The sequence below is a fragment of the Rhineura floridana genome, chromosome 11 (assembly GCF_030035675.1).
Source record: "Rhineura floridana isolate rRhiFlo1 chromosome 11, rRhiFlo1.hap2, whole genome shotgun sequence".
Taxonomy (NCBI): Eukaryota; Metazoa; Chordata; class Lepidosauria; order Squamata; family Rhineuridae; genus Rhineura; species Rhineura floridana.
Genome location: NC_084490.1, coordinates 7399344 through 7471432, shown reverse-complemented (window position 1 = coordinate 7471432; position 72089 = coordinate 7399344). Strand labels below are relative to the sequence as shown.

The 72089-nt window shown below is 41.1% G+C and overlaps 4 protein-coding genes across 4 annotated transcripts; 1 reads left to right on the top strand and 3 right to left on the bottom strand.

Annotated features, from left to right (window-relative positions):
- Positions 1-15471: 15471 nt before the first annotated feature.
- On the bottom strand, positions 15472-23260 carry LOC133366900 (vomeronasal type-2 receptor 26-like). Its single transcript, XM_061590440.1, has 4 exons — positions 22970-23260; positions 20736-20963; positions 16472-16598; positions 15472-16373 (listed from the first exon to the last, which is right to left on the bottom strand). The coding sequence occupies exons 1-4, from the start codon at positions 23258-23260 to the stop codon at positions 15472-15474; spliced, it is 1548 nt and encodes a 515-aa protein (XP_061446424.1).
- A 5687-nt stretch (positions 23261-28947) lies between these two features.
- LOC133366898 (vomeronasal type-2 receptor 26-like) lies at positions 28948-40447 on the bottom strand. The gene is made up of 5 exons (XM_061590439.1): positions 40239-40447; positions 32344-32635; positions 30559-30786; positions 29935-30061; positions 28948-29849 (listed from the first exon to the last, which is right to left on the bottom strand). Exons 1-5 carry the CDS (start codon positions 40445-40447, stop codon positions 28948-28950), a joined length of 1758 nt encoding a protein of 585 aa, XP_061446423.1.
- Positions 40448-45546: 5099 nt separating this feature from the next.
- LOC133367255 (vomeronasal type-2 receptor 26-like) lies at positions 45547-48408 on the bottom strand. Its single transcript, XM_061591277.1, has 4 exons — positions 47608-48408; positions 47174-47401; positions 46550-46676; positions 45547-46448 (listed from the first exon to the last, which is right to left on the bottom strand). Exons 1-4 carry the CDS (start codon positions 48406-48408, stop codon positions 45547-45549), a joined length of 2058 nt encoding a protein of 685 aa, XP_061447261.1.
- A 13248-nt stretch (positions 48409-61656) lies between these two features.
- On the top strand, positions 61657-68595 carry LOC133366897 (vomeronasal type-2 receptor 26-like). The gene is made up of 7 exons (XM_061590438.1): positions 61657-61674; positions 62677-62757; positions 65083-65352; positions 65594-66457; positions 66664-66891; positions 67466-67592; positions 67694-68595. Exons 1-7 carry the CDS (start codon positions 61657-61659, stop codon positions 68593-68595), a joined length of 2490 nt encoding a protein of 829 aa, XP_061446422.1.
- Positions 68596-72089: the final 3494 nt, after the last annotated feature.

Genomic DNA, 72089 nt, shown 5'->3' with positions numbered 1-72089 from the left:
TAAAGTAATGCTCAAGATTCTACAACAAAGGCTCTTACCCTATATGGAATGAGAAATACCAGATGTTCAAGCTGGATTTAGAAAAGGAAGAGGTACCAGAGACCATATTGCAAACATACATTGGATAATGGAATGGACCAAGGAATTTCAGAAGAAAATCACCCTGTGCTTTATAGATTACAGCAAAGCCTTTGATTGTGTAGATCATGAAAAACTATGGAATGCTTTAAAAGAAATGGGCGTACCACAGCATCTGATTGTCTTGATATGGAACTTGAACAACTCTGGACAAGAGGCTACTGCAAGGACAGAGAATGGAGAAAACGATCAGAAAGCTAGTGAGACAGGGGTGTATTTTATCACCCTATTCATTTCATCTGTACACAGAACATATAATACAGAAAGTGGGATTGGACCAAGATGAAGGAGATGTGGAAACTGGAGGGAGAAATATTTATACTTTAAGATACGCAGACGATCCCATACTACTAGCAGAAACTAGAACTGATTTGAAATGAATGCTGATGAAAGTTAGAGAAAAGCACAAAAGCAGGACTACAGTTGAACGTCAAAAACACTAAAGTAATGACAACAGAAGACTTATTTAACTTGAAAGTCGACAATAAGGATACTGAACTTGTCAAGGATTATCAAAACCTTTGCACAGTCATTACCCCAAATGAAGACAATAGTCAAAAAATTAGAAAAAGGCTAGGACTGGAGAGGGTAGCTATGAAAGAACTAGAAAAGGTCATGAAATGCAAAGATGTATCACTGAACACCAAAGTCAGGATCATTCAGGGCATGGTATTCCCGATCTCTATGTATGGATGTGAAAGTTGGACAATGAATAAAGTGGATAAGAGGAAAATCAACTCATTTGACATGTGGTGTTGGAGGAGAGCTTTGTGGGTACCATGGACTACGAAAAAGACAAATAATTGGGTGTTAGAACCTAACCAGAATTATCACTAGAAGCTAAAATGGTGAAACGGAGGTTATCGTACTTTGGACACATAATGACAAGATATGATTCACTGGACAAGACAATAATGCTGGGAAAAACAGGAAATGGAACGGGACTGCCTTCAGGTCAATTCTGACTTATGGCGACCCTATGAATAGGGTTTTCATGGTAAGCAGTATTCAGAGGGGGTTTACCATTGCCTTCCTCTGAGGCTGAGAGGCAGTGATGGGCCCAGGGTCACCAAGTGAGCTTTTTGGCTGTTGTGGGGATTCAAACCCTAGTCTCTCAGGTCGTAGTCCAACCTCTTAACCACTGTACCACACTGGCTCTCGGGAAAAACAGAAGGGAGTAGAAAAAGAGGAAGGCCAAACAAGAGATGGATTGATTCCATAAAGGAAGCCACGGATCTGAACTTACAAGATCTGAACAGGGTGCCTTACAACAGATGCTATTGGAGGTCGCTGATTCATAGGGTCCCCATGAGTCAAAATCAACTTGAAGGCACATAACACACACACACCAGACATACTTGGAGATGAACAACAACAACCTACCTTAACCCAAAGGTCCCAGGGCAGGTTACAACAGTTTTAAAACCAGAGCTTGGAAAAGTTACTTTTTTGAACTACAACTCCCATCAGCCCCAGCCAGCAGGGTCACTGGATTGGGCTGATGGGAGTTGTAGTTCAAAAAAGTAACTTTTCCAGGCTCTGTTTAAAACACATAATTAAAAGCAGTTACAAACAAACCTATACAACATCACAGAAAATAGGGTGGGCCCTAAAAACATACATCTCAGGTTCAAGAGGTGCATCTTCAGCATTCGCTAAAAGATGTACAAGGAAGTTGCCAGATGCACATCAGTGGGGAGGAAGTTCCACAGCTTAGGGGCTGCCAGAGTAAATGTCCTATCCAGACCCCCTATCTACCATCACAGTGATTGCAGTCCCACTCCCAAACCTTCCCCCTTCCCAGGGAAGACACATACTTCCCTGACCCACCTCTAGTAAAAAAGTAGAGTGCATTGCAATTATCCAGTCTGGAAGGTGCCAAAGCATGGAGCACCGTAGCCAAGTCTTCTGTGTCCAAAAGGCACCGAAGTCAGTGAACCAGCCGGTGCTGGAAAAAGGTTACCTGAACCTCCAGTGACAGTGTTGGATCAAGAAGTACCCCCAGGCTGCAGACCTGCTCCTTAAAGAAAAGAGCAATCCTATCCAGAACAGATTGTCTTCCCACCTCATGGACATGAGAAGTAGGTTATATATGTCAAATCTGTCCCCCCATTTATGATCAAATAATGGATGATAGATATTTTGTTTTGGGCAGACCTGACATTCATCAACACCACCACAAGGCCGGTGGATCAGCTGACTGGCATTCCCAAATTCTGAAACACATGAGGTGAAGCAGAGGGGACAAGGGCTTTGATGTAACTAGCCCTCCTCTTCCTCCCTCTATACCTTCTCCCTCCATCATATTTCCCCCTATCTACCATCACAAAGTTGGACAGTGAAAAAGGCAGTTAAGAGAAAAATCAACTCATTTGAAATGTGGTGCTGGAGGAGAGCTTTGCGCATACCATGGACTGCGACAAAGACAAATAATTGGGTGTTATATCAAATTAAACCAGAACTATCACTTGAAGCTAAAATGTTGAAACTAAGGTTATCATACTTTGGACACATATTGAGAAGGCATGATTCATTAGAAAAGACAATAATGCTGGGAAAAACAGAAGGGAGTAGAAAAAGAGGAAGGCCAAACAAGAGATGGATTGATTCCATAAAGGAAGCCACAGACCTGAACTTAAGATCTGAGCAGGGTGGTTCATGACAGATGCTCTTGGAGGTCGCTGATTCATAGGGTCACCATAAGTCGTAATCGACTTGAAGGCACATAACAACAACACCATCACAGGGATTGCAGTCCCACTCCCCACCCTTCCCCTTCCCAGGGAAGACACATACTTCCCTGACCCACCTCTAGTAATCAAAGATGTGCAGCAGAAGTTGGTGGCAGGGAGCATCAAACTAGGAAACAGTTAAACAAAGAAAACTATTGGATGCAACTCACACCCCAGCTCTCACCTGGGATAAAAGCCCACTCCCCTCTGATTCTCACCCAGGAAGGGCACAGTTTCATGTTGGATTGGACTCTCAATCCAGGGGCATGAAGGCACTTCCCATCAACACACACCACTGCAGATCACATCCAGGCTCTCTCCCTGGAAGTGGCCCGGAAAAAAACAAGACAATTCCCCCAGAGAAAAACAAACAATCAATACCACACATAAAACCTGCCCTGTAAAATTAATTAAAAGGGGGTCAGCCCTCACCCTCATCATACCCCCAAGGCATAACCCAAAAAGGCAACCCTCTTTGGTGTCACCCCTGCTGGCGGCAACCCAACTGACCTCAGCTGGCTTGGCTTATATCCTCCCCATCTGCAGCAGGACTGCAAGGACTGCTGGTTTGGGGGAGTGCCCTGAGCAGTTGCAGCCACTCACTATACTGGGCTATAGTCTCAGAAGACTCTCAAAGACAACAGTCGCTTTGAGACAGCTACTTCTGGAAGGGGTGGGGGGCCTGATGTTCTCCTCTCTACCTCTCACCATGCTTCCTCTCTCAGCAATCTGCCTCCCTCCCACTCACCTTCTATTATCAGGGATTGAACATGGGGCCATTTGCATGAAAAGCAGATGCTCTACAATTGAGCTATGGTCCTTCCACACACGAAATATCAATGCAAGAGCATCATCCTGAAGTACAAAGTTGTTGAAAAGTCCAGAACTGGGGCACTGCACTGGAACAAGCAAACCAATTGGAAAGGAGGCAGGTGGGAGGCTGATTGGACCACCCTTTCCAGGTAGACAGTCTCTGTTTTAGTGCAGAGGCACTACTCTAGAGAAGCAAAGTGCTGTAAAGTACAGAGTTCATTAACTGTGTCTGGGAAAAGTAATATGTTCAAAATAAGAATAGTGATGTCAGGCATTTCAACGTAGCATCTGATTTTGGAATGTGAAAAGAATCATTGACTTCATTCTAAAGTTTAATGGCCCACTGCAAGGTCAGGTTAGGGAGAAAAGTTAGCTCCTTACGTCATAATCATTCACAATGAGTTCACCAAGAAAAGCCAGAATCCATACCTCATTAAAATGTCCATGCCATGCAATGACATCTTCATTAATGGTGACTTCTTTTCCTTCAACAGCCCTGGGATCGACCTTTCCAAGGTTCACTCTCTGGAAGGACTTATTTGGGAATGTGATTAGATTCATGATGTTAAACCCACCTCTTATTTCCCAATTATCATTAAAGGACACTGTTTCTCCAGCAGAGTTGTTAAACAAAATGCCTTGAAGAAACTGGTGGAGCTAATTGAGCAAGAGAAAAGAAATTGAAAGCTGGATAACAAGTTGCTGAAGTTTTCAGAATGGCATTCCATTCAAGCTTAAGTTATAGAAATAAATGTAAACTCCACTTTTTCCTATGAAAAAAGGGTGTAGAAAACCTTTTCATGAGGAATTTGAAGATGGGAAAGATTAGTGTAGTTCCATTTCATACAAATCTGTTCACTGAAACAAGATTTTGCTGCAGAGATATTACCTGCCAAGCCTGCAGAGACTGAACTTCAACATGGTTACCAGTCATCGTTGCTCTTTGCTTGGGTTTGGATGAGTACATGGCATGTAAAGCATGAACCAAAGCATAGACTGCGTTGTAGATGCTGTAGCTGTGGCCAGTCATGTGCATTTCAAAAAGACCTGCAGGGAGACTTGCCAGCCTCTCCTCTCCAGTACATGTTTCATCAATCGTAATTGGATCTGGAAACAAGCAATCAAATACTTGCTCCCAGAAATCTTTGAGGAAACCATCCCCTTGAGTCCAGTTAGGCTTTATATTCTGAAGAAATTCCCTGAATGCTGGAAGCTCTTTTGTGTGGATTGTGAAAGCAATGGCACCCTGGAACATCTGAAAATCCCATCCTCTCACAGCACCTGTTAATATAAAATCTATCTGGGTTGTCATAATCCACACCTTTCCAAATAATGTGTTTCCCTTATTTTCAGCATGTTGTGGACATATAAAAGTTCTCAAGTGTAAAACTGTCAAAGATTCTCCATATATGATAATTGTGTTGGCATGATAATCTTTGAAAGGCACATCAGTTGAACTTACATCATAATATTGATTTATGAACTCCTCCATATGAGCTACTTTGGGGATTCTTTTTGTGAAGGCTGAACAGATTCCATATCTGGAAAACAGCGTTTCCAGTATTTTCAGGAATTGTTCCCCACTGTTATCATCCGCAACAAAGAGCCCAACCCATATCCACCTAAAATGCTGAAGTAACCGAATAATCCCCATATACTGATGGTTTTCATTTGGGACCATGCGGTAAAAAGCAGCTTGCATCATTTGGTTCTCATATAGGGCTAATGATCCATATGTGAGCTAAAAGAAAATGCAGAAATATTGTGGAGACAGATTAGGAACAATCTACTTCTTTCAGGAGGCTGTCATAAAATATATCATGAAATATTTTTTTAAACTATTTTGATGTTTTTTAAAAAATAGTCAATATTTACATATTTTGTTACAGAGATATGATTCTGTTTCCTGATACCAGAAACATCTCTGTCACTTATACCATTCTTTTTAATCATTACATTACTCTGAGTAATAAATAAACAAGAGGGTAATAATATCCCCACACCCTAATGCACACATCTTACCTGCGGGATTTTGTAGAGACTTAAGATATCCATAACATGGAAAGAGGTGTCAGAGCCAAGTCCCCCAATGATGCCTATGAGGTTTTTCTGGGTGTCACATTTGTAGTTCGGGACAAACAGATGTGACTTGAAGATCAAATCCAGAGTGGTCCGATAGGTCATCCTTGCATCATAATAGCTGTCACAGATGTGGAAACCAAGAGTGACATTGGGCAAGATCTTGGAATTCTCATTGATTTCATTTGTAGCAAATGCCAGGGCAAGGGCATGCTGGTAGAACTTGGTCACCATCCTGCCAAGAGAGTTATTTTTAAAAAAATCAGAAAAGGTGTCTACAATGAATGAAATCATTATGCTACAGACACACTAATTTCTCTGTGTAACTCATAGTATCAGGATTGCCTTTCCATTAGTCTGTAATGTCCCCTATCAAATCAACATCATTCTCTTCAAACAATTTCCAATTTATAATTTATGTTTACATCCAAACACTTGTATCTTCTGTCTGTCTTGTCCTTAGGGTATGCACATATGGAAGACGTCTATATGAAAGATTTACATCTTTACAGTTGTTTGCATATATGTGCACAAAGAAATACTAAAGTGTATTAAAAATGCAGAGTGGAAAGGCCAGCATTCTGATACATTATTAATCATATTTGGGCTGAGGAAGACTATGAGGGAAGATTGTGGTGGTTTTCACATGAAGGTTTCCCACATGTTGCGTGAAGGCCTATCTACTCTTTTCTTTAACTTTTCAGTTCTTCTTCTTATGTCCTTCCCAATGGCTCTACTGCATAGAAGCTGCACACATCAGGATGCAAGAAAAATGGAGAGATTAAGAGTAACAGTTAAATCTCTCTCCACCCGCTCCCTGCTTTCCAAAATAGGAAGTGCTTTCATTTTTAGAAAGACAAAATCCATACCCACTCCAGATCTATGGGTTGTATCCAACTGAGTATCAGAGTAGATCCATTAAAATTAATGAACCTCAGTTAGTCATGTCCATTCAGAAGAACTGGATACAACTCGATATTTATTCTAAATTAGTAAAATCCAAGCAGTTTATAAGACACGTATGAGGGAGGGATCCTTACTGTGGAACATCAAACAGTTTCTGAGAAGGATGTTCTGTAAACAAAACATCATGGAAAAAGTAAATGAACTGAGAAGCGATCCCACCAATGATGAGCCTACCGGGCTGGTACCACTCATGTGGAACAGGGAGGGGATCATCTGGGAAACATTTTATAGTATCTGTGTTGCATACAATTGGAGGGAGAAGAAACATCATCAATATTATTTCCAACATGATGACAGCAAAGCTTCTTTAGATATAAAGTCCCTTGAACCCATATATTTTGCATAACTTAAGGTTACACTGAATGGTGTCTAACTCTGCCAATACAATCTTAGTTTTAGCGTGAGCAAAATTACAGGTGGCTTGAATACTATCTGGGATTGCCAACACTGTAATTCCACATGCAGTTGATAAAATGAAAGGGGGGGTTATGTGTCAGAGATGGCCCTGCCTGCCTCCTGCATTTAATCCCAACTTTCCAGATGGCACAGGGCTTTATTTATAACCACTTTCAGGCTTGCTTGTTGACTATTTTCAACTGCCTTCCGGAAGGTCTCTAGAGATTTGACCAGGTGAACAAATTATAGTGGTTTGGATCATTGCAGGAGGAATAATTCCTTTTCCAGAGTTTTGATAATGAGTGACACTTTTGGTAGAAATCTTGTCTTTTCCCCTCCAGACCTGATCACAGGTCTTCAGTGTCCCTAAAGTGAAGAGAAATGTGAGGTTGGTGTTAGATTTCAGTAGTGAGCAATCCCCAACAGGAAAGTAAGGTTGAACTGTTAAACACAAAGCAGTCACAATTCTGGAATGAAGAGCACGGTGCCTTACAACAAGAGCTGTCTTATATTTTCATTCAGGAATATTCAGTTTATGTTTCAGAAAGGGAATGACAAGAGAGCTGGCACTTCCTTGCAAATCTCCAGGCTTATCTTTAATTATTTGACATGGGGGGGCGGAAGGGTATATGAGTATTTAGGAAAATCCATTCCTTAAGAAAATCATGTTCATGTTACCATCACATTAAGTGGGAAGGTCTTATCACCTGCCCCTCCTGGCTGCAGCTTTCATAGATGCAGACTGCTATCATAGACTCTCTCTCTCTCCTGGAACAAGGATACGTCTTGAGATACCATAGTTCCTCATCAGGAATTGAGAGAATGGGAATAGTGGCTCTTAATGTTACCAGTGAGAGCTCTGCAAGAACCATTTCTTGTGGTAATGCAAAGAAGTGTTATTTAACAATAAGTAAGCATGAAGTAACATGGCGTCGCTAACCCATCATCTCAGTCGCCGTGGAGAAAGGATCTCTCCTCCAGATCTTTCCCTCAAGATCTATTTCTTTGGACTTCTCCTGTGCCCATCCTTCTTCTCACCCACATTTATTTATTTATGTTTTGGCTACTGTAAATTGTAAATTGTATTGTTTTATTGAAGTATTTTGAAGGATTTTGATGTATTGATGTATTTTATTGATGTATTGATGTATTTTTATATTTCTGGGTTTTTTTGTAAGCCGCTTTGAGGGCCTTTTGGCTGAAAGGCAGGGTAGAAATAAACAACAACAATAATAATAACAAAGAACAGTTGAGGTTAGAATAAGCCAATGCCAGTTCTCAGTATGAGTAAGCCATTGCCCCTGGAACTAATGTTTCCTGTTCCCCTTCGGCTGTAACAGCTACTTTAAAACATTGCAATCTCCCAAACCCATGGCAACAAGAACTGTTTCTTGCCATTCAGATTGGCTGCTGCAGAAGCTGATGAATGGTGGCATTCTTCCATGTAGGAATTGCATTTTGAATTTCTGCAAAGTGGAAGAACAGGAGGGGGTCTCTTTGGAGGGACCAGTGCTTTTTCATGATCTGGAGACCAGAGCTTGGAAAAGTTACTTTTTTTGAACTACAACTCCCATCAGCCCAATCCAGTGGCCACGCTGGCTGGGGATGATGGGAGTTGTAGTTCAAAAAAGTAATTTTTCCAAGCTCTGCTGGAGAGAGAGATGAGCAGTGACATAATGTTGGGGACTCAGAATTCTAAAATCACAATGAGCCTCCACAGAAGCAAGAAAGTTTCCCCACTGCAGAAGCTTACCTTTCATGAGATAGAAGGCAATGAGAATGGCTAATGGAGGGTGGAGCTTGTATTGATTGTTATACTGAGTTTATTTATATGCCACATTTCCACAGTGAGCTATGCCCAAAAAAGTGTCTTACAACAAACATTCAAAAAATCTAAATACAAAGCATTAGGGTAAGGGAGCATTAGGGCAAAAACAATTTAACAAATAAGGAAGAAATAGGCAAAAAATCTTGCGGTTTAAGAATGTACCTATAGCCCACAGATATTTCTATCAAACTTTAAAAAGCAGGGAAATTGGGCAGCTATAGTGAATGCACCAGGGGAGCAGGAGACCTGACCTCCTCTCTGAGATATTGGACTGCCCTACAAATTTGTCAAAATGCAAACACAATTTGGGTTTTTCTTTCACAGTCCAATCCACTTCCTGTGTAGCATTCAGCTCAGACAAATGACCTGGGAACCTGCCTGAACTTACACCGGTGTAAGTTCAACTCTACTTTACAAGCTGGTTTTCCCTCTGCCAGGCTTCGGCCAGCTTAGCAGGCAGTAGCCTCGCTCCTGAATGGGCTTTGGATCTGACACACTTTAGGCTGGTTTAATTTAAGCTGGTTCTCGTGATTCAGGATTACTCTGCCTGAAACAAAAAAAGTAGGAAAATGCAGAGTAGCAGAGTTTATTGAGAATATTGCTTTTACTCTTTAACAGAACCAACAGCCTGAAATTCAGAATGCCAGAACTATACTATGTTTTAATATTGATAATTCAATACAAAATGTGTCTCTATTACTCAAGCACATATTTTAGATTGAGGAAAATGTTGGCCATTACATCACATTATTATCATAGAATCACATAGAACAGTAGAGTTGCAAGAGTCCTATAAGGCCACTAAGTCCAACCCCCTGCTTAAAGCATTCCTGACAGGTGCCTGTCCAGCTGCCTCTTGAATGCTTCCAGTGTTGGAAAGCCCAACACCTCCCTAGGTAATTGGTTCCATTGTTGTACCATTCTAACATTTAGGAAGTTTTTCCTGATGTTCAGTTGACATCTGGCTTGTTGTAACTTGAACCCATTATTCCGTATCCTGCACACTGGGATGAACGAGAAGAGATCTGAGCCTCCTCTGTGTGACAATCATTCCAGTATTTGAAGAGTGCTATCATATATTCCTTCACTCTTCTCTTCTCAAGGCTAAACATGCCCAGTTCTTTCAGTCTCTCCTCATAGGGCTTTGTTCCCAGTCCCCTGATTATCCTTGTTGCCCTCCTCTGAACCTGTTCCAGTTTGTTTGTATCCATCATAAAGTATAGTCTCCAGAACTGCATGCAGTACTCAAGGCCTAACCAGAGGCCTAACCAGTACTGAATAGAGGGGAACTAGTACTTCACATGATTTAGAAACTATACTTCTGTTAATGCACCCCAAATGGAGAACTTTTCACTTATCTGTGTTAAATTTCATCCTGCTGTTTTCAGCCCAATGCTCCAGCCTGTCAAGATCACTTTCAGTTTTGTTTCTGTCCTCCAGGGTATAGCTATCCCTCCCAATTGTGGATCATCTGCAAATTTGATAAGCATTCCCTGCATCTCCTGATCCAAGTCATTAATAAAAATGTTGAAGAGCACTGGGCTCAGGACTGAGCCCAGCTGTACCCTGCTCGTTACCTCCCTGCAGTTTGAGCAGGAACCCTTGATAAGCACTTTTTGAGTATGATTCTGTAGCCAACAGTGGATGCACCTGATAGTTGTTCCACCCAGCCCACAGTTAGCTAGCTTGCTAATCAGAATATCATGGGGTGCTTTATCAAAAGCTTTGCTGAACTCATTATGTCCACAACATTCCCACAGTCTATCAGGGAGATTACCCAATCAAATAATGAGATAAGATCAGTCTGGCAAGAGTTGTTCTTAACAAATCCATGCTGGCTTCTAGTAACCACTGCATTGTTTTCAAGGCGCTTACAGACTGACTGCATTATAATCTGCTCCAGAATTTTCCCAGGGATTGATGTCAGCCTGACTGGTCTGTAATTCCCAGGTCCCTCCTTTTTGCCCTTTTTGAAGATGACAACATTAGCCCTCCTCCAGTCATCTGGTAAGTCATTCTTCCTCCATAATTTTGCAAAGATTATAGTTAGTGTAGTTCTTCAGCCAGTTCCTTTGGTACCCTAGGATGCAATTCATCGGCCCCTGGAGATTTGAACTTGCTCATCGTGATTATGTATTCCTTGATCATTTGTCTATCAATCTCAAGCTGCAATTCTGCCCTTCAACTTCACATTTGCCAGAAGGATCATAGACCCTCTTTTGAGAGGACTGGGCCAAAGTAGGAATTGAGCACTTCTGCCTTCCCTTTGTCATCTGTTATCATTTTGCCATCCTCATTGAGTAGCTGTGCCACCATTTCTTTTTTCTGTCTTTTACTATGGACATACCTGAAGAAAGCTTTTCTGTTGCTTTTAGCATCCCTCACTAGCCCCAGCTCATTCTCAGCTTTAGCCTTCCTGACACCATCCCTGCAGTTCTGTGGCCTGGCCTTCCTTTCACTTCCTCCATATGTCCTTTTATTTGTTGTTTTGTTTTTGTTTTCAGGTCATATCTAAGCTTTTCGTGCAACCACATTGGCTTGAAGTCATCATTATTACTTCAATTTTTAAGAACCCTTCACCCTAAGGTCCCAGGGTGGGTTATAACAATTTAAAAGACATTAAAAGCAGTTTAAAACAAATTACAATCACAGAAGAGGATGGGTCTTAAAAAAATATACATCTCAGTTGTCCAAAGGCTAGGGTAAAGACGTGATTCAGCATTCACTTGAAAACTGTATAGTGAAGATGCAGGACACATCTCAGTGGGGATAAAGTTCTACAACTTTGAGGCTTCCAGAGAGAATGCCTTCTCCTGGGCCCTAAGCTTCTGAGAGCAGTGGAACTACCAAGATGGCCCCGTCTGCTGATTTTGTTTCTTCTGCTGATTTAAGACCTTTGCGAACTCTTTAGCTTTCCCCTGATTCACCTCAGCATCCTTCTAATCTCTTCTTTTATATTTCTTAGATTCATAGAAGCATCTAACCCTACTGAGTGCTTAATATAGGATCTGCAATGTTTGTTGTAACTACAGCATCCCCAAGAGATGGCTGTACAGCCTTAAATGAAAGAACTTCAGCTAAGGAAATTTCGTCATCTCTGAAGGCAATTTAGAAAATGATCTGTTACTGAAGCACTTGCCTGGCCATCATAGCAGTATAATAGGAGAATGGGAGACAGATTTTTAATGTTTTCTCTTCATTAGTTTATCCCTGCTGTTCAGCTCAGGCCTCAGAACCATGATGTAACATTTAGAGGGGGGGGATGCACTGGAGGCCAAGATGGAGAAGATCTCCACAGCCACCATGCCTTTCCCTCTTGTGCTCAGATAAGTTGGAATAAAATATAGCCAAACACTGTTTCTGACCACTTTCTGAAAGTGTCAATAAGCACGTGGATAAGGGGGGAGGGGCATCCTTTTGACATTACTTTCCTAGACTTTGAAAAAGCTGTTGATGAAGTTCATCACCGAAGACCATTGAGTCAGTGTAGTACCGCTGTGCCAAACTTTTCCTGCTTTTTTTGTCTGAAAATCTTCATTCAAGAGTCATTCATTTTCTGTACCTTTTGAGAGAAACGGGATAACCAGGGGAGGGGAAGCAAACATGTGTCTTGGCAGGAGGGCTGAGCTTACTCTATGAACTTAACAAAGTGCCCCAGGAATCTTTTTTTCAGCTTAAGCTTTTCTAGGGAAGTTACAGTGGTAAGATGCACTTTGCAAATGGACTTCCAGTTCAGCAGCACTTCCTGGAATGACCATCTGGCAAGATTCCAGCATGCAAACAGCATTGTGCTTCTGCAACTGTAAAAAAAAAAAAGCTTTAAGAATGATTTTTTTAAACACTATAAGCAGCGAGAAGGAATAAATTGAGTTCTCACAATGGAGGTGTAAGATGTGTAGGAACAGGCCATAGCTCAGTGGTCAACCATGTGCTTTCTGTGCAGAAGGTCCCAGATTCAGTCCATGGCATCTTCAGGTAGGGCTAGTAGAGGCTCCTGTCTGAAATCGTGGAGATCCAGTGACAGAAGTGGTCAGCAGGACAGGGCAGGGTAGCAAAGCTCACCTGGCTTGTCAAGACCACAGTCACTGCCAGTATCTACATTGCATATGTTTTTATTGTTGTGAGACACTTGGAGACTGAGATGGTGAAAAGCAGAATATAAACGTTTAAAACAAAGAAAAGAAATAAGAAACTGAGAGAGAGAGGGGGGATGGAGAGCCTGGTGCAGTGGAGGAGCAACGGCAGGAGAGTCAAATGGCTCCACCACTCAACATGCACCACAATGACTGTGTCCCTCCCTTTCAAGCTCAATATATCCAATTCAGAATTTCCAAAACAATATGAGAACCAAAACACAGCCATCCTTTGGAATTTACACTTCCTCAAATTTTGTGATGCAGTTTGCCAACCAGTTTTTACAAAAATGCACGTATTATGGGGAAAGTGCACATAAAAATGAATATATAAGCAAAAATAGCATGCAAAAATGTATTACATTATGAGAAATGGCTTGCACAAATGTGTACATTAGTCAGAACTGTCTACAAAATGTGCTTATTAGGAGTCATTCACACTAAATGATGGAGAATTTCCATGAGGATTTTTTTAAAAAATATATCGCAAATTCCTTCGTGGAGAACTGAATTTAAGATTGGAAAAAGGAGAATCTGAGAGAACAGAAATGGGCAGATCTTTCCATCCCCATAAAGGGATATAATGTTTATGTTCTTTTGAGAAGAGTGAGAGAACATTGGGGGGACAATAATGGCAGGAGGGGTGAGCTTACCATATGAACTTAACAAGGTGCCCAAGGAGTCTTTCTTTCAGCTCAAACCTTTTAGGAAAGTGTGCATTTTGCACATGCACTTTGAGCCTAGCATTGATTCCTGGAATGATCACGTGCCACATAACACAGACTGATGCCAGGCTAGACACCTTACTTGAAAGAGATCCTTGTTACTGCAACTACAAAAATGTTTTAAGAGCATCTTTTAAAAGTACAGGAAGCAGAGAAAAGGAACAAAAGATGTAAAGGGTGGAGGCATGGGTCATAGCTTAATGGTAGAACATCTGTTCTGCATGAAGAAAGTAACAGATCCAAGCCCCAGCATCTTCAGGTAACAGTGGGAGAGACTTCTGTCTGAAATCCTGAGGAGTCACTGCCAGTATTGGTTGGTGGGGCAGGGTGTGGTGGGGTGGGGCATTACTGCCCTGCTGGCTTCCCAAGACGGAGCTCACTGCCAATAACTGAGAAGGAAAGGGGCATGGCAGTGGGGAAGTCGGTGCAGTGTGGGTGCAGTGGAAGGAGCATCCATTTGGCTCAGTCTCTGCATGTGCTCCACAGTGACCTTACCACTGCCATGTCCCATCCTTGTTGGTCCCTGCAGTGCCCCCAGACTTGGGGACCTAGGGGAGCAGCACCAACTCATCCCACAGTTCTAGTTGCCTCACCTGAAAAAAAAATACTGCTGATTTGGAAAAGATGCAGCAAAAGCCATCAGTGATAAGGGAGCTGCAGCAAATCTGGTTACAAGGTTTGGGACTATTTAGTCTAGAAAAGAAAAAGATTTTAAAGGGAGACATGATAGAGGTGTACAAAATTATGTATGGTGAAGAGAAAATAAATAGAGAAACGTTTTCCCTTCTCTCATGATAACAGAAACTATAATCATCCAGTGAAGCTTTCCTGAGAGTTAGCACACACATACATCTAGATGTAGATTAGTAGGAACAAATCTCTGAAACAAGCTTAATGTGTATGTTATGTGTGTATGCATGTGTGTGGATTACTAGCAAGAATATAAATCCAACTACAGAAGAAGGAATAACAGGATTTAATATAGAGCTACATTACATAACACAACTCAACAGTTCTTAACAAATCTAATCAGAGCAGGCAAACACTCAAATTCTCCTGTACAGAACTAAAGACTAATATAGAACGCTGGTGGGTTATATGCACTTTGGATACTTCTGATGCTTTGGAACTGTGCAGTCATCTAAACTATGGGTGGGAAACATTTTCTGTTCGGTGCAACAGATTGCTATCTTTCTCCCACTCACTGGACCAAATTTGACTGGTAGCTAGGACCACACCAATATCAGTTACCTGACATCACTATGAAATTAGGTGTTGCTGTGCTTTCAAGGCCATAATGCCATTTATCATGGCACTCCATAATCTTCACTTCTGTAGACTAAGTTAATCCTCAAAGGTCTTTCTCCCATCTCTTACAATTGTTTAGTTTTTGCCTCACTTCTTTCTCATCAATCCCATTTTATAGTGTATTACTTTGCAGTTAACATGATTCCGATAGCACAGAGTGCTGCACATCTGCTCAAATTTGCATTTGGTGAGATGGACTAAGATGAAATCTGAGCATCAGTAGAAAGTTTGCACAGAGATGTTTAGATAATTTTAACTGGATATCTATTTTTAATGTTTTAGTAACTGATCTGCTTCAGAAACACTTGCCCAATGAACAAAGAAGTATGATGGAAGAAAAGGTGACAGATTCCTTAAAGCTTTCTCCTTATTAGTTGGTCCCTGCTGTTCAGATCAGGCCTCAGCACAATGATGTAGCATTTAGGGGAAAAAATGCAACCCAGTAACCCAGCACTGGAGGCCAAGATGGAGAAGATCTCCACAGCCACCATGTACTTTCCTCTTGTGCTCAAGTAAGTTGGAATAAAAGTTAGCCAAACACTGCAGAAGAGCAGCATGCTGAACGTAATGAACTTGGCTTCATTAAAACTGTCAGGCAATTTCCTGGCTAGGAAAGCTATAATGAAGCTGGTGATGGCCAGGATACCCATGTAACCCAAGACAAAGTAAAACATAGTAATTGACCCTTCATTACATTGAAGAATGATTTCTTCATTCACCGAGTGCATATCCAGATCGGGGAATGGGGGAGAGGTTGAGAGCCACACAGTACAAAAGCATAATTGAACAAGCGAGCAGCAGAGTACAATAGAATGGGAAACTTTTTTCCCCACCCATTTCTTCATACTCGATCCAGGTTTAGTGGCCATGAATGCTAGAGAAACAATAGTGGTTTTGGCCAGAACACAAGAAACGGCCATGGAGAAGATGATGCCAAACGTGGGTTGTCGGAGAAGGCAGGTCGCTTTCCCGGGTTGACCGAGGAATAGCAAAGAGGAGAGGAAGCAGAGCAAGAGGGAAACAAGGAGAATGTAGGTGAGGGCCCGGTTGTTGGCTTTCACAATGGGGGTATCTCTATCCTTAATAAAAATCCCTAGCACGAAGGCTGTGATCAGGGAAAACAAAACAGCAACTGAGGCTAAAGTGGTTCCCAAAGGTTCTTCACGAGACAGAAAGTTTGCAGTTTTGAGAATGCATCTGTTTTTTCCCTTGCTTGGATACGCATCTTCTGGGCATTCCAAACAGTCATCCATATCTGAAAAGTAAAAAAAGAAGAAGTCCTATTTCAGTGTCAATTCGTCTGACACAACAGATCAAATTAGCCATGTATTATGACAAAATTACATAACCTACCTGTCTGATTTGAAATCTTCCCTTCTGGGCATGGAACACAATCATAGCAGCAGAACTTTTCCCCTTCCTTGCTTTTCTTCTGATGACCAGGCTGGCAGTATTCATTACACACAGAAATGGGAGGCACCTATCCATATACATCAAAGAAGTTTACGATGGGAGATGCCGAAAGAAGAATGTTGGCCAATTGTTCATGTAGGCCAATGCCATATCCTATAGTAATACAGATAGCAAATACTGATGTATGCAGAAGGCATAATTAGTTTCTAAACCCACATTGCCAATTAGTCTAGTAGACAGTTTCATCTAAGTGTTCATTGGAACAAATCTTCGTCATCTCATGTCTGAAGCAAAACCTTGTTTTAGATAGTCCTAAAGTTTGTATCTGCTTGTACTGTATATCATGAGAAAATAAAGAAATAACTCCCCATGCTCCCAAGCTGGCAAATAGATCTCTGTCCATCTTCATGTATGCTGATGAGGCTGTGCTCTTGTCCAGGATGAGCACTGGTTTAAGGCGCCTTTGGACTCCTATTGTAAAATGAATGGTTGACTATTCATTATGCTAAGTCCAAGGTCTTAGTTTTTACTCAGAAGAGGATTAAGCACAGATGACAGATAATTGAGCATTCTATTGAATGGGTTACAATGTTTAGGTACTTGGGGTGATTTTTCACTCAGGCTTCTGGAAACCACAAATAAATAATGCTATACAGAAGGCTCAGAGGAGCACAAAGGCATTGCTTTGTGTGTGTTTTTCACCAAAGGGCATCAGTATATGCCACAAGCTATGCAGGACTTTACAGCTAAGTGTAAAGCCCAGATGTTGCATGGTTTTCAGCCATGTGTTTATGGCAACTATGCCCCTTTTGAAGGTATACAAACTAAATTTCTGAGAGCTGTATTTGGAGTATTCCGAGAAATTACTGAATCTTGGATTCAGTCCCAACACTCTTTTAGTCCTTAGATATACCAAAACTAAAGTGACTGTTCAACAGTGAATTTGGGATTATAGAATTACAAAGTCATTTCAGTATGGCCATAATATATCCTGATTTCAGGGACAATGGGAGAGTGTATGTGTCCCCAAATTACTTGGCAAACTTGACTGTCCCGAAATTCAGAAAAACGTTTACATTAGCTAGACTCAATGTCTTGCCATCTGTGCTTCTGGAGGGAAGATTCATGAGGGTTCTCTATCAAGAGCGACTATGCCTTTGTGACGGGGGGAGTGTTAACACTTGGACATATTTTACTATACTGAACTTTTCATTCAGTTCCTCTGTATTACCCCAATTCTACAGACAGTCCCTGTAGATCTGCCAAATTTATAATATCTTTTGCCAGTTCAGAATTCCCAGATTACAGTTAGTGGCTAGTTTTTGTGCAGCTGCCATAGATTGTTGATAAAATAATATTATTTTAGTATTTTATCATGTTTCTTATATGAGGTCTGTTTCCTACTGTGATATGTATTGTTTGTTAATCTGTTTTTTGTATTTTATTTGAGCTGGTTTATGACCAAAATAAATAAATTTATCTATCTAACACATAGCACTAACATCTGGATTGGGTGAAAGCTGTGGGCATAGTAGACATATCTGAGTGAATGAAATTAGCCAAATTTCAGGGGAAAAAGTAGTTCTGGTGTTTTTGTGCAAGTACCCTTAATATGTTGAGCTTTGTCTAAAAGGGATGCCATGGACCCATGCACTTTTTTCAACAGAAGGCTTCCATTGATCAGAGACACTAAATCAATATATGATTGGAATAGCAAAGTGTTGTAGAGTTCAGAGTTGAGGTACTACACTGAAAGAGCAAACCAATGGGTAAGGAGGCAGGCGGGCAAGGCAGCTGATTGAAACATGCTTGTCAGGTGGGCACAGTCCTTGTATTAGTGTAAAGGCACTGTTCTAGAGAACAAAGTCCATAAAGTATAGAATTCATTCACCAAATACAGAAAATGTAACATTATTTAAAAAACACAAATTGTGATATGAAGCTTTTCAATCTAGCATCTAGTTTTTGAATGTGAAAGGAAACACTGATTTGATTCTAGAGCTTAATGAGTCATTGCAAAGTTTGTTTAGGGAGTAAAGATAATTACTTGCATCGTAATGATTCACAATGGGTACTCCAAGCAAGCAACAGAATCCATCCTTCATTAAAATTCCTCTCCATTTTGGATCTTAAGATTCTGTAAATATATGTCATCTATTCCTTGACCTGAAATTCTTAGATAGCATAAGGACAAGAGGAGAACCTGCTGGACCAGGCCAAAGGCCCATCTTTTCCAACATTCTGTTCTCAGTGGACAACCACATGCCCAAGGGAAGTCCACAAACAGGAATTGAGTGCAACAGCACTCTCCCTTCCAGTGTTTTCTAGCAACTGGTATTCAGAAGCATACTACCTCTGACAGTGCAGATAGAACACATCTATCAGGGTGAGTATCCATTGATACATCACCAATGAGTCTAATCCTCTTGTAAAGCCATCCAAGTTGGTGTCCATCACTGCTTTTTGTGGGAGTGAATTCCTTAGTTTAACTATGTGCTTTGTGAATATCAACTGGATTACCTCTATCTAAATGCTTGTTGACACTCTCACAGAACTTAATGGGTTTGCAAGGCACAACTTACACTTGTAGCAGCCATACTGATTCTGCTTCTGTGAAGCTTGGTTGTTTTATTTTTAACAAAACTTTTACAAGTTTTCCGGGGACACATACCATCAAATTTTCTGGGGTTAAAAACCTACCCCCACAGCAGTTTTCATTGTGCAATGTACACATAAGTACACCTACAGGGTAGTCCTTCTAGGACATGGCAAGAAGCCTGGAGGGACTTGGGAAATCCAGCTTGGTAAACTACCTTGTTACCAAGGTGGTAGAACCATGGTAAAACAGTGGTAGGAATGTACTTGGGGACAACTCCTTCACCAGCACAAAGTTGGCTGAACATTTATTTCAGAAAGATCTTACTTAGATTTTCACAATTAGGAAGGATACCAAAGGAACGGCTGACAAAGCTCCAAAGTTCATTCTACAGTCTTTTGTTTTGATGATGAACATATACTTGTGTGTACGTCACCACAGAAGGAAAATCAGTGCTTCTACTGGTAAGCATGGGCCATGACATGGTAATGTCTAGTGAACAGCATAAACCAGACATCACCTGACATTATAATGCAACAAAAGGTGGGGCGGATACTCTGGATGACCTATATAGATATCCTAAATGCAAGTGGAAAGTTCACAGGCGGCAAATGGTACTTTTCCTTTCAATATGATCAGTGTTACTGCAATTGGTACCTATCTGCTATGGGTACTCAACTATCTGCATGTGAAGTCTACATCTGCATGACTTCAAAGGCACCTATTGCTAGTAACTGGAGAAAGACCTAATTGCCCAGAGATAGAGCAAAGAATGCAAAGTGTGCCTCCACCAAACCCAACTATCTGGTCAGTGGCATCTGCTCTAGGTTATGAAGATCAACGACTACATCTAGCATCTTCTGGAACAATTGGATAGTGCCACATTTGCAGTCGGGTACAGGATAAGAAAAACAGTAGATGATGCAACAGCTGTGGTAAGTTCTTTTGCAAGGTTCAGAGCATAGTGGAAATTAAGTGTTGCGACATCAATAGAACAATTTACTTTTATTTTCCATTAACAATGTTTCAAACTCTTTCTTATTTCTAGAAATTGTTTGACTCCTCCATAATAGATGTATATAAGGTTTGAACTGTATAAATTGGAAGTTCACTGGGTGGCACTGTGTTTTCTGGATTGCCTGTTCATAGGTAATAACTTGTTTGTAATCCTTGTAGAATGTCAACCCTATCCCAAGAATTCCTAGTATTTATTTTATTTATTTATTAGATGTATATCCTGCCCTTCCTCTCAGTAGGACCCCAGTCATAGCTTTTATGTTTATTGCAAACTTTTCAGCATACATTAATCAGATATTGGGTTGGATTTTTTTTACATGATTTACTCAGGTTTTATTTTGAGATCCATAATGTGTTCTTTAAATTAATCTTAGCTGCCATTTTCTCAAGTGGCCTGCAACATCTTTGACATCTTCTTTAAACCACTTCATTAACCATTGCAGAATGCCCATGACGTAGTATCTGGAGAAATGGGGATCTGTACTTTCCCCCTATTTCTATAGCTACCTGCTATTCTTGTGACTTTTGCTCTTTTGCCATTCCAAATAAAGTTAGCAATTTTGAAATAAGAAATTGAATTTTCATCCATACCTGGTTAAAACTTCTGTGCCACACAATTATATCCTCATTAATGGTGAATTCTTTTCCTTCAAGAACTTTGGGATGGAGACTTCCAACTTTCACTCTCTGGAAGGAATCATTTGGGAATGTGACCATGTTAGTTATGTCAAATCCACCACCTATTTCCCATTTATCATCCAAAGATATTGTTTCTCCAGCTGTGTTATTAAAGGAAATGCCTTGAAGAAACTGGTGGAGCTAAATGAAAAAGGATAAGAAATCAAACCAGGATAACAAGCTCAAGATTTCAGATTTGCATTCCATTCAAACTCCATTTAATGGAAGAAAATGTAAATCAAACACTTATTGAAGGAGGAGAAAGCTGGATGTGATCTCATCTTCTAAACAAAAGATTTATGTTGGGGAGACATTACCTGCCAAGACTGCAGAGGTTCAAGACAGTTTCCAGTCATTATTGCCCTGTGCTTTGATCCAGATGAGTACATGGTATGCAATGCATGAGCCAAAGCATAAACAGCATTATAGATACTGTAGCTGTTGCCTGTCACGTGCATTTCAAAAAGGGCTGCAGGGAGACTTTCCAGCCTCTCCTCTCCACTACATGTTCCATCAGCTGTTACAGGCACTCCTGGATCTGGAAATAAACAGTCAAATGCTTGCTCCCAGAAATCTTTGAGAAAACCATCTCCTTCAGTCCAGTTAGGTTTTATGATCTGAAGAAATTCCCTGAACCCTGGAAGCTCTTTTGTGTGAATTGTGAAGGCAATGGCACCTTGGAACATTTCAAAATCCCATCCTTTTGCAATACCTGTTAATATAAAATCTATTTCCGAAGTCATAATCCATATTTTTCCAAATATTGTATTAGTTTGAGCATTTTCTGAAGATATAAAATATCTCAGCCATAAAACTGTACAAGGGAATCCATAAATGACAATTGTACTGATTTTATCATCTTTGAAAAAAGCATCACTTGAACCTGTATAATAAAACTGATCTATGAAATCCTCCATACGAGTTACTTTTGGGATTCTTTTTGTGAAAGCTGAACAGACTCCATGTCTGGAAAACAATGGCTCCAATATTTTCAGGAATTGCTCTCCAGTGCTATCATCCACAACAAAGAGCCCGACCCATGTCCACCCAAAATGCTGAAGCAACTGGATAATCCCCAAATATTGATGGTTTTCATTTGGGACCATGCGGTAAAAGGAAGGGACTTTTATTGTTTGGATATCTTCTGGGGCAAATGAACCATATGTGAGCTATAAGAAAATGTACAGACACATTTTTATATAAATCAGGAGTGGACTGTTAGTTTCACAAGTTTGTAATATATTGTTACAGGTTTGGGGGACTGAGATAGATGATTTCTTTGGGTCCCCTTCAAGCCTGTAATTCTGTATCTACTACTATCTACTATCCTACTGGGAGGAAGAGCAGGATATAAATCTAATAAATAAATAAATACATACTATCTGGCTGTTGGGATCTGCAAGAGGAGAAACCTGTTCTACTGGTGAGACTACTTCAATTCAAAAGTCAATCACTCTAGCCTGGCCATTTTTTTTGTTCTCTGAGTGGTCAATCTGAATATCCAAAGGGATGTGGCTAGAGAGATCCTGTTGCTGTTGGAACTCTTGTGAGAGTTTCAACAGACACAAGGAAGCAGTTTTTTTGTGCCTCTGTGTTAGTCTCATATTGGGGGAAGCTGGAAAGACACCGGGAGAGCTTTGCTTGCTTTCTGTGTCTGAACCCAAAAGCTATAGCCTCTGGAAAGCAAGATCTGATGGACTGTTAATGCTGAGAACCCCTCCATCTTAAGCTCAAGTTGTGTATATAAATAAACAATATGTCCTATAAGACACCACAGAGTCCACAGACCTTCATTCCAAGTAAACCAAACACTAGGTAAATGCTGGAACCCCTGGAAGTCTCACACTGCTCAGAGATGTGCACAACTATATATAGTGTGCACAACTATATATAAGCACACACATCTATCTATCTATCTATCATCTATCTATCTATCATCTATCATCTATCTACAATTTGAAATACTTCTAAGTTTGATGAGAGTTAGCTAAATGTTTTCTGATTTTTTTTCAAGTATGTCCATACACTGTTTCCAGGATTTTAATGTGTGTCACTAATACCTCTTCTTTCTTTTCAACAAAAAAACTGAATAATAAATGGAGAAAATGGTACAATAGTATCCCCACAGCCCAATGCACAGATCCTACCTGTGGAATTTTGTAGAGGCCTAGGATATTCCTCATATGGAAAGAGATGTCAGAGGTAAGTCCCCCAATGACAGCTATCAGGTTTTTCTGGGTGTCACATTTGTAGTTGGGAACAAATCTATGTGATTTGAAGATCAGGTCCAGAGTGGTACGATAGGTCAATCTTGCATCGTAGTAGCTGTCATAGATGTGGAAACCAAGGGTGACATTGGATAAGATCTTAGGATTCTCATTTATCTCTTTCACAGCAAAAGCCAAGGCCAGGGCATGCTGATAGTATTTGATCACCATCCTGCCAATAGAGTGAATCTTATTATTTTACAAAAAGCATCTATAATGCAAGAAGACATTATGCTACAATCCCACTAATTTCTGTGTGCAAATGAATCAGAATTTTGCAATCTCCTTCCTATTTGTCTCTAATATCCCCCAGTTCACATACTTCAGCAAGAATAACATTTTTAATTTATGATGCACCAGAACACTGGCAATAATAATATGTAACATATAGCTCTTTGACACACTTTGCCATATCTTTGCAATACATTTCCTTTTTTTCCTCTGTCAGATCTACTTACCATATCCACACTGATAAGCTCTAGTGCGTACTATATCTGAGGCATTATACGAACAGTTATTTGGTACCAAAAGGGTGACATAGAAGAAGAAAAATTTGTTTTTCCAAAGAGATAAAGAGAAGCGTGCTAAAGTACTTAGGGGGCAGCTGGGAGTATTCTGCTGCATGATAAACTATTTTGGGGCTAAGGAAGACTATAGTGCCTATTGACTGACCATTATACGTTCCAACACAGATTTATCACCCTAGTCATTAACCTTCACAGTGATTTAGTCTGGTGTACGCTTGTAGTTGGTGGTGCTTTACATGCTTTTTGAAAACTCATTTCCTTAATTTTTTTCCTCCTTTCTCCCATGTATCCTCCCTGGTGCCTATACTGCACAGAAGTTGCACATTTCTGGATACCTGTTAAAAAGGTGACATTAAGAGCAACAACTATCTTTGTCTCCCCATTGACATCTTGCTTTCAAAATTGGAAGAGATCACATTTTTGGAAAAACAAAATCCATATTCATTCCAAATTATTTAAAGGCATACAACTTATAAGAACAATCAATCATTTTTTTATTATTATTATGGTCAACTGGCCATTAATTGTCAGCTTATAAAATGCAGCTGGTGAAAAAAAAAATCTTACTGTGGAATGTCATGCAGCTTGTGAGAAGGCTGTTCCTGAAACTGAAGTTTTTCATAAAAGTAATGGATCTGAGAACTCATCCCACCAATAAGGAGTCCACCTGGCTGGTACCATTCATGTGGAACAAGGAGGGGATCACCTGGGAGACATTTTGTAGCATCTGTGGTGCACACCATGGCAGGGAGCAGAAGGAACAATATTATTTTTGCCAACATGGTTCTCTCTCATGTTACAAATAATCTTACACACATCTCATTTGCCTGCCTTAAGGAGGTTACGTTGAATGGTTCCTGAATCTGCCAGCTTAGCCTTAGTTTTGATAGCAAGGCTAGAAATACTGAATCCTAGCTGAGATTGCAAACACTCCAATTCCAGGTGTGGTTGATTAAAGGAAAAAGTGGGGAAATGTCAGAAGGTCCCTGCCTGCCTCTTGTACTTAATCCCAACCCTTCAATGTCCCAGGGACTTATTCATAACCACTTTCTGGTTTACTTATTGACATTTTTTCTCCTGCCTTCTGGAAAGCTTTACAGTCTTCAGACAGATGAGCAAATTATAGTGATTTAGATAATTGCAGGGGGTGATAATTACTTCTTGAGCTTTCGGATACAGAATGTCACTTTCAGTAGGAAACATGTTGGCTCTTCCTCCCACCCCATCAGATCAGACCACATGTCTACTTCTTAAAGCAGGGATGGGGAACCTGTGGCCCTTATTATGTTGTTGGACTATAACTCCCAACAGCCCCAATGGGCATAGTCAATGATCAGGGATGATGAGAATCGGTTCCCCTTCTCTGAAGGGAAGAGAAATAGGTTTCATTCCAGATTTCTGCAAACAGCATCTCCAAAAGGAAACTGAGGCCCTACTGAGGCCATTGGCTTGACCAGGGGACTCAAAGCAATGATAATCCTAGAATGAAGGCAACTGTGCTTTAGAATTTGACCTGCATCTTATTCAAGTTGTGGGGTGCCCACCTTTCAATTTGTTAGAGGAAGGGATGTGGCTCAGTGGTAGAGCATCTGCATTTCATGCAGAAGGTCCAAGGTTCAATCGCCACCATCTCTAGGTTGGACTAGGAATGTCCTCTGTTTGAAACCCTGGAGAGCTGCTGTCAGTCAGTGTAGACAATACCATGCTAGAAAGGCCAATGATCTGACTCAGTGTAAGATAGCTTCCATAGGTAAGAAGTCGATCATTTAAGATTGGTAACTAATTTGCTTGCTTTGACTAGTCATAAAACAGACTGAGGTGCAATTATTGCTCTTGATGCTGAAAAAAAGCATTTGAAAAGATTTATTGGCAAATGTGTTTGTTACTTTGGAGAAGTTTAGATTTTCTCAAGATGTTATACAGTGGATCAGAGTTCTATATCTCTCTCTGAAATCTCAAGTAAAGACAAACTGAATTCTTTCAAATCCCAAGACAGGGCTGCTCTCTTTCTCCATTAATATTTGATTTATGTTTGGAACTCTTGGCATGTGCCATGAGATAGAACAGGGAAATTTATGGTTTCATGAATGCACACATGGAATTTAAATTAGTGAGAGCTTTCAGGGTCCAGTGCCCCTGTAGACCAGTCACTGAAAATGTCATCCCATTCAAAGTCCTCCTCCTCCTCCTTGTTCTCACCACTCCATGCCCTTTCTGTGGGGATTATGAAATCATCCCCCCTCCATGATGACCTTCCCCCCACCCTGGAGGCTTGGGTAGCATTCATGGAATTATCTCACCAAATCTTGGGCATGGACATCCCACACTGCCTCCCAGGATCTTTTATCCGGTCTAAACCTATTCCAGTAGAGTAGGTACTGAAGCTTCCCTTGGAGCTGACAGGAGTCAAGAATTTGCTCCACCTCATATTCCTCCTGGCCATCAACTAGTACAGGAGTGGGTGGTGACTCAGGTGCCTGGCATGGATGTGGCAGTTACTTGGGGTTAGCAACGAATGGTGGAATACTGAGTGGATTTTCATGGAGGCAGGTAGGCATAAGCAATACACTACTGGGTTGATCTGTGCCTCTACTTCAAAGGACCCCACCCGCCAAGCTTCTGACTTATGTCAGGCAGCAGTCATTATTATTATTATTATTATTATTTATTAAATTTATAAATTAAATTTGTCATTGGCAAGTAATGCATGGAAAGCCACACTCTATCCCCCACCTAGATTTCAGGAGCAGGGTGGTGATGCTGGTAGGTGACCTGATTATAGGCAGCCTTGCCCCTCTCCAGTTGCTCTTACTGCATCTGTCTATAGCTCTTACTTATATTCTGCTGTCACAGGGACAGCCAGAGTGATGGTAGGATTGTGAAAGGCGCAAGAGTGGTAGCCATAACTGGCGAGAAAAGGAGTCTGTTAGGTAGATGCATGCACTGAATTGTTGTAGATGAACTCTACGAGAGGCAACAGGGACACCCAGTTGTCCTGCTGATAATTGACATAGCAGCAAAGGTACTGTTCTAGAGTGACATTAACCTTGGGTGCTTTCACACATGGGGCTAATAGCGCTAGTTTAACGGAATAATATTCCGGATTTCAAAAATCCCATTCACACTGCAGTACCTGTTATACCGGCATTTTGCGCAACAGTCTTTCACACAGGTCTTCACCTACCAGTTTGAGGCCTGTTCTTTCGGTGAGTGGGGGGGTTTGAAGGAGGCGCGATCGCGCTCAGCTGAGAGGCGGGCCAGCACAGCAGCAGAGGCTCTGGTTAAGCAGCAGCAGCATAGGCTGCTCTCCAGGAGCAGCTGGGATCGGCTAGGAGGTGCCACGGTGGCAGTTGGTAAGGGCGGGAACGCACTGCATGCTGGGATAGCTGTCACGTGAGCAGCGGCAGTAGCGCAAAACTCCCGCAATCTTCCAGGTTCCCAGCCTGCTATCGGAATTTTCCCAGTATCATTTATTGCAGAATTTAGTGCAAAACTTCCACTACATTCCACCAGAATTCTGGAGCTACCCGTTATGTCATAGAATCATAGAATCATAGAGTTGGAAGGGGCCTTGTAGGCCATCGAGTCCAACCCCCTGCTCACAGCAAGAAATCCACAGCTAGAGCATCTCCCGCAGATAGCTGTCCAGCCTCTGCTTGAAGACATCCCGCAAAGGATGTATGTGAAAGCTCAAATTTTATGTGCAAATTAACAATAAATAAATCATCAGAATAACAGAATAAAGTGCAGTGTGAAAGCACCCCTTCTCTGTCTGCCCGTCTGACTGAGGATGGTGTGCAGAAGACAGCCATAGCTCAGTCTATAGCAGTTACAACAGGTTTCACCAAAAATGGGTGGTGAACTGGGGTCTCCGGTTTGAGACCACACCAGTTGGGAGACCATGCACTTAAACAACATGTTTGATGAAGAGTTGAGCCGTCTCTTCTGCAAATGGTAAGCTGGCACATGGGGTGAAATGATCCATTTTACTGAAGGCATTGACTACCATCATACAGAATGGTGTAATATTACCTTGTGTTGCCATCCATCCCAGTATTTATTTTGTTTATTTTGGTAAAAGAAATAAAAAATGTACTTGTAAATGTCCATACCATTGCATCTTATCGTTCTGTGTTGCTTCTTTGATTGCCGAAAATTGAATCATTGTCCTGTCTTCAATCAGTTCTCTGTTTCTAAATAAGGATGCAACCAAACCCAAGATCTGCCAGGATGAGTGAGATAGGATCTGGCAGATCACTGGCTAAGCTAGCTAGTTCCTGGCTCAGCCACACTACTTCAGAATAAGTCACTCCTGGCTCACCCAGAGATAAGCCAGCTTAATTTGCTGATCCTGTTTTAGCCAGGACTCAGATGGCTGAGATGAAAGCAGCATAATTTATGCCGGCATAAGTCCCCAAAGATGGGTGTTCCAGGGGAGTGGCAGGGGCAGGATTGAGGGAAGGGGAATTTACTCTTGATTCTAACTCTGATTGATTAAATAGATAGATAGATTGATTGATTCTAACTCTGTTCAGCTCAGTTGCATGACCTGGCAACCTGGCTGAACTTACACAGATGCAAGTCAAACTCCATTTTACAGGTTAATTTTCCCTCTGCCAGTTTAACCAGTTTAATTTAAGCTGTCATCAATTACACTGGCTTCCATGATTTAAGATTGCTCTGCTATTCTTTTTCCCCCACATGTTAAAGCCATAGTTCTGCTTAATGTTATCTATGCCCAACTGAAGTGGAGAATTTGTTGGACTTATTAACGTATAAAAATCCTATATTTGTAACCAATTGTAAACCAGGTAATTATCTTCAGTTTTGTCATGTGATTTACTGGGTGAATTCAAACAAATATAAACAATGTCCAACCTTATGGGTCAGGAAAAGCCTGGACAAAAAGATCTCTTTACAAGACTATTGAATGAGCTGATGTTTGCAGCTTTACATGTGGCAGAGGGCATTATAGTGCAGGAGAAATATAATAAAGCACAAACAGATAGATTATTTACAACTCTTAACAATGAAAATATCTGATGCAATATGAAAAGAAGGCTCACACATGAATATCAAATACATCCTTGATTTAAAGAGTGACTGCTCATTATATTACAATGAATCTCACTCATGCAGCACAGAGCACTTCTGTCCAGATCCATTCAAAAATAAGATTCCATCACAGAACAGGTCCTCTTGTGAGACAGATGAAAGAAGCATTTTGTGAAGGGTCCTTGTAGCGAAACTTTCTAGAGAGACACTTGAAGGTAATTTCCTCCAAATACCTTTCCTAAGACATGTTAGGGTATGATGAGTAAAATAGGATATTTAATTCTTTCTCCTTATTAATTGCCCCCTATTGTTCAATTCAGGTCTCAGCAGAATGATGTAGCACTTTGGGGAAAAGATACATCCCAATAACCCAGCAGTGGAAGCTAAGATAGAGAAGATCTCCACAGTCACCATACCCTTTCCTCTTGTGCTCAGGTAAGTTGGAACAAAGGAGACCCACACACTACAGAATGCCAACATGCTGAAAGTAATGAATTTGGCTTCATTAAAACTATCAGGTAACTTGCGGGCCAGGAATGCCACAATGAAACTAGCAAAGGCCAAGAGGCCCATGTAGCCAAGGACACAGTAAAACATGGGGACTGACCCTTCATTACATTGCAAAATGATTTCACAATTTACTGAATCCATGTCCAAATCAGGGAACGGAGGTGAGGTTGCAAGCCACATAGTGCAAATACTTGATTGAATAAGAGAGCAAGAAAGAACAAGGGAGGTAGTCAATCTTTTCCCCACCCATTTTCTCATACTGGAACCTGGTTTGGTGGCCATGAAAGCTACAATCACAGTGATAGTTTTGGCCAAAATACAAGAAACAGCCACTGAGAAGATGATGCTGAAAGTTGGTTGACGGAGAATGCAGGTCACTTTCCCAGGTTGACCAAGAAATAGTAAAGAGGAGAGGAAGCAGAGCAAGAGAGAGATGAGGAGAGTGTAGGTGAGATCCCGGTTGTTGGCTTTGACTATGGGTGTATCTTTGTGCTTAATAAAAGTTCCTATCACCAAGGCTGTGATGAGAGAAAATGAAACAGCCACTAAGGCTAAAGTGATTCCCAAAGGTTCTTCGTAAGACAGAAAGTTAATACGTTTGGGGATGCAAGCATCTCTGTTTACACTTGGGCATTGTTCTGTGGGGCATTTGAAACAGTCATCCATATCTGAAAAACACAAACGGACCTAAGTTCAGTATCAATTCATCAGATATATTACATTGAAATAACTCCATACAAATATATAACCTACCTGTCTGGTTTGATATCTTCCCCTCTGGGCATGGAGTACAATCATAGCAGCAAAACGTTTCCCCTTCCTTCCTTTTCTTCTGATGACCAAGGTGGCAGTGTTCATTGCACACAGAAACAGGAAGCACCTATTCCAATATAACAAGTGTTTTGGATAGAAGGTTTATGAAGAACTTTGATGTGGATCACCTTCAGAGTCATACCACATTATAGCAAGGCGTGGTAAGTATTACCCATGTTGGTGTACATGGTTTCACTAACAATCTGCATAATATGTGTTGGTTTTTATCTTGAAATACAGAAATATGGAATTTTTCATCTAGTTTGGGAATGGGTTGGGAGCTCTGTGAAAAAAGTTTATGTCGATCAGCCCCAGAACCTTACTGCTTACAGATTTTTATACTATTAAGCAGTTTATAAATGATTTTAAAAAGAAAATAAGTATCATATTTAAACATGGTGCGGCAAGTATAAAAATGCAGTTGTTTAGCCCTCCTCTTCCAGCATCAAGCAGGCTAGTAAATATTTTTGCAGACTAGTATTTTTGTAGGGTTTTGCAATAGGGTTTTTTTCAACCTAATGATCCATTTTTTGAGCATAGAGTCTGGAACTGCAAAATTCATACCTGGTTAAAACTTCTGGGCCACACAATTATATTCTCATTAATAATGAATTCTTGCCCTTCTAGTTCATTGAGATCCACTCTTCCAACTTTCACTCTCTGGAATGACTTATTTGGGAAAGTGACCAGGTTCGTTATATCAAATCCGCCCTTCAGTTCTCTCTGATCATTAAAGGACACAGTTTCGCCAACTGAATTGTTAAACAAAATCCTCTGGAGATATAGGTCAACCTAGATTAAAGAGAAAAAGAGTATGTTTGGTTTTTCAGACTTAAATTGATTTCATCCTCCTATTCCAGAATGAACAGAATAAAATGTATCAACTCATAAATTAGAGAGTAGACAGGCACACAATGAAGACTTTTGTTCAAGCATACATATTAAGGTAGTGTTTGGTTTTATAATTACTTTTGTTTTATTGTTTCGTTTTATGTATGGTTTGTTTTTATGTGTGCTGCTTAGAAATGAGAATGATTAAGCAGAATATAAATGTCTTAAATGAATAAATAAAACCATATATAGTAAATGGCTGAAGTGCACACCACTTTTTCATCCATTCTTCCCAGATGAGATGTTAGGTGAAATCTCATCATGTATTAATCTGTCCATTGAAATGAGAACTAAGATATGGAGGCGTTACCTGCCATGGATGCAGTGACTGACGTTCATCAACTTGACCCTGCACAGTTGCCCTTTGGTTGGATTTAGATGAGTAAATGCCATGCAAAGCATGAGCCAAAGCATAGACAGCATTGTAGATACTGTAGCTGTGGCTAGTCATGCGCATTTCGAAAAGACCTGTACTAAGACTTTCCAACTTCTCCTCTCCAGAACATGTCTCATTGATCTGCACAAGTAAGTTTGCATCTGGAAATACGCAATCAAATGCTTGCTCCCAAATGTATTTGCAAAAGCCATCTACTTGCGTCCTGAAAGGTTTTATGTTCTGGATAAATTCCTCAAACTCCAAAACCTCTCTTGAGTGACTTGCAAAGGAAATGGCACCTTGGAACAGCTGGAAATCCCAGTTTCTCTGAGCACCAGTTGATATGAAATCTATCTGGGCTGTCATAATCCAGACCTTTCCAAATGACAAGCTTTCCTCTTCTCCATGATATTGAATAAAATTAACAGCTACCAGCCAGGAAATTGTCAAAGATCCTCCGTAACACACCAATGTATTGGCACTGTTATCTCTGAGAGATACATAAATTCTTGCAATTATATCAAATATTTCACCAAGATTATCAATATGAACTTGCTGTGGTATTCTTTTTGTGAAGGCTGAACAGATTTTATTCTGGGAAAACAATTCCTCCAGGGTCCCCAAGAAAAGTTCACCACTGTTATCATCTATAACAAAGAGCCCAACCCATGTCCATCTGAAATACTGAAGTAACCGGACAATCCCTGTATATTGATGGTTTTCATTTGGAACCATGGAGTAGAAAGAAGAGCTCTGCATTGCTTTAATCTCCTCCGATGCAAATGAGCTATAGGTCAACTAAAATAAAGTTTAAAGTTATTGCAGATATAATTTAAGAGAATTCTCTGTGTGCCTTTTTATCTATTTCTATTGGTTGAAGGAATGTGTAGGTTCAGGGAGAGCAATCAAATGATTTGTTCATTGTTCTTTGAATTGTCTCAAGTTATGAGAATGTAATGCAATTTCCAGGATTTTTTTTTATTTCACTAGTCTCTCTCCTTCTCAACCAGACATTTTCTCTGATTATCAAAAGAGAAGAGTGAAATTTGCCACCCCCTCTTTCCCCAGTCCTCAGTTCCTACCTGTGTAATCTTGTAGAGATTTAAGAGGTCTGCCATGTGGAAAGAAATGTCAGGTGTAAGTCCCCCAATAGCAGCCATGAGGCTTTTCTGGGTGCCACATTTGTAGTTGGGGACAAGTCTATGTGATCTGAAGAGCAGGTCCAGAGTGGTCCTATAAGTCATCCTTGCATCATAGTAACTGTCATAGATGTGGAATCCAAGGGTGAAATTGGGTAAGATCCTGGGATTCTCATTGATTTCTTTTATGGCAAACACCAAGGCCAGGATATGCTGATAGAACTTTGTCACTACACTGCCAATGGAATTAACATATTATTTTAGGAAAACTCATACTTCAATGGATGCCACTGTGATGCCACAATCCCATTCATTTCTATATCGTTTAATATGTATTTATGCTTCTAAATCAATAAATGCCTTCAGCCCAGATATAATTCATAATATAGCCAGCCACCTGCTTACTCGACCCTTGCCCGTCGTGGCTCATTATGAGCTTCAAGGACAGACTGGGTGAGGGGATCAAGATGGTGGTAAATACGTCCCTGGAAGAGGGAGTAATGCCATCAGCTCTCAAGGAGGCAGTAATAAAACCAATTCTAAAGAAGCCCTCCTTGGATCCCCAAGATCTGAACAACTTTTGCCCAGTCTCAAATCTGCCATTCCTGGGCAAGGCGGTTGAGCGGGTGGTGGTGAAGCAGTTGCAAGTGCATTTGGAGGAAGTGGATTATCTGGATCCATTTCAATCAGGCTTCAGGCCTGGATATGGGACTGAAATGGCCTTGGTCACCTTGGTGGATGATATGAGGAGGGCATTGGATAGGGGCGAATGCACTTTCCTTGTCCTCCTGGATCTCTCAGCGGCTTTTGATACCATTGACCATGGTATCCTTCTGGACCGCCTGAAGAGGTTAGGCATAGGGGGCACTGTATTGCAGTGGTTCCGTTCCTTCCTCTCTGGTAGGTACCAGAGAGTGGCATTGGAGGATGAGGTTTTGGATCCTTGGCCTCTCACTTGTGGGGTGCCACAGGGCTCCATCCTCTCCCCGATGCTGTTCAACATCTATATAAAGCCGCTGGGGGCTATCATCAGAAGATCTGGGCTGCAGTGTCACCAGTATGCGGATGACATGCAGCTCTATCTCTCATTCAAATCTTCACCGAGGTTGGCTGTAGAAACCCTATCCAAGTGCCTGGAGTCAGTGAGTGGCTGGATGGGAAGGAATAAGCTGAAGCTGAACCCTGACAAAACTGAGGTACTGTTTGTGGGAGACAAGGGAAGGTTGGGGGATGTTGGCCTAGTGCTCAATGGGGTACAATTGGCCCTGAAAGACCAGGCCTGCAGCTTGGGGGTCATTCCCAGCTGTCCATGGAGGCTCAGGTCTCGGCTGTGAGCCAGGCGGTGCTGTATCAACTCCATCTGATACGGAGGCTGCACCCCTTCCTTCCCAACCATCTGCTCCCATCTGCGGTACATGCCCTGGTCTCCTCTTGCCTAGACTACTATAATGCACTGTATGTGGGGTTTTATTTATATTTTATTTTATTTATTATTTCAATTTATATACCGCCCTTAGCAGAATAGCTCTCAGGGCGGTGAACAAACAAGATAAAATACAATATATCATAGTAAAAAATCACAAAAACATGTACAAACAAACAACAGAAAGCACAACAAAAATGAAATACAACACAAATTAAGAAGGATACATGTTAAAAGTAGAAAGATTAAGAAAATTAAAAGATTAAAATCCCTGGGAGCATAAAAAGGTCTTTACCTGGCGCCGGAAAGATAGAAGTGTAGGCGCCAGGCGTACCTCTTCGGGGAGGCTGTTCCACAACTCAGGGGCCACCACAGAAAAGACCCTAGATCTAGTAACCACCCTCCGGGCTTCCCGATGAGCTGGTACCTGGAGGAGGGCCTTAGATTCTGAACGAAGTGAACGGGTAGGTTCATAGCGAGAGAGGCGTTCCACAAGGTATTGAGGTCCCACGCCGTGTAAGGCTTTATAGGTCAAAACCAGCACCTTGAATCTCGCCCGGAAGCAAATAGGGAGCCAGTGCAGACGCGCCAGAATAGGTGTTATATGCGAAGACTGACTGGTCCTCGTCAATAGTCTGGCAGCCGCGTTCTGCACCAGCTGAAGCTTCCGAACTGTCTTCAAGGGCAGCCCTATGTAGAGCGCATTACAGTAATCCAACCTAGAAGTTACCAGAGCATGAACAACGGAGGCGAGGTCGTCCCTGTCCAGATAGGGGCGTAGTTGGGCTACCAGACGAAGATGGTAAAATGCATTCCGTGCCACCGAGGCCACTTGGGCCTCGAGAGACAAGGAAGAATCGAAAAGAACCCCCAAACTACGTACCTGTTCTTTCAGGGGGAGTGTAACCCCATCCAGAACAGGGTGAACATCCACCATCTGAGCAGGGAAGGCGTTCACCAGCAGTGTCTCGGTCTTGTCTGGATTGAGTCTCAGTTTATTAGCTCTCATCCAGTCCACTATCAGGCAACGGTTCAGCACATCAACAGACTCACCTGAAGAAGATGAAAAGGAGAAATAGAGCTGCGTGTCATCAGCATATTGATGGCAACGCACTCCAAAACTCCTGATGACCGCACCCAGCGGCTGCATGTAGATGTTGAAAAGCATGGGGGACAAAACCGACCCCTGAGGGACTCCACAATGGAGAGTCCATGGTGTCGAGTGATGTTCCCCAAGCACTACCTTCTGGTGATGGTCCGCGAAGTAGGAGTGGAACCACTGCCAAGCAGTGCCCCCGACACCCAACTCCGCAAGTCTCCCCAGAAGGATACCATGGTCGATGGTATCAAACGCCGCTGAGAGATCAAGGAGAATCAACAGAGTCACACTCCCCCTGTCCCTCTCCCGACAAAGGTCATCATACAGGGCGACCAAGGCTGTTTCAGTGCCAAAACCAGGCCTAAAACTGGATTGAAACGGATCTAGATAATCGGTTTCATCCAAGAGCGCCTGGAGCTGGCCGGCAACCACCCGTTCCAAAACCTTGCCCAAAAAAGGGACATTCGCCACTGGTCTATAGTTGTTCAAGTTATCTGGGTCCAAGGAGGGTTTCTTTAAAAGAGGTCTCACTACTGCCTCCTTGAGGCTACCAGGGACTACTCCCTCCCTCAAGGAGGCATTAACCACTTCCTTGGCCCAACCGGTGGTCCCAGCCCTGCTAGCTTTCACTAGCCAAGATGGGCAAGGATCCAGAACAGACGTGGTTGCCCGAACCATTCCAAGCACCTTGTCCACTTCCTCGAGCTGCACCAACTGAAACTCATCCAATAATGAAGGACAAGGCTGTGCTCCGGACACTTCAATGGATTCATCTGTCGCAACATCGGAGTCAAGATCCCTGCGGATACATGCGATCTTATCTTGAAAGTGTCCAGCAATTTCGTTGCAGCGGGCTTCCGATGTTTCCGTAGTATCGTGGGGGCCAGAGTGTAAGAGCCCACGCACGACTTTAAAAAGCTCCGCTGGGCGGCTTAAAGATGATCTAATAGAGGCAGCAAAATAGAGCTTCTTTGCTGTCCTTACCACTTTTGTATACAACTTATTGGTGGCACTTACCAAGGCATGATTGTATCCACTGGGAGTTTTCCTCCATCTGCACTCCAGCCTCCTCCTCTCATGTTTCATCGCTCTCAGCTCCGGGGTATACCACGGAGCTGTATGAGCTCTACAGCGAAGGGGACGCGCGGGAGCAATCGTGTCAATAGCCCGGGTCATTTCTGTATTCCACAGTGCGACGAGGGCCTCGACAGGAGCACCAGTCCTATCAGCCGGAAAATCTCCCAGAGCCCTCTGAAAACCTACAGGATCCATCCGGCTCCGGGAGCGGATCAACTTAATAGATCCTCCACCTTTGCAGAGGGAAAGAGCCGCTGTAAGTCTAAATCTCAGCAAGCGGTGATCTGTCCATGACAATGGGGTAGATGAAAAACACCCCACTGCCAGATCACCATCTCCATGTCCAGTGGCGAAGATCAAATCAAGAGTATGTCCCGACACATGCGTTGGGCCGGTAGAAAATTGAGACAGCCCCATTGTTGTCATGGAGGCCATGAAGTCCTGAGCTGCGCCAGATAAGACAGCCTCGGCATGGACGTTGAAATCCCCCGGTACCAAAAGTCTAGGGGATCTCAAGAGCACCTCCGAGACTATCTCTGTCTGGTTACCTTTGAAAATGGTCCAGAAGCTGCAACTGGTCCAGAATGTGGCAGCTCGCCTGATTAAAGGCAGCCTCCGGCGAGATCACATCACTCCAGTGCTGAAGGAGTTGCACTGGTTACCGGTTGTTTTCCGGGCCCAATTCAAGGTGTTGGTTCTGACCTTTAAAACCCTATACGGTTTCGGCCCAGGCTATCTGAAGGAGCACCTCCAACATCATCAGGGATGCTGCTCAACAAGATCAGCCTCAAAAGGCCTTCTGTCTATCCCACCAGTTAAAACAGCTAGACTGGTGAGAACAAGGGAGAGGGCTTTTTCCACTGTGGCCCTCACTTTGTGGAATTTCCTCCCAAATGATCTCCACCATGCCCCCTCTATGATGAGCTTCCGCCGGGCCTTGAAGACCTGGCTCTTCAGGCAGGCTTTTGGGGTGGGTTGGATTTTATTATTATTGTTGAGATTTTTAATGTTTTAATGTATTTGTATGTTTCTATTTTGTATGTCGCCCAGAGTGGCTGGACAGCCAGCCAAATGGGCGACTAATAAATTTAATAAATAATAACTAAATACCAGGATGTTGGTCATTCTGCTTTGCAGTTAATCTTTGACTAGCGATGGATGAATCTGCCCATTACAATTTCTCTCAGATTCTCAGTTTTCCAGTGTCCAATTAATTTCTCTACATTTCCTAACAGTTTGCATTTTTTTAAAAAAAGATCTTAATTTCAGTGTAAACATCTCCTGATACACACATTTTAAAAACAATTTCTCATAATGCAATATAGTTTTGCATTTTTTCACTAATATACACATTTTAGCGTGCTTTCCCTAAATGCAACCCCGGTTTTGTACACATTTTTTGGTTGGAGAACAAAAATCAAAAAAGTGGGGATGCTGAAGGAAGTTTGTTTTTTGCTCCATGTATTGTTTTAGAAAGTGTGACTTGCAGAGTTACATACTAAAATTCAAACCAAATTTCCCCCTTGTCCCTATCTTTAACACACCAATTATTATCTCTTGCTTCTGTTTTGGGAATCACTTTGGAAGAAAACATTTTCTTCATCATCTCATAGAATCATAGAATCATAGTGTTGGAAGGGGCCTTGTAGGCCATCGAGTCCAACCCCCTGCTCACAGCAGGAAATCCACAGCTAGAGCATCTACCGCAGATAGCTATCCAGCCTCTGCTTGAAGACATCCAGCGAAGGGAATCCCACCACCTCCCTAGGCAGTCGGTTCCATCTCTTTATTCTCTGGCTATTTACTATTTACACCAACCTGGGGGCCAATGAATACATTGAAGAAAGTGAGCAGCTCACATGCACCTATAAGTTACTTGAGTTGGTATCAGTCAAAGAAAATTCTAAGATGACAGAAACCTCTTTGTTAGTTTTACTAACCACTTCTGCTGGAGTAATATATATATAATGTGAGTCATCAGCAGTTACAGAAGAAGAAGAATTCTTTCTTAGTTCTGCCATGAAAGGCCACAAAAGAAACAGGAGAAAAAATGTATTCTCTGACACTCTGTTGATGTTTGGTGGATTCTCCCCCAGACTTTCAGTTCCGCACATTCTTGAAGAATGAAGTTATATCCCATTCTTATTATTGATTCTGTACCATGGCTTTTTTTGGCATTTTGTTTCCCTCTGATAGCAGTCCTCACAATCCTCCTTCTCTGCCATGTGTGTGTGTGTCTGTATACACATATATATACATATATATTTTTTTTATTTATTACATTTCTACCCTGCCTTTCTTTTTCATGATTGAAACCCAAGGCGGCTTACATATGGTTCCCTGGTGGTCTCCCATCCAGACACTGACCAGACCTGACCCGCAGGGTGCTGGCCTCATGTGCCTTCAGACCATAGCCTGGGACCTGGGATATATATATATATATATATACCAGTAATTCAAAATAAAACCTTATGAACACCAAAGTCAGGATCATTCAGACCATGGTATTCCCGATCTCTATGTATGGATGTGAAAGTTGGACAGTGAAAAAGGCGGATAAGAGAAAAATCAACTCATTTGAAATGTGGTGCTGGAGGACAGCTTTGTGCATATCATGGACTGTGAAAAAGACAAATAATTGGGTGTTGGAACAAATTAAACCAGAACTGTCACTAGAAGCTAAAATGATGAAACTGAGGTTACCTATTTGTTTCCGAGCCAAATTCAAGGTGTTGGTTTTGACCTATAAAGCCTTACACGGTGTGGGACCGCAATACCTTGTGGAACGCCTCTCCCGCTATGAACCTACCCATCCACTTCGTTCAGTATCTAAGGCCCTCCTCCGGGTACTAAATTATCAAGATGCCCGGAGGATTACTACTAGATCCAGGTCCTTTTCTGTAGTGGCCCCCGAATTGTGGAACAGCTTACCAGAGGAGGTACGCCTGGCGCCTACGGTACTTCCTTTCAGGCGCCAGGTTAAGACCTGACTATGCTCCCAGGCATTTTAATGTTTTAATGTTTAATGTTAACATTTAATGTTTCATGTTTAATGTTCTAGTTTTAAAATCTTGCTGCTATTTGTTATTGATTTTATTGTAATATTGCATTTTAACCTGTACACCGCCCAGAGAGCTATTAGCTACGGGTGGTTTATAAATTAAATGAAATAAATAAATAAATAAATAAATAAAATCATACTTTGGACACATCATGAGAAGACATGATTCACTAGAAAAGACAATAATGCTGGGAAAAACAGCAGGGAGTAGAAAAAGAAGAAGGCCAAACAAGAGATGGATTGATTCCATGAAGGAAGCCACAGACCTGAGCTTACAAGATCTGATCAGGGTGGGTCATGACAGATGCTCTTGGAGGTCGCTGATTCATAGGGTCGCCATAAGTCATAATCGACTTGAAGGCACATAACAACAACAACAAATTCAAAATAACACTTCATGCATCTGTAGCCCATGAAAGCTTATGCCATAAAAACTTGGTTAGTCTTTAAGATGCCACAAGACTCTTCAATGCTTTTATCAACGTGCCCTTTTAATTTAACAATCTTCTTAATCGAATTTGAAACCTACTTGAATTTCCATATTTTATTTTTTTAAAAATAAATCTATATTCCACCGTTCCTCCTAAAGAAGCAAAACTCTAAATGAGAAAACAACTGAACTAAAAGCATCTAAAAAGCCATTCCTATACAGATGCAGGCTGGGAAAGAAATAAAGTTTGTATGTCTGTACATGCATTCCATATCCTCACTAGTGATCCACTGTAATAAATTGGCACACATCTGTATGCATGAAACTATGGTGCAAGCAAATCAAACTAACAACTAAAGCTATCTCCGCGGAACACCTCCATATTGTTTTGCAAGAGGAAGGAGCTCTCACTATAGTATGACAAAGTTCATATTTCAAGTGATCTTATCAGTATGCAAAAGATTAAGAAATCAGTTGAGAAAAATGACTGAACCTTCATTAAACTAATTCTACATGTACTATCTTTTAATATACCCAGAGCTTGGAAAAGTTACTTTTTTGAACTACAACTCCCATCAGCCCCAGCCAGCATGGCCACTGGATTGGGCTGATGGGAGTTGTAGTTCAAAAAAGTAACTTTTCCAAGCTCTGAATACCATCGCTCATGTAAACATTTGTGTCAGTGTGTCTGTGTGATGTGGTGGAGCTCAGAAGAAACGGAAGGAGAAAATATACTGTATCTGCTTACTATGGAAAATCAAACAGCTCCTGAGAAAGTTGTTCCTGGAAAGAAACTTCAGGAAAATGGTTAATGATCTGAGAAGCAATCCCACCAATGAGGAGGTCACCTGGCTGGTACCATTCATGAGGAACAGGGATTGGATCACCTGCAGGGCACTTCATAGCACTCACTTTGCACACAAAGGAAGGCAGAAGAAGAAGCACCAGGAGCCTCATCATTGGGGCAGCAAAGCCTCTCTCAAGGTGCAGATTCGTCCTTGTCCAAACACATCATCTGCATGACTTGGGCTGCATTAGATGCTGACTGATGTTGGCAATTCACTTCTTAAAAAGAAACATATCACCTTTAAATACTTTTAGCATCAATAGTGTTACAAATGCTTTGAATAATAATTTAGATTGCTAACACTCCAATTTCAGTGCTGGGTGATTAAGATTTTTAAAAAGAGGATCTGTCAGTAATGAAGCCAAGAGAGAGCTCTCCACCCCTTATTGCTCCCACTCTCATCTCTCTGAACTTACAAGATCTGAGCAGGGTGGTTCATGACAGATGCTCTTGGAGGTCGCTGATTCATAGGGTCACCATAAGTCGAAGTCGACTTAGAGGCACATAACAACAAACTCATCTCTCAGTGACAATGGGGCATATTTATAACAGTTTCCAAACTTGCTTATTGCCTGATTTCTAGTGCCTTCTGGAAAATCTTTGGAGGTTTGGCCAAGAGAGCAAATAATTATGGCTTGGATAATTGGAGGGGAAGATAATTATTTCTGAGTGGCATTGTTGGTAGGAAGCATTTTTTTTATTTCATTTTTGCAATCTGATCACAAGATTTCTCTGTTCCCTAAATGAATGAGGAATGGGGCTTAGGTTACAGGTTTCCATGATAAGTAATCCTCACCCAAACTGGGAAACCTCTGCCCCTCCAGATGTTCTCTGACTCCATCTGCGACACCCAACATGACCAATTGTCAGGCATGATAATAATAATAAATAATAAATTTAATTTCTGTGTCGCCTATCTGGCCAAAGGCCACTCTAGGTGATGTACAAAACAGTTAAAACACAATGAGATAAAATACAATAATACAATAAAAACAGTATGAGAACAATACAGCAGCAACAATATTAAAACAGGGTAGGAGGCATTTCAGTCACAGTAATTAACCCTCCCCGGAGATCCCAAAGGCCTGTTGAAAGAGCCAGGTCTTTAAGGCTTTACGGAATACATTTAGGGAAGAGGCGTGCCGGAGATCTTGTGGGAGGGAGTTCCAGAGAGTGGGGGCCGCCACTGAGATTGCCCTCTCTCTTGTACCCACCAATCTAGCTGTTTTTGTCGGCGGGATTGAGAGAAGGCCTTGAGTGGCTGATCTTGTCGGGCGGCATAATTGGTGGCGCTCCGTAAGATAAACTGGGCCGAGACCGTATAGGGATTTAAAGGTTAATACCAACACCTTGAATTGGGCCCGGAAAACAACTGGAAGCCAGTGTAGATCGAACAACACTGGTGTGATGTGATCCCGGCGGCGACTATTCGTAAGTAGTCGAGCTGCCGCATTTTGTATAAGTTGTAATTTCCGGACCATTTTCAAGGGTAACCCCACGTAGAGCGCATTACAGTAGTCCAAACGAGAGGTGACCAGGGCGTGTACTACCAGGGGGAGCTGATGAGCAGGAAGGTAGGGTTGCAGCCTTCGTATGAGGTGTAGTTGATACCAGGCTGCCCGGCTCACCGCCGAAATCTGAGCCTCCATGGACAGCCTGGAGTCAAGTACAACCCCAAGGCTGCGGACCTGGTCCTTCAGGGGTAAACTCACCCCATTGAACTTCAGGTCAACATCTCCCAACCTTCTTTTGTCCCCCACAAGTAGCACCTCGGTCTTATCGAGGTTCAGCTTCAGCTTGTTCCTTCCCATCCATCCACTCACGGATTCCAGGCACTTGGACAAGGTCTCCACAGCCAACTCTGGTGAAGATTTAAACCAAAGATAGAGCTGAGTGTCATCTGCATATTGGTGACACTGCAGCCCAAATCTCCTGATGATTGTCCCCAGCGGCTTCATATAAATATTAAATAGCATGGGAGAGAGGATAGAGCCCTGTGGCACACCACAATTGAGAGGCCAAGGGTCTGAAACCTTCTCCCCCAATGCTACTTGTTGGTACCTATCGGAGAGAAAGGAACGGAACCACTGTAATACAGTGCCTCCAATTCCCAATTCCTCCAGGCGATGTAAAAGGATACTGTGGTCGACAGTATCAAAAGCCGCTGAGAGATCGAGGAGGACAAGAAAGGTGAATTCTCCCCTATCTAATGACCTCCTCAAATCATCCACCAGAGCGACCAAGGCTGTTTCAGTTCCGTGACCAGTCCTGAAACCCGATTGGTATGGATCCAAGTAATCCGTTTCATCCAAGTGTGTTGACAACTGGTTGGCCACCACTCGCTCAATGACCTTGCCCAAAAATGGTAGGTTCGAAATTGGGCGGAAGTTATTGAAAACTTGGGGATCCAAGGAGGGCTTCTTCAGGATGGGCTTTACAATTTCCTCCTTGAAGGCTGATGGTATCACACCTATTAGTGAATACATATATGCCTATTAGTGAATACATATATAGATGCACTATGAAAAAAAGGAAAAATGGACTGCCTTGAAATTGATCATGACTTATGGTGACTCTGTGAATAGAGTTTTCATGGTAAGCTGTATTCAGAGGTAGTTTACCATTGCCTTCCTCTGAGGCTGAGAGACGACGGGCCAAAGGTCATCCAGTGAGCTTCATGGCTGTGTGGGGATTCAAACCCTGGTCTCCCAGGTCGTAGTCCAACACCTTAGCCACTAATTGACACTGGCTCTCAGATGCACTACAAAATGCAATAATGTAGGGATGCACACATTGTAAAATACAATTTGAGTGATTATTTGAGTCAGATGCAATTTTGGGGAGAATTAGTTGCCATCTTCCAAGGCATGGGGCCTGTATAAGCTCAAACAGATACAGTCCTGGGTTTCTCTTTTACCCTGAGTTGTATGTAAATGCATAACACACAACCAAAGAAATAAAAAGAACATTTTTACATTGTTGCATATAAACACTTCTAATCAAAAAATAAACACACAGTTATTTCAATATACAGCCAAAGGAGATATAGATGCACTATAAAATACAATAATTTGGGCATGTACACATTACAAAACACAATTTGAGTGATTATTTGTCAGATGCAATTTTGGGGGAAATCAGTTGCCATCTTCCAAGGCATGGGGCCTATATAAGCTCAAACAGATATAGTCCTGGGTTTCTCTTTTATCCTGAGTTGTATGTAAATGCAGGGAGAGGATCTTGTTTAAATCAGGCACAGACACCACATAAGCTTCCTCATATAAGAATGAGTTTAGAATCACTCCCAAACTGTGAACTTGGTCCTTCAGGGGAAGTACAACCCCAACTAGGAATGGTTGCACACCTCTATCCAGAGACAGCAATTCTCCTATCTCCATGTCTCAGAAATGATATTGTAGAGCATAATCATCTTAAAGCACCTAACATGATAACTTTTCTTCACCAGGTGTTGCGTCAGCCCCTTTGATCATTTTGGTATCCTCTCCTACGTGTTTCACAGTTCTACAATATCATTTTTGAGAAGTGGAGTGCATTGGGGGATCAGGATAGAGGGCATAATATTATGCATGGTGTGGAGCAAGGGGATAGAGAGAGGTTTATCTCTGTCCCTCATCATCATAGATCCCAATGGAGTCATCCAAAAAATATTAATGGTCGAAGATTCAGGACAGAGAAAAGCAAATACTTCACACACACAGTTACACAATGGGTATCACAGAAGAAGAAGAGCCTCTGTAGAAGATACCGGGTCTCAAAGCACAGGAAAGGTGATGATAATGTTGAAAAAGGGTCAGGCCCTAATATCTAATAAATACCTTGAGTTAAAGAGTGAGTCTTCATTATATTGCAGTGCATATCACTCACATGGCATGGATCCATGATCCATTCAAAACTAAGATCCCATCATGGAACAGATCCTCTTTTGAGACAGCTGAAGGAAGCACTTGATGACGTAGACTAATGGGAACCTTCAAGGGTGCTTCACATGTACATCTGAACCCCTATGTGTGTCCACACTGCATGGGACCTAAGCCTACCCCCAAGAGTGAAGTAGAAACTTTTGCTGGAGTCAAACCTGCACATTGCTCTAATGCATGCAATCTTACCCTTAATATCTCAATTAAGAACACACACAAGAGATGTAATAAAAGATTGCTTTAATAAGAGGAAAAGGAAAAAGTGTAGCATTCAGATTTACAGTTTAAAACGCAAGTAGAGTCTAGCCAATACAATCACGCTAGACTTATGAGAGGTAAGAGATGGCCTACTGATTCAAACCCAACATAGTGAACACAAAGATACACACCTGAAATATAGGGGGGGGAAGGGAAAGGGGATAGTAAAGGAATATACCTTGCTTGTAAGACTGTCAGGACACAAAGTCAGGAAAACATTTTCTGTATCTGGCAAGAGTTAGGCTCTCCCTTTTGAAATAACCAGCAGCCAGACACACAACATCTCATACTTCTTTGGTCTGAGGTCCATCACAGTGAACTGGTGTTCCTAGAGAACAATGTGAAGTATCCAGGAAACTGTTGGACCCACAAGTGCTAATTTGACCCATGCAAAACCTTACCTGAAATGCACTTTTGGATATCATTGGGATAGATGGAAAATTAGAGGGAGTGTATGTGTCTGTAATCAAAGAACATGAAAGGATTTCCTTCAAAAATTACCTTTGGAGTTCGTTTTGCATAAGTGGGGTTAAATATTATACCCCCTGTCTCCAGTGAATGTGTTAATGTAAATTCCTAATTCTGGGAAAAACAAGCTTATCTTATGCACTATTATGAAATTTAAATTTGGTTGGGATGATTGCTCAGCTAAAGGGATTATTGTTTGGGTAAATCTTCAATATCAAACATTCCTTTATTATTCACTGCCTAATCTATACCTTCCTTCTTGAGGACAGAAAACCAGTTCTGGCCACCATGAACTTTGGGTAAAGAATGAAGGGCTGTTTCCCAGAGTATACTGTAAGTGATCTCCTATGCCCTGATCCATTAATGTTAACCAAAGAATAAAAAATCTCAAAACATATGGGCATCCTTACAAAGGAAACTTTGTAGAGAGACTGAAATGTAACTTAAAAGTAAATATTTTTAACAATTATTATGCAATGGCAAATCCTTACAAACACCTTTCCTGAAACATATTATTATGGTATAATGGATGAAAGACAAATTATTTAATGCTTTCTCCTTATTAAACTCTCCTTATTGTTTAATTCAGGCCTCAGCAGAATGATGTAACATTTTGGGGAAAAGATGCAACCCAGTAATCCAGCACTGGAGGCTAAGATGGAGAAGATCTCCACAGCCACCATGGCTTTTCCTCTAGAACTCAGGTAAGTGGGAACAAAAGAGACCCACACACTACAAAATGCCAACATGCTGAAAGTAATAAATTTGGCTTCATTAAAACTATCGGGTAACTTGCGGGCTAGGAATGCTACAATGAAGCTCATTATGCCCAAGAGGCCCATGTAGCCTAGGACACAGTAAAACAGAGTGACTGACCCTTCCTTACATTGTACAATAATTTCTCCAGTTATTGAGTGCATGTCAAAATTAGGGAAGGGGGGAGAGTTTATCAGCCACATAGTACAGGTACTTGCTTGAATAAGAGAGCAAGAAATGACAATGGAGGTGGAGAGCCTTTTCCCCACCCACTTCCTCATGCTGGACCCTGGTTTGGTGGCCATGAAAGCGACAACCACAGTGATGGTTTTGGCCAGCACACATGAAACAGCTACAGAGAATACAATGCTGAAAGTTGGTTGCCGGAGAAGGCAGGTCACTTTCCCAGGTTGGCCAAGAAATAGCAAAGGGGAGAGGAAGCAGAGCAGGAGGGAGGCAAGGAGAGTGTAGGTGAGGTCCCGGTTGTTGGCTTTGACTATGGGGGTATGTTTGTGCCTAATAAAAATTATGAGCACTAAGGCTGTGATGAGTGAGAAAGAAACAGAAACTGTGGCTAAACAGATCCCCAGAGGTTCTTCATAAGAAAGAAAGGCTATAACTTTGGGGATGCAAGCATCTCTCTCTCTGTTTTGATACTGATCTTCTGGGCACTGGAAACAGTCATCCACATCTGAAAGACATAATAATACAGTGACATGTTAGTGCCAATTCATCTGCCACATCAAATTCAATCAGCAAGTCTGATGGCAAAATTGCAAGTATATGACCCACCTGTCTGGTTTGATATCTTCCCCTCTGGGCATGGAGCACAATCATAGCAGCAAAACTTTTCCCTTGCCTTCCTTTTTTTCTGATAGCCAGGGAGACAGTGTTCATTGCACACAGAAAGGGGAAGCACCTATTCCCAAACGCAACAGGAATTTTGGGTAGAAGATTTGTGAAGAACTTTGATGTGGATCACCTCCAGAGCCATGCTATATTTTACCAGGTGTGGCAAGAATTGCATGGTGACACTAACAATATACATAAAACATACTGGCTTCCATCCTGAAATTGAGAGATTTGGAATTTCTGTTTTTTATCTAGTTTTTGAATGTGCTAGGTTTGGGATGGGAGATATATGTAGAACCACTTGGATAATTTTTAAAATATTAAGTAATCTATAAATGTTTTTTTCAGTAAAACAAAATAACTATTGTATATAATCATGACATGGCAAGTATAGAACTGCAGTTATTTGGTCCTCCTCTTCCAGTAGGCTAGAATAGTAAATAGTTTTGCAGGCTAATAATTTCAGTAGGGTTATTTACAAGATTGCATTAGACAGAACAAGTGTTTCTTTTATCCTTATGATCCATTTGTAAAACAGCGAGTCTGGAACCACAGAATCCATACCTGGTTAAAGTCTCTGTGCCACAAAATTAAATCCTCATTAATAATGAATTCTTCTCCTTCCAGATCACTGAGATCCACCCTTCCAATGTTCACTCTCTGAAAGGACTTGTTTGGGAATGTGACAAGATTCATGATGTCAAATCCACCTCTCAATTTCCCTTTATCATCGAAGGACATAGTTTCTCCTGCCGAGTTGTTAAATGAAACACCGTGAAGAAATGGGTCAACCTAGTTTAAAGAGAAAACATGGTTTAGGCTGAATCTGATACCATGCTCTAGTGACAGAATGAAATGTTAATCCACAAATCTGTATCGATGACTAAGTTGCAGAATACTTTTTTCATTTGATTTTCACACACCAGATAGCTTGGTTGAATCTCACCATCTATTAATCTGTCCATTGAAATGAGAAGACTTTCATGTGCAGACATTACCTGCCATGAATGCAGTGACTGAAGTTCATCAACTTTACCACATCCAATTGCTCTTTCTTTGGATCTAGATGAGTACATGGCATGCAAAGCGTGAGCCAAAGCATAGACAGCATTGTAGATACTATAGCTGTGGCCAGTCATGTGCATTTCAAAAAGTCCTGTTGTGAGACTGTCCATCTTTTCCTCTCCAGAACATGCATCACTGACGTGCATAGGGAACTTTGGATCTGGAAAGAAGCAGTCAAATGCTTGCTCCCAGAAGTCTTTGAAAAAACCATCTGCTTGGGACCTGGAAGATTTTATGCTTTGAATAAATTCCTCAAACTCCAAGAGCTCTCTTGAGTGAATTGCAAAGGAAATTGCACCTTGGAACAGCTGGAAATCCCAGTTTCTCTGAAGGCCAGTTGATATATAATCTATCTGAGGTGTCAAAATCCACACCTTTCCAATTGAATAGTTTCCCTTTTTTCCATAATCTTGAAAAAACTTGACAGTTTTCAACCAGGAAATTGTCAAGGATTCTCCATAGCATATAACTGTCCTGGCCTGCTTATCTCTGAGAGATGCATAAATTATTGTGATGATATCAAGTATTTTTTCTATATTATCCATATGAACTTGCTGCGGGATTCTCTTTGTGAAGGCTGAACATATTCCATTCTTGGAAAACAGTGGCTCCAGGGTCTTTAAAAAACATTCTCCGCTGTTATCATCCACAGCAAAGAGCCCAACCCATGTCCATCTGAAATACTGAAGTAACCGGATAATCCCTGTATATTGGTGGTTTTCATTTGGGACCATGGAGTAGAAAGAAAAGCTCTGCATTGCTTGCGTGTTTTCTGAGGCAAATGAGCCATAGGTGAGCTAAAATAAAGTGCAAAGTTACTTATTTATTTAATTTATACCCCACCTTTCTTTTCTTGATAGAAAGTCAACACAGCTTACATATGGTTCCCTGGTGGGCACTGACCAGACCTAACCCTGCTTAGCTTCAGTAGGGCGATGGTGTCATGTGCCTTCAGACCGTAGCCTGGGACCAAGTTATTGTGGAGATAAGTTAAAAGACTTCTTAAAAGGTCTATAATTAGACCTTTTAAACACAGTGATGATTAATTTACTGTATATGAAACAGAAATATTACAAATGTGGAGGAAAGTGTTCCAGGTTATTAGCACAAAGAACTAAAAAGAAAAGGGAAAAGGCAAGATTATTTTGTTTAGTGGGAGAAGATGGAACTAATTTGTATTCTGTAGCAGACATAAAAAGTTTCTGAATTTTATAAAAAAATTATATAGATCTGTAAAACCCTCTCCAGAAAACATAGTTAATTTTTTAGATTCAGTAGTTTTACCACAGGTGTTACAGGAGGATAAAGAAATGACAGAGGATCGGATATCCAAGGAGGAGATAGAAGAGGTTATAAAGCAAATAAAAAACTGGAAATGCTCCAAGTCCCAATGGGCATACTACAGATTATTACAAAACATTTTAAAACCTCATTCCCTATTTAGTGAGATTATTGAACAATATAATGGAGGGAGGCTCACTAGCAAGAACATGGCTAGAATTAAAAAAATTGTTACAATTCCGAAGCCATTTAGGAATCGAACAAAAGTTGACTCTTATCAGTTAATCCCATTAATTAATCAAGACTATACAATATTTGGCACAGTAATGGCTAATAGGTTAAAGAATATATTAAGAAAGGTGATTGGCTTAGACCAAATGAGATTTGTCTCTCATAGACAAATGGCAGATTCTAGCCGCAAAATATTAAATACTATTCATTTTAGCAAAATGTCTTCCTCCCCACTGGCAGTATTAGCGCTAGATGTATTTAAAGCCTTTGTCTGGAATGAGAGTTTCTGATTGAGGTGATAACAAGAATGGGGTTTGGCCCAAAATTTAAAGGGTTGATTGAGCGTATATACTTGATTTCTAAGGGTAAAAGGTTAAATAATCTGGATTCAGAGTTGTTTGAAATTCAGTGAGAGACAAAGCAGGGATATCCTTTGTCACCTTTTTTGTTTATTTTAGTGTTAGAACCCCTAGCAATTAGATTACAACATGGAAGAGATGTGGTAGGAGTAAACATAAAGATCAAAAGTATGTGATAGGGCTTTATGTGGATGACATAGTAATTACAACTTCAAATCCTTGGAAAACAGTCGTGGCTTTAAAAAGAGAATTTGAATCTTTTGAACTATTTACAGGCCTCCAAGTGAATTTTCAAAAATCGGAGGCTTTATGCTTTAATGTCCCTCCTAATGTTAAAAAATCATTTTCAAGACTGAAATACCTAGAAGTACAGATCACTAGAAATTTGAACAAAATGTATGAGGAAAATGAGGGTCAAGTCTGGCAGAGTATTAACAAAGATGTGAAAAGATGGAAAAATCCAACTTTACTTTGATGGATAAATTGGCTCTGATAAAAATAACAGCAAAATGTACCTTTTTATTTCAAGTTCTTCCAATTGAGGTTCCTTTAAAGCAATTACATTTATGGCAGCAACATATAAATCAATTTATTGGGGGGCAAAAAAAGAATACGAGTGGGAGGATGGGGAATTCCAAATTTAGAAATGTATTATCTGGCAATCAGATAGGCCATATCATCCCATTTATATTAGGAGATACAAGATACAGTGACATTTGTGGGTATTTGAGCATGAACTGTGCCTTTCAGGTCCTGCCACAACATCTCAATGGGGTTTAGGTCTGGACTTTGACTAGGCCATTCCAAAACTCTAACTTTCTTGTTCCTCAACCATTCTGATGTAGACTTGCTTGTGTGTTTCGGATCATTGTCTTGCTGCATGACCCAGCCGCGCTTAAGCTTCAGCGTCCAGATGGATGGCCTGACATTCGCCTGTAGAATTCTCTGAGACAAAGCAGAATTCATGGTTCCTTCAGTGATGGCGAGTCATCCAGGTCCTGATGAAGCAAAGTATCCCCAAACCATGACTCTGCCACCACCATGCTTGACTGTAGGTATGAGGTTCTTCATGTGGAAAGCAGTGTTTGGTTTTCACCAGACATAACAGGGCTCATGTTGCCCAAAAAATTCCATCTTTGACTCATCTGTCCATTGAACATTGTTCCAGAACTCTTGAGGATCAACCAGGTGCTTTTTGGCAAACTCTAGACGAGCATTCATGTTCTTCTTAGTGAGCAGTGGTTTCTGCCTTGCTATTCTGCCATGAATAACATGTTTGCACAATGTCTTTCTGATGGTGGAGTTATGAACACTGACCTTGGCTGAGGTGAGAGAGGCCTGCAGATCCCTGGATGTTGTTTTGGGGTCCTTCATGACTTCCTGGATGATTTTACGCCTTGCTCTTGGAAGGATTTTGGCAGAACAGCCACTTCTGCTGTCCCAAACCTTCTCCATTTGGTCAATATGGTTGTGACTATGGTTCAGTGGAGCCCCAGAGCCTTAGAAAATGGCTTTGTAACCTTTTCCAGACTGATATGCATCAACAACTGTTTTCCAGAGGTGTTCAGTAATTTCTTTTGATTATGGCATGATGTGGCTTTAGAACCTGTGTGCTGGCAACTTCAATCTGATGGCAAGGGCCAAAGTTAGCCAGATTTATATTGGACAGGGCTGGCCCAAAGCAGGCCTGATTGTTTACCAAGATATTCCAACTTCTGGCCCTAATAATTTCATTCATTGGGTTGAGTTAATAGGGGGACAAATACTTTTTCACACAGGGGCATTGGGTGTTGCCTAACTTTCTTTAATAAATAAATGAAATAAATATCAAAATGTTTTGTTGTTTGTTCACTCAGCTTCCTTTTTGCCTAATATTAGGTTTTGGTTCAAGATCTGACAACTTTCAGTGCCAAAAATATGCAACAACGCAGAAAATCAGACAGGGGGTAAATACTTTTTCACGGCACTATAGTGTAATATTTTGGGTTTATTCTCTTGGCTATGTTTACATTTTGTTTATTTTGAAAATAAAATTTATATTAAAAAGAGGCTTCTTCTATGCTGTTTTATGAAAATGAGCCATAGGTGACCTAAAATAAAGTGCAAAGTTATTGTGGAGATAAGAGACTTCTTTCTCTGCTGTTTTATGAATAATCTATTTGCTGTATGAGTTTATAGGTTCAGTGAGAGCCAGTAAAAGAATTTCCTGCTTTTACATTCCCAGGTTTTGAGAATATAAGGCGATTTCTGGGATTTTCCCCAACTAATTAATTTGATTTGATAATGAAAAGAAAAGAATGTAATCTTCATTTCCCAAGATAATGTCCCTACCTGTGGAATCTTGTAGACGCTTAAGATGTCTGCTATGTGGAATGCAATGTCAGGGGAAAGTCCCCCAATAGCAGCTATGAGGTTTGTCTGGGTGTCACATTTGTAGTTAGCAACAAATCTATGTGACTTGAAGAGCAGATCCAGAGTGGTCCGATAAGTCATCCGTGCATCATAGTAGCTGTCATAGATGTGGAACCCAAGTGTGACATTGGGCAAGATCTTGGGATTCGCATTGATCTCTTTTATGGCGAACACCAAGGCCAGGATATGCTGATAGAATTTTGTCACTACACTGTCAATAGAGTAAGTACATTCTCTCAGGAATATTAATACTTCAGAGTATGACACCATTGCTCCATAATCCCATTCATTTCTGTAAGAATATCCTTGTATTTCGTGCTGATTTTTCTATGCAATAAACACTTTCAGCCAAAATCTATCATCTTTATTTTCCCTTGGTTTTTCATTTTTCAGTCACAAATTCAATTTTCAACATTTTCTCTCACTTTGATATTTTTTATTTTTAAAGTCCATATGAAAATTATTCAGCATTTTATTTCAAATTTCTCCTGATATCCCATTTTTAAAGCAATTTCCCTTAATGTAATGCATATCTGTATGTCACTAATGCATGCATTTTTATGCTCACTTTCTCCCAAAATTTATATTTTCACACACATTATGTGGTGAAAGAACTGCACTACTAAATTTAGAGACGTGTACATTTGGAAAGACAACTGCATTTCAGTTCATGTCTTTTCTCAGGAAGGGTGACTATGAGTGTTTCATATTAAAATGCCATCTGAATTTCTCTCCCACCCATTACCATTTGAATTTCTTGTGGAGATCAGTTTGTAGAAGCTTTCTTTTCCTCTTGCCTCCCTCTTTGCATTCTGGCTATTTATATGCACCAACTTAGGTGACCAAAGATCATATTGAATGTAGTGATGCAATGAGTGCCTCTTACACACACATACACAAGAGGGGAGGTTTCTCTGTGTGTGTGTGTGTGTCTCTCTCTCTCTCTCACACACACACACGCACACACACACACCCATAAGTCCACTTAGGTAGGAAGCTACAGAAACTGGAGAAAACAATGTGCTTTGATTCCCAATTCCTTGAACTTTGGTCCCCCTCTCAACCTCCCCCCCCCACACACAAAATCAGTTCTGAGCATCCTGAGAGATGATACATTTCACTTTTGTTATTGATTCTGTATTATGAAGTTTTTGTTTCTGTCTGATGGCACTCTGCACAATGCCCCTCCATCACTGTAGGTTGGTGTGTGTGTTTCTGTAATAAAACAGAGAAAGCAGAGATTTGATTTCTGTTCTAAAATATTTTTGCTTCTGACTTTGTCAAGTGCTCTTTTTTCCTCAGAAGAGCTTACCAAGGCAAAAGCCAAAACATATTGCAACAGAAATTAAATCTCTCTTTTGTCAAATCACAGTATCATATATATTACTTCAGTGAGTAACTGAATCCTGAAAGTGATCCAGAGCATGCTGGTGTGAAGCACTGTTGGATGCTTTTTAACACGCACACACACAGAGAGAGAGTCCATGAAATTTTATACCACAAGACTCTTCCATGCTTTTATCAGTGCATCTTTTCATTTAACAATCTTCTTAATTTTACTTGAAGTCTATGTGGTTCATTGTAATTATTTTGGTATCTGTCTCTGTGCATGCATTCCATCTCCTCACTGATGACTCCACTGCAGAGCTACAGCCATCGGTAGCTTTCTGGGAGCAGCATCGTTGCTGATTATTGAGGTGCCAATCTGTGCCCATGCACTCGCTGCTCCTTACCAGGAGTGATGGAGGTGAGATGGCAGTGAAGGCGGTACTGTGTGGGCACACCTGAGGAGTCAATCTAGCCAGTGCCCCTATGCAGCCCTCAGATCATTGCTGCCTCACCCCTCACTTCTCAATAAGTGGCAGTGATGTTGCTGCTGGGAGGCGATTGTGATCCACTCCTGCTTCACACCCCCATGCTGCTTCGCAAAAGAGAAGAGCATTCACTGGAGGATGATGGTGTCCATATTTCATAAACTTAGTGGAATGCAGAAGATTCAGAGTGTAGTTCAGAAGGAGGAGTGGACCTGGACTGAACATGTTCTATATGTACTTTCTTTGAGCATACTGTTACTCATGTGTGTGTGTGTGTGTGTGTGTGTGTGTGTGTGTGTGTGTGTGAGAGAGAGAGAGAGAGAGAGAGAGAGAGAGAGAGAGAGAGAGAGAGAGAGAGAGAGAGAGAGATCTGAAGGATTACAGAAGAAAAGAGGGGGAAATGTAACTGCTTACTGTGGAACCTCAAACAGCTTCTGAGAAGGACACTCCTGGAAAGAAACTTCAGGAGAATGGTAAAAGATCTGAGAAACAATCCCACCAACAAGGAGGTCACCTGGCTGGTACCATTCATGAGGAACAGGGATTGGGTCACCCGCAGGGCACTTCATAGTATCCACTCTGCACACAATGAGAGGCAGCAGAATCAGCACCAGAAGCCTCACTAGCATGGCAGCAAAGCTCCTCTCAAGGCAGACTCTTCTGTGTTCACATTAACTGCTTGACTCTGTACTGGATACTGTCTGTCTCTGACAATGCACTTCTTAAAGGGAAACCTCTCACCTTTGCTTTCAACAGCACCAACAGTGTTACAAATGCTTTGGATACTAGCTTCGACTGGTAATACTCCAGTTTTAGTGCTGTCTGATTAAGATGAAAAAAAGAGAGTTGTCAGTAATACTATTAACTGAGACCTGCCTGCCTCTTCATGCCCCCACTCCCAACTCTCAGGGGCACAGGGGCTTATTTATAACTATTTCCAAGCTTGCTTATTGTCTCTTTTCTAATGTCTTCTAGAAAAACTTTAGAGGTTTGGCCAAGTGGACAAATTATTGTGGTTTGGATAATTGCAGGGGAAGATAATTAACTTCAGATTTTAGGCTTCAAGTAATAGGAAATATGTGGGGTCTTTTATTTATTTATTTATTGTAGACGAGAAATGGTTCCAGATTTCCCTGTTGAGCAAAGCCATCATCTTTTCCAGGGAGACAAAGTAGTGCTAAATCCTAATATGCAGTCCACTGTCTGCCACCAGTTTTTACCAGTAAAAAGATCCTTGATTTAACCTAAAACTATAAGTGAAATCATCATATTCCCACAAAACACAATGGATGCAAGGAAAGGGTAGAGAGAAGCTGCAAGTGGGCTATAGGTGCAAGACCCAACAGATGGAAGAATCATTTTCTCCATGTAGACAATATGGAAATGCAACACCCTCACAATACAATATCATCTTCAGGAAAGATGTCTGGATTGCATGAAAATGGGTACTACTGCAGACTTATTACACAGCAACCTGGTAATATAGAAAGAAGTTACCCTGATGAACGGAACCATTCTGCCAAGCCAGTGGGAAATTGCTTAAGAAGGCTCTTTCAAAAGTTCCCCCCCCAATTAAAGGAGAACATCCTATGTGAGAGATCACAATTCAGCTGCAGTTTCCTAGCTCACCAACCCATTTGGAAAATTATAAGTACTGCTGGGCAAGATCTTTAACCTGAGAAAGATCTCAGTGAACTAGAATGCTATTTTTGTTCTTTTGTAAAGCTGAGTGGAGGAGTGTATTTCTTTTTCAAAGCTTTTTCTGTAACTGCTGTGTTGTTTTAATAGAATTGTTTATTATACAGCCACAAGAGTGGCTGTATACTATAGCCAACATGGATTTTTCACATTCCACAATGTTAAATTGAAAATACCCCCATGACATTCTGATGCTTCCCATAAGCTCATTTCAAAACAAACCTTACAAAACCTATAGTCCTGAACTCATAAATGCTTGCTTAACAACACTCTCAAATTTCATGGTGATACACAAAACAGTCAGAGAGAATTGAGAGTTCAAAGTCTAAAAAGAGAGGGAAAAAACCCAGACCCCTTTTGGACTTTTTTCTGCCAGAGTTCTCATAATCTGTTGAAATTCATTAAAAATCAGCCATGGTCACAGAGTACCTGTAGTCCTAATGCTGACCTTGTCCCCATACTCTGACCTTCATCTTCTGCAGTGTAAAAGTTAAAAAAATGCCTGGCTGATTTTTAATTAATTTAAGAAATTTTGGCTGGAACCCTATGATAACATGGGGCATGCTCAGTAAGAACCAAATGTCAGAGTTCTAAAAGCCAGACTCACTTCTGCTGGGCTTGCTTAATCAGGGGGCCACACCCACACCAGACTTTGATTGCACAAGAGACAGTCATGGCTTCCCTCAGAGAATCCTGGGAAGTGTAGTTTGTGAAGGGTGCTGAGAGGAGACTCCTGTTCCACTGAGAGAGCTCCAGCGGCCAGACTGGTTTAACAGTCAGCCACTCTGATTGAAGGTCTGTGAGAGGAACAGGGTGTCTCCTAGCAACTCTCAGCACCCTTCACTAACTACACATCCCAGGATTCTTTGAGAGACGTCATGACTGTCCAAAGTGGAATAAAGGCCTGGTGTGGATGTGGCCAGGGACAGCTTTGGTTTAAATTTGGGTGGGAGGCTACATGTGCCTGCTGTAGAATAAAAAGGTGGGGGAAATGCTGAAAAGCAATGATACTATTCACAGTGTTTTCCATTTAGAAAGGAAAGGGGCTTCCCCTCTGCCCAGTGCCCTCTCACACAATCTCCTCCCCCTCCCCTCACTGCCCCCCCCAGGTCAGTCTTGGACTATGACCTGGGAATACAACAATATATACAACAACTGTTGGGGTAAAATATCACAAATACACAACAAATACAAAAACAACTTATGAAGTGCCTAAACATGTGACCTGCAACATTGTCATATTTAATGTTGAACTGTGTAGTAGTTGTTCATACGTGTGTTGACCATTGCAGAAAACAATGTCGAAACGCATTTGGTCACATGTGGTATTTGTGATATTTTACCCCTACAGTTGTTGCTGTATATATTGACTGTATTTACTCTTGATTAACTAGCTGTGATAGTGATATATATCTCTTTAAAATAATTTTCCATAAAGGATCCACACCTTCATTACTGGCAGTTTTTAGTGTTTTTCTGGTTCCCAATTCTTTTTCCTTTATGCTATGTATGCCCCAGTTAGCGAGACGGGCCATTAACCTGATGTTAATGTTAAGTTCAGCAAGGCTTGTTCTTCTATGTGCTTAGTTAATCTAGCTTTAATAATACTTTCTACCAGTTTTCCAGGGACAGAAGTTAAGCTAACTGGCCTGTAATTTCTGGGATCCCCTCTGGATCCCTTTTTGAAGATTGGCGTTACATTTGCCACTTTCCAGTCCTCAGGCACGGAGGAGGACCCGAGGGACAAGTTACATGTTTTAGTTAGCAGATCAGCAATTTCACCTTTGAGTTCTTTGAGAACTCTCGGGTGGATGCCATCCGGGCCCGGTGATTTGTCAGTTTTTATATTGTCCATTAAGCTTAGAACTTCCTCTCTCGTTACCACTATTTGTCTCAGTCCCTCAGAATCCCTTCAGTTGTTGCTGTATATATTGACTGTATTTACTCTTGATTAACTAGCTGTGATAGTGATATATATCTCTTTAAAATAATTTTCCATAAAGGATCCACACCTTCATTACTGGCAGTTTTTAGTGTTTTTCTGGTTCCCAATTCTTTTTCCTTTATGCTATGTATGCCCAAGTTAGCGAGACGGGCCATTAACCTGATGTGCTTAAGTTGTTAAGTTGGTTGCACAACAAATATTACACCACATTGTAGGGACAGTTTTAGATTAAATCAAGGATCTTTTGGTTTATTATTTATTTATTTATTTATTATTTGATTTATAGCCCATCCTTCCTCCCAGCAGGAGCACAGAGTGGCAAACAAAAGTGTTAAAAACACTTTAAACATAGAACAAAGCACTTTTCTTGATCCCATTCCCACATGTTCTAGGTTACAATTTTATTGAACTGAGAAATGTTTTCTCCATTTTACTGGTAGGGCCTTCGCAGTGGTGGCCCCCAAATTATGGAATGATGTACTTGACGAGGTGCACCTGGTGCCAACACTGTTATTTTTTCGATGCCTGGTCAATACTTTCCTCTTCTCCCAGGCATTTTAGCATGTGTTTTTAAATTGTTTTTATATTGTTTTGAATTTTAAAATTGTGTTTTAAATTGTTTTTAAAATATGCTTTTAAATTGTGCATTTGTTTTAATGTTTTTGATTGCTGTAAACCGCCCAGAGAGCTTCGGCTATGGGGCGGTATACAAGTGCAATGAATAAATACATAAATAAATAATAAAAACTGGTGGCAGACAGTGTCTGAAATTTTAAAAGGGGTAGGCCTAGAAGTAGGCATTGTGAGAGCAGGGGCACAGGATATAAATTCAGAAGAGCAAAATTACCACAGGCCTAACCACAAGTGCCAAAGACACTTGAAGAGAGACACTGCTTACAAGTGCCTGTACGCTAATGCTAGGAGCCTCCAAACCAAGTTGGGAGAACTGGAGTGCTTGGTCTTTGAGGAGAGCATTGATATAGTGAGCATAACGGAGACCTGGTGGAATGGAGAAAACCAGTGGGATACGTTTATCCCTGGATATAAACTATATCGGAAGGACAGGAAAGGACGTATTGGTGGCGGAGTCGCTCTATACGTGAAAGAAGGCATTGAATCCAGCAAGCTCGAAACCCCAAAAGAAGCAGACTCCTCCACAGAATCGTTGTGGGTGGTGATACCGTGCCCCAGGAGGGACTTAATACTGGGAACGATCTATTGTCCCCCTGATCAAATGCTCAGGGAGACCTTGAGATGAGATATGAAATTGAGGAAGCATCCAAACTAGGAAATGTGGTAGTAATGGGTGACTTCAACTACCCGGACATAGACTGGCTGCATATGTGTTCCAGTCATGACAAAGAAGCAAAGTTTCTAGATATTCTAAATGACTATTCCCTAGACCAGTTGGTCATGGAACCGACCAGAGGGACGGCAACCCTGGACTTAATCCTCAGTGGGGACCGGGACCTGGTGCGAGATGTAAGTGTTGTTGAACCGATTGGGAGCAGTGACCACAGTGCTATTAAATTAAACATACATGTAACTGGCCAATTGCCACGAAAATCCAACACGGTCACATTTGACTTCAAAAGAGGAAACTTCACAAAAATGAGGGGATTGGTAAAAAGAAAGCTGAAAAACAAAGTCCAGAGGGTCACATCACTCGAAAATGCTTGGAAGTTGTTTAAAAACACTATATTAGAAGCTCAACTGGAGTGCATACCGCAGATCAGAAAAGGTACCGCCAGGGCCAAGAAGATGCCAGCATGGTTAACGAGCAAAGTCAAGGAAGCTCTTAGAGGCAAAAAGTCTTCCTTCAGAAAATGGAAGTCTTGTCCGAATGAAGAAAATAAAAAAGAACACAAACTCTGGCAAAAGAAATGCAAGAAGACAATAAGGGATGCTAAAAAAGAATTTGAGGAGCACATTGCTAAGAACATAAAAACCAACAACAAAAAATTCTATAAATACATTCAAAGCAGGAGACCATCTAGGGAGACAATTGGACCCCTGGATGATAAGGGAGTCAAAGGTGTACTAAAGAACGATAAGGAGACTGCAGAGAAGCTAAATGAATTCTTTGCATCTGTCTTCACAGTGGAAGATATAGGGCAGATCCCTGAACCTGAACTAACATTTGCAGGAAGGGATTCTGAGGAACTAAGACAAATAGTGGTAACGAGAGGAAGTTCTAAGCTTAATGGACAATATAAAAACTGACAAATCACCGGGCCCGGATGGCATCCACCCGAGAGTTCTCAAAGAACTCAAAGGTGAAATTGCTGATCTGCTAACTAAAACATGTAACTTGTCCCTCGGGTCCTCCTCCGTGCCTGAGGACTGGAAAGTGGCAAATGTAACGCCAATCTTCAAAAAGGGATCCAGAGGGGATCCCAGAAATTACAGGCCAGTTAGCTTAACTTCTGTCCCTGGAAAACTGGTAGAAAGTATTATTAAAGCTAGATTAACTAAGCACATAGAAGAACAAGCCTTGCTGAACTTAACATTAACATCAGGTTAATGGCCCGTCTCGCTAACTGGGGCATACATAGCATAAAGGAAAAAGAATTGGGAACCAGAAAAACACTAAAAACTGCCAGTAATGAAGGTGTGGATCCTTTATGGAAAATTATTTTAAAGAGATATATATCACTATCACAGCTAGTTAATCAAGAGTAAATACAGTCAATATATACAGCAACAACTGTAGGGGTAAAATATCACAAATACCACATGTGACCAAATGCGTTTCGACATTGTTTTCTGCAATGGTCAACACACGTATGAACAACTACTACACAGTTCAACATTAAATATGACAATGTTGCAGGTCACATGTTTAGGCACTTCATAAGTTGTTTTTGTATTTGTTGTGTATTTGTGATATTTTACCCCAACAGTTGTTGTATATATTGTTGTATTCCCAGGTCATAGTCCAAGACTGACCTGGGGGGGGCAGTGAGGGGAGGGGGAGGAGATTGTGTGAGAGGGCACTGGGCAGAGGGGAAGCCCCTTTCCTTTCTAAATGGAAAACACTGTGAATAGTATCATTGCTTTTCAGCATTTCCCCCACCTTTTTATTCTACAGCAGGCACATGTAGCCTCCCACCCAAATTTAAACCAAAGCTGTCCCTGGCCACATCCACACCAGGCCTTTATTCCACTTTGGACAGTCATGACGTCTCTCAAAGAATCCTGGGATGTGTAGTTAGTGAAGGGTGCTGAGAGTTGCTAGGAGACACCCTGTTCCTCTCACAGACCTTCAATCAGAGTGGCTGACTGTTAAACCAGTCTGGCCGCTGGAGCTCTCTCAGTGGAACAGGAGTCTCCTCTCAGCACCCTTCACAAACTACACTTCCCAGGATTCTCTGAGGGAAGCCATGACTGTCTCTTGTGCAATCAAAGTCTGGTGTGGGTGTGGCCCCCTGATTAAGCAAGCCCAGCAGAAGTGAGTCTGGCTTTTAGAACTCTGACATTTGGTTCTTACTGAGCATGCCCCATGTTATCATAGGGTTCCAGCCAAAATTTCTTAAATTAATTAAAAATCAGCCAGGCATTTTTTTAACTTTTACACTGCAGAAGATGAAGGTCAGAGTATGGGGACAAGGTCAGCATTAGGACTACAGGTACTCTGTGACCATGGCTGATTTTTAATGAATTTCAACAGATTATGAGAACTCTGGCAGAAAAAAGTCCAAAAGGGGTCTGGGTTTTTTCCCTCTCTTTTTAGACTTTGAACTCTCAATTCTCTCTGACTGTTTTGTGTATCACCATGAAATTTGAGAGTGTTGTTAAGCAAGCATTTATGAGTTCAGGACTATAGGTTTTGTAAGGTTTGTTTTGAAATGAGCTTATGGGAAGCATCAGAATGTCATGGGGGTATTTTCAATTTAACATTGTGGAATGTGAAAAATCCATGTTGGCTATAGTATACAGCCACTCTTGTGGCTGTATAATAAACAATTCTATTAAAACAACACAGCAGTTACAGAAAAAGCTTTGAAAAAGAAATACACTCCTCCACTCAGCTTTACAAAAGAACAAAAATAGCATTCTAGTTCACTGAGATCTTTCTCAGGTTAAAGATCTTGCCCAGCAGTACTTATAATTTTCCAAATGGGTTGGTGAGCTAGGAAACTGCAGCTGAATTGTGATCTCTCACATAGGATGTTCTCCTTTAATTGGGGGGGGGAACTTTTGAAAGAGCCTTCTTAAGCAATTTCCCACTGGCTTGGCAGAATGGTTCCGTTCATCAGGGTAACTTCTTTCCATATTACCAGGTTGCTGTGTAATAAGTCTGCAGTAGTACCCATTTTCATGCAATCCAGACATCTTTCCTGAAGATGATATTGTATTGTGAGGGTGTTGCATTTCCATATTGTCTACATGGAGAAAATGATTCTTCCATCTGTTGGGTCTTGCACCTATAGCCCACTTGCAGCTTCTCTCTACCCTTTCCTTGCATCCATTGTGTTTTGTGGGAATATGATGATTTCACTTATAGTTTTAGGTTAAATCAAGGATCTTTTTCTTGATCCCATTCCCACATGTTCTAGGTTACAATTTTATTGAACTGAGAAATGTTTTCTCCATTTTACTGGTAAAAACTGGTGGCAGACAGTGGACTGCATATTAGGATTTAGCACTACTTTGTCTCCCTGGAAAAGATGATGGCTTTGCTCAACAGGGAAATCTGGAACCATTTCTCGTCTACAATAAATAAATAAATAAAAGACCCCACATGTTTCCTATTACTTGGAGCCTAAAATTTGAAGTTAATTATCTTCCCCTGCAATTATCCAAACCACAATAATTTGAACACTTGGCTGCTTCCTATTGTGTGCAGAGTGGATACTATGAAGTGCCCTGCAGGTGACCCGATCCCTGGACATTATAAACTTTTCCCATTTTTGTATGCACCAGTTTTCTATCACTAGGTCCTTTGCACCATGAGAAACATTTCTCATCTACAAAAAAATAAAAATAAATAAAAGACCCAGCATATTTCCTATTACTTGAAGCCTAAAATCTGAAGTTAATTATCTTCCCCTGCAATTATCCAAACCACAATAATTTGTCCACTTGGCCAAACCTCTAAAGTTTTTTCTAGAAGACATTAGAAAAGAGACAATAAGCAAGCTTGGAAATAGTTATAAATAAGCCCCTGTGCCCCTGAGAGTTGGGAGTGGGGGCATGAAGAGGCAGGCAGGTCTCAGTTAATAGTATTACTGACAACTCTCTTTTTTTCATCTTAATCAGACAGCACTAAAACTGGAGTATTACCAGTCGAAGCTAGTATCCAAAGCATTTGTAACACTGTTGGTGCTGTTGAAAGCAAAGGTGAGAGGTTTCCCTTTAAGAAGTGCATTGTCAGAGACAGACAGTATCCAGTACAAAGTCAAGCAGTTAATGTGAACACAGAAGAGTCTGCCTTGAGAGGAGCTTTGCTGCCATGCTGGTGAGGCTTCTGGTGCTGATTCTGCTGCCTCTCATTGTGTGCAGAGTGGATACTATGAAGTGCCCTGCGGGTGACCCAATCCCTGTTCCTCATGAATGGTACCAGCCAGGTGACCTCCTCATTGGTGGGATTGCTTCTCAGATCATTTACCTTTTTCCTGAAGTTTCTTTCCAGGAGTGTCCTTCTCAGAAGCTGTTTGAGGTTCCACAGTAAGCAATTACATTACCTCCTCTTTTCTTCTGTAATCCTTCAGATCTCTCTCTCTCTCTCTCTCTCTCTCTCTCTCTCTCTCTCACACACACACACACACACACACACACACACACACACACACACACACACACACATGAGTAACGGTATGCTCAAAGAAAGTACATATAGAACATGTTCAGTCCAGGTCCACTCCTCCTTCTGAACTACACTCTGAATCTTCTGCATTCCACTAAATTTATGAAATATGGACACCATCATCCTCCAGTGAGAGCTCTTCTCTTTTGCGAAGCAGCATGGGGGTGTGAAGCAGGAGTGGATCACAATCGCCTCCCAGCAGCAACATCACTGCCACTTATTGAGAAGTGGGGGGTGAGGCAGCAATGATCTGAGGGCTGCATAGGGGCACTGGCTAGATTGACTCCTCAGGTGTGCCCACACAGTACCGCCTTCACTGCCATCTCACCTCCATCACTCCTGGTAAGGAGCAGCGAGTGCATGGGCACAGATTGGCACCTCAATAATCAGCAACGATGCTGCTCCCAGAAAGCTACCGATGGCTGTAGCTCTGCAGTGGAGTCATCAGTGAGGAGATGGAATGCATGCACAGAGACAGATACCAAAATAATTACAATGAACCACATAGACTTCAAGTAAAATTAAGAAGATTGTTAAATGAAAAGATGCACTGATAAAAGCATGGAAGAGTCTTGTGGTATAAAATTTCATGGACTCTCTCTCTGTGTGTGTGCGTGTTAAAAAGCATCCAACAGTGCTTCACACCAGCATGCTCTGGATCACTTTCAGGATTCAGTTACTCACTGAAGTAATATATATGATACTGTGATTTGACAAAAGAGAGATTTAATTTCTCTTGCAATATGTGTTGGCTTTTGCCTTGGTGAGCTCTTCTGAGGAAAAAAGAGCACTTGACAAAGTCAGAAGCAAAAATATTTTAGAACAGAAATCAAATCTCTGCTTTCTCTGTTTTATTACAGAAACACACACACCAACCTACAGTGATGGAGGGGCATTGTGCAGAGTGCCATCAGACAGAAACAAAAACTTCATAATACAGAATCAATAACAAAAGTGAATGTATCATCTCTCAGGATGCTCAGAACTGATTTTGTGTGTGTGTGTGTGTGGGGGGAGGTTGAGAGGGGGACATCCAAAGTTCAAGGAATTGGGAATCAAAGCACATTGTTTTCTCCAGTTTCCCTACCCACCTACCTAAGAGGACTGTGTCTTCTTAGAATGTGTGTGAGAGAGAGAGGAACAGAGATAGAGATCTCCCCTCTCGTGTATGTGCATCACTGCATCGCTTCATTCAGTACATTCTTTGGTCACCTAAGTTGGTTTGTATAGATAGCCAGTGTAAAGAGGGAGACAAAAGTTAAAGAAAGCTTCTACAAACTGATCTCCACAAGAAAAGCAAGTGGTAATGGATGGGAGAGAAATTCAGATGGCATTTTAATATGAAACACTCATAGTCACCCTTCATGAAACAAGACATGAACAGATACGTAGTTGTCCTTCCAAATGTACACTTCTCTAAATTTAGTAGTGCAGTTCTTTCACCAAATGATGTGTATTAAAATGTGCATTTAAGGACAAAGTGGGCATAAAAAGGCATGTATTAGTAACATACAGATATGCATTACATTAGGGGAAATTGCTTTAAAAATGGGATATCAGGAGAAATTTGAAATAAAACGCTGAATAATTTCCATAATGACTTTAAAAATAAAAAAAATGCAAAGGGATGGGAAAATGTTGAAAATCAAATTTGTGGCTGGAAAATGAAAATCAAAGAGAAATGGAAAGTGACAGATCTGCACATTATATTTTGGCTGAAAGTGTTTATTGCATAGAAAAATCAGCACGAAATACAAGGATATTCTTACAGAAATGAATGGGATTATGGAACAATTGTATTAATATTCCTGAGAGAATGTATTTACTCGTTTAACAGTGTAGTGACAAAATTCTATCAGCATATCCTGGCCTTGGTGTTTGCCATAAAAGAGATCAATGCGAATACCAAGATCTTGCCCAATGTCACACTTGGGTTCCACATCTATGACAGCTACTATGATGCACGGATGACTTATCGGACCACTCTGGATCTGCTCTTCAAGTCACATAGATTTGTTGCTAACTACAAATGTGACACCCAGACAAACCTCATAGCTGCTATTGGGGGACTTTCCCCTGACATTGCATTCCACATAGCAGACATCTTAAGCGTCTACAAGATTCCACAGGTAGGGGCATTATCTTGGGAAATGAAGATTACATTCTTTTCTTTTCATTATCAAATCAAATTAATTAGTGGGGGGAAATCCCAGAAATCGCCTTATATTCTCAAAACCTGGGAATGTAAAAGCAGGAAATTCTTTTACTAGCTCTCACTGAACCTATAAACTCATACAGCAAATAGATGTTTCATAAAACAGCAGAGAAAGAAGTCTCTTATCTCCACAATATCTTTGCACTTTATTTTAGCTCACCTATGGCTCATTTGCCTCAGAGGACATGCAAGCAATGCAGAGCTTTTCTTTCTACTCCATGGTCCCAAATGAAAATCATCAATATATTGGGATTATCCGGTTACTAGAGTGTTTCAGATGGACATGGGTTGGACTCTTTGCTGTGGATGATAACAGTGGAGAACGTTTCATGAATACCCTGGAGCTACTGTTTTCTCAGAATGGGATCTGTTCAGCCTTCACAAAGAGAATACCACAGCAAGTTCATTTGGATAATGTAGAAAAAATACTTGATATCATCACAATAATTTATGCATCTCTCAGAGATAAGCAGGCCAGTACAATTATCTGCTATGGAGAATCCTTGACAATTTCCTGGCTGAAAGCTGTCAAGTTTTTTCAAGATTATGGAAATAAGGAAAACTATTCAATTGGAAAGGTGTGGGTATTGACACCTCAGATAGATTATATATCAACTGGCCTTCAGAGAAACTGGGATTTCCAGCTGTTCCAAGGTTCAATCTCCTTTGCAATTCACTCAAGAGAGCTCTTGGAGTTTGAGGAATTTATTCAAAGCGTAAAATCTTCCAGGACCCATGCAGATGGTTTTTTCAAAGACTTCTGGGAGCAAGCATTTGACTGCTTCTTTCCAGATCCAAAGTTCCCTATGCACATCAGTGATGCATGTTCTGGAGAGGAAAAGATGGACAGTCTCACAACAGGACTTTTTGAAATGCACATGACTGGCCACAGCTATAGTATCTACAATGCTGTCTATGCTTTGGCTCACGCTTTGCATGCCATGTACTCATCTAGATCCAAAGAAAGAGCAATTGGATGTGGTAAAGTTGATGAACTTCAGTCACTGCATTCATGGCAGGTAATGTCTGCACATGAAAGTCTTCTCATTTCAATGGACAGATTAATAGATGGTGAGATTCAACCAAGCTATCTGGTGTGTGAAAATCAAATGAAAAAAGTATTCTGCAACTTAGTCATCGATACAGATTTGTGGGTTAACATTTCATTCTGTCACTAGAGCATGGTATCAGATTCAGCCTAAACCATGTTTTCTCTTTAAACTAGGTTGACCCATTTCTTCACAGTGTTTCATTTAACAACTCGGCAGGAGAAACTATGTCCTTCGATGATAAAGGGGAATTGAGAGGTGGATTTGACATCATGAATCTTGTCACATTCCCAAACAAGTCCTTCCAGAGAGTGAACATTGGAAGGGTGGATCTCAGTGATCTGGAAGGAGAAGAATTCATTATTAATGAGGATTTAATTTTGTGGCACAGAGAGTTTAGCCAGGTATGGATTCTGTGGTTCCCGCCTCTCTGTTCTACACATGGATTAGAGTAAAAGAAAACACTTGTTCTGTCTAATGCAATCTTGTAAATAACCCTACTGAAAATATTAGCCTGCAGAGCTATCTACTATTCTAGCCTGCTGGAAGAGGAGGACGGAATAACTGCAGTTCTGTACTTGCCATGTCATGATTATATATGATATTTATTGTATTTTATTGAAAACAAACATTTATAACCTACTTAATTTTTTTTCAAATCTCCAACTGATTTTACACACATCTCCCATCCCGTCATGATTACATATACTTATTGTATTTTATTGAAAAAAACATTAAAAAGCTACTTAATTTTTCCCCAAATCTCCAAGTGATTTTACACACATCTTCCATCCCATACCTACAGAAATTCCAAATCTCTCAATTTCAGCATTGAAATCGATACATTTTATGTATATTATTAGTGACACCATGCAATTCTTGCCACACCTGGTAAAATATAGCATGGCTCTGGAGGTGATCCACATCAAAGTTCTTCACAAATCTTCTTCCCAAAACACCTCTCACATTTTGGAATAGGTGCTTCCTCTTTCTGTGTGCAATGAACACTGTCTCCCTGGCTATCAGAAAAAAAGGAAGGAAGGGGAAAAGTTTTGCTGCTATGATTGTGCTCCATGTCCAGAGGGGAAGATATCAAACCAGACAGGTAGGTCATATACTTGCAATTTTGCCATCAGACTTGCTGATTGAATTTGATGTGGCAGATGAATTGGCACTAACATGCCACTGTATTATTATGTCTTTCAGATGTGGATGACTGTTTCCAGTGCCCAGAAGATCAGTATCAAAACAGAGAGAGAGATGCTTGTATCCCCAAACTTATAACCTTTCTATCTTATGAAGAACCTCTGGGGATCTGTTTAGCCACAGTTTCTGTTTCTTTCTCACTCATCACGGCCTTAGTGCTCATAATTTTTATTAGGCACAAACATACCCCCATAGTCAAAGCCAATAACCGGGACCTCACCTACACTCTCCTTGCCTCCCTCCTGCTCTGCTTCCTCTCCCCTTTGCTATTTCTTGGCCAACCTGGGAAAATGACCTGCCTTCTCCGGCAACCAACTTTCAGCATTGTATTCTCTGTAGCTGTTTCATGTGTGCTGGCCAAAACCATCACTGTGGTTGTCGCTTTCATGGCCACCAAACCAGGGTCCAGCATGAGGAAGTGGGTGGGGAAAAGGCTCTCCACCTCCATTGTCATTTCTTGCTCTCTTATTCAAGCAAGTACCTGTACTATGTGGCTGATAAACTCTCCCCCCTTCCCTAATTTTGACATGCACTCAATAACTGGAGAAATTATTGTACAATGTAAGGAAGGGTCAGTCACTCTGTTTTACTGTGTCCTAGGCTACATGGGCCTCTTGGGCATAATGAGCTTCATTGTAGCATTCCTAGCCCGCAAGTTACCCGATAGTTTTAATGAAGCCAAATTTATTACTTTCAGCATGTTGGCATTTTGTAGTGTGTGGGTCTCTTTTGTTCCCACTTACCTGAGTTCTAGAGGAAAAGCCATGGTGGCTGTGGAGATCTTCTCCATCTTAGCCTCCTGTGCTGGATTACTGGGTTGCATCTTTTCCCCAAAATGTTACATCATTCTGCTGAGGCCTGAACTAAACAATAAGGAGAGTTTAATAAGGAGAAAGCATTAAGTAATTTGTCTTTCATCCATCATATCATAACAACATGTCTTGGGAAAGGTATTTGCATGGATTTACCTTTGCATAATTGTTAAAAAAATTACTTTTAAATTACATTTAAGTCTCTCTACAAAGTTTCCCTTGTAAGGATGCCCATATGTTTTGAGATTTTTTATTCTTTGGTTAACATTAATGGATCAGGGCATAGGAGATCACTGACAGTATACTCTGGGAAACAACCCTTCATTTTTTACCCAAAGTTCATGGTGGCCAGAACTGGTTTTCTAACCTCGAGAAGGAAGGTATAGATTAGGCAGTGAATAATAAAGGAATGTTTGATATTGAAGATCTTCGCAAGCAGTAATCCATTTAGCTGAGCAATCATCCCAACCAAATTTAAAGTTCATAACATAAAATAAGCTTGTTTTTCCCAGAATTAGGAATTTTGAATGGATTCTGGATAGAGTTGAAGTTATCTATGCCACGTGAGTGACATTCACTGCAGTACAATGAAGACTCACTCTTTACATAAGGCATTTATTGGATGTTGGGTTGGGAGCCTTGTTCATCATTATCATCTTTCTGGTGCTTTGCGACCTGCTATCTTCTGCGGAGGCCCTTCTTCTATGAAACCCATGCATGTGTGAAGTATTTGCATTTCTCTGTCCTGAATCTTCAACCATTCAGAGTTGTTGGATGACTCCATTGGGATCTATGATGATGAGGGACAGAGAAACCCCCTCTCTATCCCCTTGGTCCACACCATGCATAATTTTATGCCCTCTATCCTGCTCCCCCAGTGCACTCCACTTTTTCTGTATCCACTTCTCAAAAATGGTATTGTTGAGCTATGAAACATGCAGAAAAGGGGACCAAAATGATCAAAGGGGCTGAAGCAACACCTGGTGAGGAAACATTATCACGTTAGGTGCTTTAAGATGATTATGCTCTACAATATCATTTCTGAGATGTGAAGGCAGGAGAATTGCTGTCTCTGGATAGATGTGTGCAACCATTCCTAGAAGGGGTTTTACTTCCCCTAAAGGACCAAGTTCACAGTTTGGGAGTGATTCTAAACTCATTCTTATATGAGAAAGCTCAGGCGGTGTCTGTGCCTGATTTAAACAGGATGCTCTCCCTGCAGTTACATACAACTCAGGATAAAAGAGAAACCCAGGACTATATCTGTTTGAGCTTATACAGGCCCCATGCCTTGGAAGATGGCAACTAATTTCCCATAAAATTGCATCTGACAAATAATCACTCAAATTGTGTTTTGTAATGTGTGCATGCCCAAATTATTGTATTTTATAGTGCATCTATATCTCCTTTAGCTGTATATTGAAATAACTGTGTGTTTATTTTTTGATTAGAAGTGTTTATATGCAACAATGTAAAAAATGTTCTTTTTATTTCTTTGGTTGTGTGTTATGCATTGCTTTATACTGTTCTGATATTTGTATGGCGAAGAAGAAATAAAATGTGTTAAAAAAAAAAAGAAATGATGCACATTGGTCTGACCACTATAAAATAGTGTGAATTACCAAAAAAAAAAAAAAGTGATGGGTTGACTCTTCATACATAAATTAGAATCACAGAATCATAGAATAATTGAGTAGGAAGAGGCCTATAAGTTCAAGTCCAATCCCCTGCTTAATGCAGAAATCCAACTTAAAGCATACCTGACAGATGGCTGTCCAGCTGCCTTGAATGCCTCCAGTGTTGGAGAGCCCAAGAGGTCTTCTGTATCTTTAAAAGTTGTGCAGGGGGAAGGGAGAATTCCACTTTGTGGTTTATCTCATTACAGTGTTGCAAGAACACCTGCACATGGCTGACATTCTCTTCTCCTACAGATACAGGATCAGTCTCAGGCCATGAACCTGGCAACCCTACTTCAGGTTCACCTATAGCAGCTGTGACATGGACTGGATGAGGTAGCCTCCTGGGAAAGGACTGGAATGGATGGCTTTGATACACACTGATGGGAGCAAGTAGTTCTATGCCCACTCAGTGAAAGGGTGCTTCTCCATCTCCAAGGACAACCCTTCAAACATGCTGTTTCTGCAAATGAACAACCTGAAGCCTGAGGACACTGCTGTGTATTACTGTACAATACACACAGAGAGAGGGAGTGAATCTAAAGCCAAGCAAAAACACTCCGTTGCTCATGTCAGCTTTCCAACTTGACATATCTGCAATAAGAACTTGAATGAAGAACTTATCAGAAGGGATATGAATTTTCTTGGAATTCCAGAAGAATGCTGGGGATGAGGCTGCCAGTATAATACAGATCAGGCATAAAAGAAATGGCGTCCTCAACATGTTTGGGACTACAGGTCTTATAAACCCTAGTTCCAATGGCCAATAGCCAGGGATGATGGGAGTTGCAGTCCAGAAACATCTGGAGGGCAGCATATTGGCTACCTGTGACATAGACACATTTTCCAGAAGATGGGCCTGGCCTGATAGCTCTTCTCCAACTGTTTCTCACAAGGGGGCAGCAGAGCTTCAAAGAATGCACTGTTGAGCAAGAAGTTTTGTGGTTGCAAGTGTGAGACTGATTATTTCTTGTTTGCTTGAAGACTAACATTTTACTGGTTGCTTAAAGGACTGACTCTCCACAAATGTTTCCTACAAATCTCTATCGAAAGCCAAGGCAGCCTTACCACTCCTCCCTTCCACAATGAATTGCTTATGAGGCATACAATTATTGTTAACAGTTCTTTATGCATTTGAGTGTCCGCTTTGTGGCTCTTCGCTAATGCATAATTGTTTTTTAACCTATAATGTAAAACTATGAAGATGATGCAATCAGATATTCCTCAGCAGGGAGGGAGTTCCCGACCACTGGAAAGGCCCTTCCTCACCCCACCCCAGACCCTGTTGTATTCCCTGATGAAATAGGAGAGGCCTTATCCATACTGGCATTCTGCTGACTTTTGAAGATGGACCTGTTCACACAGGCATTCCCTTCACCTCTCAACCTGAATATCCTAATTTAAATGCTGTGTTATTTTAAAGGGAATGTTTTACTGCATATTTGAATTATGGATATTTACATTTGAATGCTTATGCAGTTGAAACAGCCGAGAAGTCTGCCTTGGCATGAAGTGGTATATACATGAATAAAAGTTAATAATAATGATCCCTAGCCAGCATACGTGCGTTCCTGGAAACCACTCTGCAGAAACAGAGTTATGATTGCTCCCTGTGTATTTGGGGGCATATTGTCACTGAGGACTAACCACATTCCATATTTCACTTCATCTTGTAAGAAGATGTAAGAGACACAGGATCTCTGTGTATTTGAGGTAAATTGTGCAATTGTCAGTTTTAGTTGGCATTTGTTTTGATTAGGTTTTCTAGCCTTCCTCTCTCCTAAACCTCTAGCCACAAGATCTTTGGATTTATTTGCATTCCTATTTAATGTTGTTCAAATACGTCTAATTGTACCCCACAGTTCACACAACAGTAAGTGGCTTAACTTAGGGGGCACAACTTTATTA

Coding starts and splice junctions, on each gene's coding strand:
- LOC133366898 (XM_061590439.1), bottom strand. CDS start 40,447: ATGAGGCTCCTGGTGCTTCTTCTTCTGCCTTCCTTTGTGTGCAAAGTG. Junction 30,787..32,343: donor ATCTCTACAAGATTACACAG/GTAGGAACTGAG, acceptor TCTTTAATCTAG/GTTGACCTATATCTCCAGAG. Junction 30,062..30,558: donor GGCCCAGAAGTTTTAACCAG/GTATGAATTTTG, acceptor ATATTGGAATAG/GTGCTTCCTGTTTCTGTGTG.
- LOC133367255 (XM_061591277.1), bottom strand. CDS start 48,408: ATGGTCCCAAATGAAAACCACCAATATACAGGGATTATCCGGTTACTT. Junction 46,677..47,173: donor GGCACAGAGACTTTAACCAG/GTATGGATTCTG, acceptor GTTTGGGAATAG/GTGCTTCCCCTTTCTGTGTG. Junction 46,449..46,549: donor GAAGATATCAAACCAGACAG/GTGGGTCATATA, acceptor TATGTCTTTCAG/ATGTGGATGACTGTTTCCAG.
- LOC133366900 (XM_061590440.1), bottom strand. CDS start 23,260: ATGGTGATCAAATACTATCAGCATGCCCTGGCCTTGGCTTTTGCTGTG. Junction 16,599..20,735: donor GGCACAGAAGTTTTAACCAG/GTATGGATGAAA, acceptor GTATATGGATAG/GTGCCTCCCATTTCTGTGTG. Junction 16,374..16,471: donor GAAGATTTCAAATCAGACAG/GTAGGTTATGTA, acceptor TTTACTTTTCAG/ATATGGATGACTGTTTGGAA.
- LOC133366897 (XM_061590438.1), top strand. Junction 62,758..65,082: donor TGGTGCTGTTGAAAGCAAAG/GTGAGAGGTTTC, acceptor AAATTCTATCAG/CATATCCTGGCCTTGGTGTT. Junction 66,892..67,465: donor GGCACAGAGAGTTTAGCCAG/GTATGGATTCTG, acceptor ATTTTGGAATAG/GTGCTTCCTCTTTCTGTGTG.